Genomic DNA, 72,089 nt, shown 5'->3' with positions numbered 1-72,089 from the left:
TAGTAAATCGTTTGTATGTCATTAAGCGCCCATAGAATTTTGAGCTTGATCAGAAAACTAAGAGACATTATTTCCCCTTCGGTAAGAAGCGATGTTTCGATGGTTGGTCCTGATGCTGGCAGCAATTCTCCGATTGACACATTGAGTGGAGTTTGCTTATTTATAGCACAGCGAATTCAACCGGTCAGAAAATCAGGTCCCGTGCTGACTGGGTTTAATTACAGTCACTGAACAAACAGATGAAGTCAACAACTCTCACTCCAAGATCTCTAACAAGAACAACGGAATTTCCAATTCAGATAAAGCCCCGGAGACCAGGTTAAATGCTGCACCTTCATACACGCATACAAGTACCACAATAAGTTGTATTGGCCACAATTAGTGTGGAAGTGGGATTGGGTCGCTGATAGGATATGGGCGGCAGAGTTTCGCATGATCAGAATTTCACGGATGGTAGAGGATGGAAGCCGATCAGAAAAATATTGGAATATTCGATTATGGAGGTGAAAATGAAAAAAATACCGATCCGGCAGCATTCTGGGTATGTTACAGGACGAGTAATCTCGAGATCCTGGAATAATAATCCGGAGACATAAGTTCAAATATCGCCACGGCAGCTGGGGAATTTAAATTCTGTTAATTAAATAAAATCTGGAATTAAAAAATAGAATCATAGAAAATTTACGGCACAGAGGGAGACCATTCGGCCCATCGTGTCCGCGCTGGCTGAGAAACGAGGAACCTAGCCGAATCCCATTTTCCCACATTTGGTCCGTAGCCCTGCAGTTCACGGCTCTTCAGGTGCACATCTATATATATTTAAATGAGTTGAGCGTTTCTGCCTCTGCCACCCTCTCAGGCAGTAAGTTCCAGGCCCCCACCACCATCTGCGGGGAAATTGTTTTCCTAATTTCCGCTCTAATCCTTCTAACAATCAATTGAAAACTATGCCCCCTGGTTATTGACCCCACCACTAAGGGAAATAGGTCCTTCCCATCCAATTTATCTCGGCCCCTCATAATTTTGTACACCTCAAACAAATCAACCCTCAAGCTCTTCTGTTCCAATGAACGTAACGCCAGCCTATCCAATCGGCCATCACAGCTAAAATTCTCCATTCCTGGAAACATCCACTTAAATCTCCTCTGCACCCTCTCTGGTGCAATTACATCCTTCCTGTAATGTGGTGACCAGAACTGCTGAGGTCTTACAATTGTTTTATCCAGTTCCAACACAACATCCCTTCTTTGATGTTGTATTCCTCTGCCTGTAAAGGAAAGCAATCTACATGCCTTCTTAACCACTTCATCTTCCTGCCCTGCTACCTTCAGGGATCTGTGGACATCCACTCCAAGACACTTCCTCGACACCTCTCAGTATCCTCCCATTTATTGTGTATTCCCTTGCCTTGTTTGGTCTCGCCAAATGCATTACCTCACACTTCTCTGGATTGAACTCCATTTATCACTTTTCTGCACATCTGACCAGTCCATTGATATCTTCCTGCAGTCTACAGCTTTCCTCCTCACTATCATCCACACGACCTATCTCTGTGTCTTCCGCAAATTTCCTAATCATGCCCCTAAGACCAAATCGTTCATGTATACCACAAATAACAAAGGACCCAGTATGGAGCCCTGTGGCACCCCACTGGAAAGAGAGTTCCAGTCGCAAAATCACCTTTCGAAAAATACCCTTTGCTTCCTGCCACTGAGCCAATTTTGGATCCAATTTGCCACATTCCCTTGGATCCAATGGGCCTTTACTTTTTTGACCAATCTGCCACGTGGGACCTTTTGAAAAGGCATTGCTAAAATCTATGTAGACTGCATCAAATGAACTATCCTTATCGATCCTCCTTGTCAACTTCTCGAAAAATGCAATCAACTTAGTCAGACCAGACCTCCACTTAACACATACAAGTTGATTACTCCATGCCTTTCTAAGTGACAGTTTATCCTCTCCTTCAGACTTGATTCCAATATTTTTCCCACCATCGAGGTTAGGCTGACTGGCCTGTAATTACATGGTCTATGCTTCACTCCCTTTTTGAACAACGGTACAACGTTAGCAGTCCTCCAATCCTCCGGCACTACGCTTTTATCCAGTGAAGTTTGGAGAATAATTGTTAAAGCCTCCGCTCTTTCCTCCCAGGCTTCATTTCACAGCCTGCGATACATTTGATCTGGCTCTGGTGATTTATCCACTTTCAAAGATGCTAATCCCCTTAATTCTTTCTCTCTCAGTATGTTTATCCCATAGCTAGTATTTGGGGATGACGCAAATGTTTATCGCAGAATGTCTATCAGTAATGGTGACCATGAAACTACCGGTTTGGTGTAAAAACCTATCTGGTTCATTAATGTCCTTTCGGGGAGGAAACGTACTGTCCTTACCTGGTCTGGGGCTTTATTTGACTCCAGACCCACAGCATTGTGGTTGATCCTTAACTGTCCTCTGAAATGGACCAGCAAGCCGCTCAGTTGTACAATTCCGGTAAAAATGTCATAATAAGAATAAAACCGGACGGACCACCCAACGTCGGATCACTCGTCACCTGACACGACAAACGCAAAGGCAAACCAAGCCCAGTGGACACTGCAAAGACCTCCTCACTAATATCTGGAGGCTTGTGCCAAAATTGGGAGTGCTGTACCGCAGACTAGCCAAGCAACAGCTTGACATAGCCATACTCACACAATCATACCTATCAGCCAACGTCTCATATATCTCCATCACCATCCCAGGGTTTATCCCGTCCCACCAGTCGGTCAGACCCACCCAGAGTGGGAGACACAATGGCAGACAGTCAGGAGGCAGCGGCCGTGGGGCGACGTCAACTTTGACTCCGACCCCATGATGTTACATGGCATCAGGTCAAACATTGGCAAGGATACCTCCTGCTGATTACCAACTCCCGCCCTCCCACAGCTGATGAATCAGTACTCCTCTATGTAGAACACCACTTAAAGGAAGCACGGACGGTAGCAAGGGCACAGCATATACTCTGGGTGGGGGATTTCAATGTCCATCACCAAAAGTGAATCGGTAGCACTACTGCTGACGGAGCTGGCCGAGTCCTGAAGGAGACAGTTGCCAGACTGGGCCTGTGGCAGGTGGTGAGCGAACCAACACGAGGGAAAAACATTCTTGACCACATCCTCATCAATCTACTTGTCGCAGATGCATCTGTCCATGACAGTATTGGTAGGAGTGGCCACCGCATAGTCCTCGTGGAGACGAACTGCCGTCTTCACACTGAGGACACCGACCATCGAGCATAACCACCGTGCTGCATGGGATAGATTCAGAACAGATCTAGCAGCTCAAAACTCCGCACGCATGAGGCGCTGTGGGCCATCAGCAGCAGCAGAATTGTATTCCACCACAATCTGTAACCTCATGGCCTGGCATATCCCTCACTCCACCATTACCAGCAAGTATGGGGATCCGCCCTATTTCAATGAGGACTGTAGTAGATCATGCCAGAAACAGCATCAGGCGTACCTAAACATGAGGTGCCAACCTGGTGAAACTACAACACGGGACTACCTGAATGCTAAACAGTGGAAACAGCATGCTATAAATAGACCTTAACGACTCCACAACAAACGGATCAGATCAAAGCTCTGCAGTCCTGTCACATACAATCGTGAATGATGGTGGTCAATTTAACAACGAACGGCAGGAGGAGGCTGCGTGAAATTCCCCATCCTGAATGTTGGCAGAGTCCAGCACGTGAGTGCAAAACACAAAGCTGAAGGGTTTGCAACCATCTTCAGCCAGAAGTGCCGATTGGATGATCCATCTCGGCCCCCTCCCGATATCCCCACCATCACAGAAGCCAGTCTTCAGCCAATTCGATTCACTCCACGTGATATCAAGAAACGGCTAAGTGCACTGGATACAGCAAAGTCCATGGGCCCCGACAACATCCCGGCTACAAGGCTGAAGATTTCTGCTCCAGAACTTGCCACGCCTCGAGCCAAGCTGTTCCAATACAACTACAACACTGGCATCTACCCGACAATGTGGAAAATTACCCAGATATGTCCTGTCCACAAAAAGCAGGACAAATCCAATCCGAACAATTACCGCTCCATCAGTCTACTCTCAATCATCGGCAAAGTGATGGAAGATGTCGTCGACAGTGCTATCAAGCGGCAGTTACTCACCAATAACCTGCTCACCGATGCACAGTTCGGATTCCAGAAGGACCACTCGGCGCCAGACCTGATTGCAGCCTTGTTCCAAATATGCACAAAAGAGCTGAATTCCAGAGGCGAGGTGAGAGTGACTGCACTTGACATTATGGCTGCATTTGACCGAGTGCGACATCAAGGAACCCTGGTAAAATTGAAGTCATTAGGAATCGGTGGAAAACTCTCCCATGGCTGGAGTCATACCTAACACAAAGGAAGATGGTAGTGGTTGTTGGAAGCCAATCATCTCAGTCTCACAACATCGCTGCATTGGTTCGTCAGGACAGTGTCCGAGGCATAGACATCTTCAGCTGCTTCCCTCCATCATAAGGTCAGCAAAAGGGATGTTCGTTGATGATCTCACAGTGTTCAGTACCATTCGCAACCCCTCAGGTAATGAAGCAGTCTGGTGAATCAAGAAAACACAGATAAATCCAGATGCATATGCTGCTGATCTGAGTAAACCTCACTAAATCCATTTATATGGGCTGGTGATCCAACTAAATCCCACTAAACCCAGATATATGGGATGGTAATCCCAGTAAATCCCACGAAACCCTGATATATAGGCGGATGATCAGAGTACAGCCTAATCAACCTAGATATATCGACTGGTGAGCCTAGTAAGCCGTAATACATTCAAATATACAGGCAAGTGATTCCAATACACCCTAATTAAAGCAGTTATATTGATATTGATCCAAGTAAACCCTAATAAATTCAGATAAATAGGTTGGTGAAACCACTAAACCATATTCATTCCATATATATGTCTAAAAGATGGTGATCGCAGTAAACGCTGATGAACCCAAATATACAAGCTGGTGATCGCAGTAAACCCCTTCAAAACGAGATATACCGGCTGGTGACCACAACACACTCGATAATCCTAGCTCTACAGGCTGGTGACCACAGTAAAACCGCGATCTATCGGCAGGTGATCCCAGTAAACTCTGACCAAGACAGATATATAGGCTGGTGATCACAGAACCTGGTAATAAACTAAAATATATACGCTGGTGATCAAATTTAACCCCAATCAAGCTACATATGTAGGCTGGTGATCAGAGTAAAACTCTGGTGAAACCAGATATACAGGCTAGTGATCCCACTAAACCATGATGAACCAAAATGTATATGCTGGTGATCGAAGTAAACCCCCATAAACCGAGATATACCGGTTGGTGACCACAGCAAACCCGATAATTCGAAATATATAGGCTGGTGATGAAAGCTAACCCCAATCAAGCTATGTATATATAGGCTGGTGATCGCAATAAACCCTGATGAACCCAGATGTGAAAGCTGGTGATCGCAGTAAACCCTGATGAACCCAGATATACAGGCTGGAGATCGCAGAAAACGCCCATAAAACGAGATATACGGGTTGGTGACCACAGCAAAGCCGATAATCCCAAATATATAGGCTGGTGATCTCTGTAAACAACGATGAACCCAAATATTCATGCTAGTGGTTAACTGATATCCCCGATGAAACCGAGATATATAGGCTGGTGATGCCAGTTAACCCAAATAAATCCAGATGTATTAGTTAGTTATCTCAGTAAAGCCCACAAAAGCTAATTACATAGGCTGGTGATCTCAGTTAATGCCGATAAACACAGATCGATAGGCTGGTGAACCCAGTATACCTTAATAATTAAGGAATTAGGTGGGATAAGACTAAAGGGTTATACCAAAAATGTGCAGAGTGCATGTGTGTTAACGCACGAAGCAGGGTAAATAATGTCCATGACCTGCAGACGCAAATAGCCATACAGGAATATGATGTAGTGACAATAACGGAGAACTGGCTCAAGAAACATTAGGATTGGCTACTAAATATCCCTGGACAAAAGATGTTCAGGATAGATAGCAAAGGGAAAAATGGATGGGGAAGAGGGGTTGCGATGGCACTATTGATTAAGGAGAATAGTGTAGTGCTGGAGAGAGAGGATGTCCTTGAGGGGTCGAGGACAGAATCTATTTGGTTACAGTTAAGAAAATATGGAGGTGCCATTAAGCGACTTGGTCTATTGTGTAGGCCACCATCCATTGGGGAAGGATATAGAGCAGCAAATTTTCAAGGAAATTTCGAAGAGGTGTAAGGACTATAGAGTAGTGATAATGGGGTCTTGAGCTATCCAAAAATATACTGGGATAATGATAGTGTAATGGGCAAAGAGGGGGAGGAATTTCTGAAGTGTATTCAGGAGAACGTTCTTGATTAGTATGTTTCCAACACAACGAGGATGGAGGCATTGCTGGATCTAGTTCTGGGTAATGAGGTGGGATAAGTGGAGCAAGTGTTCGCGGGGGAACATTTAATTAACAGTGGTCGTGGTATCATAAGGTTTAGCGTAGTTATGGAAAAGGACAAGGAGCAATCTACAGTAAAAATATTTAATTAGAGAAGGAACAATTTCAGTGGGTTGAGATCGGATCTGGCCCGGTTAAAATATAATCAAAGATTGGTCGGGAAAACAGTAATCGAAAAATGGGCAGCCTTTAAAAAGGAGTTGGTTCGGGTACAGTCGAGGTACATTCCCACGAGGGGAAAAGGAAGGGAAACTGAAGCTGGAGCTCCCTGGATTGCAGACGCGTTAGAGAGGAAGATAAAGCAGAAACAGGGGGCGTATGGCAGACGTCAGGTAAATAATACAATTGAGCACCAGGCTGAGTATAGGAAGTATAGAGGAGAAATGAAAAAGGAAATAAGAGGGGCAATGATGGAGTACGAGAATAGGCTGGTGGCTAACATAGAAGGGAATACAAATGTCTTCTATTGTCATATAAATAGTAAACGGATAGTAAGAGGGGCCGATTAGGGACCAAAATGGAGATCCACGCATGTTGGCAGATGATATGGCTGAGGTACTTAATGAGTACTTTGCATCTGTCTTTACCAAGGAAGAAGATGCCGCCAACCTCACAGTAAAATTGGAGGTAGTTGAGACACTGGATGGGGTGAAAATTAATAAAGAGGAGTTATAGTAAGGCTAGCTGTACTTAAAATACATAAGGTCAACAGGTCCAGATGGGATGGAACGGTGTTTTTTGAACAAGGGCGTAACTCCGGCAACAACAGACCTGTCAGTTTAACCTCGAGGGTGGGGAAGCTTTTAGAAACGAATATTCGGGACAAAATTAATGATCAGTTGGACAAGTGTGGATTAATAAAGGAAAGCCAGAATAGGTTTATTAAAGGCAAATCGTGTTTAACTAACTTGATCGAATTTTTTGATGAGGTAACAGATAGGGTTGATGAAGGCATTGCAGTTGATGTTTTGTATATAGACTGTCAAATGGCGCTTGATAACGTGCCATGTAATAGGCTCGTCAGCAAAATTGAACCCCATGGAATAAAAGGGGCATTGGCAGCATGGACCCGAAATTGGCTGTGTGACAGGAAACAGAGAGTAGTGGTGAACGGTTGTTTTTCGGATTGGAGGGAGATACACAGTGGTGTTCCCCAGGGGTCGGTACTAGGACTGCTGCCTTTTTTGATATATATTAATGACTCGGACTTTGGTGTACACGGCATAACTTCAAAATTTTCAAATGAAACAAAACTTTGGAATGTAGTAAACACTAAGGAGAATAGTAATACACTTCAGGAGGACACAGACAACTGGACGGACGGTGCAATGGACGGACACATGACAGATGAAATTTAATGCAGACAAGTGCGAAGTGATATATTTTGGCAGAAAGAACGAGGAGAGGCAATAAAAACTAAATGGTATAATTCTAAAGGGGATGCAGGAACAGAGATACCAGCGGTGCATGCGCAAAAATCTTTGAAGGTTGCAGGACAGCGTGAGAAAGCGTTAAAAACCATACAGGATCCTGGGCTTTATAAATTGAGGCATAGAGTACAAAAACAAGGAAGTTATGTTGAACGTTTATAAAACACTGGTTCGGCTAAACTGGAGTATTGTGTCCAATTCTGGGCACCGCACTTTAGGAAGCATGTGAAGACCTTAGGGAGGATGCAGAAAAGATTTATTAGAATGGTTCCAGGGATAAAGCACTTCAGTTCCGGGGATAAACTGGAGGAGTTGTGGTTGTTCTCCTCAGAGCAGAGAAGGTTGAGAGAAGATTTGATAGAAGTGTTCAAAATCATGACGGGTTTAGATAAAGTAAATAAAGAGGAACTGTTCCCATCAGTGGAAGTTTCGAGAACCAGAGGACACAGATTCGAGGTGATTGGCCAAAGAACCAAAGGCAATGTGAGGAAAACTTTTTTTATGCAGCGAGTAGTTATGATCTGGAATAATCTGCCTGAAAGGGTGATGGAAGCAGATTCAATCATTGCTTTCAAAATGGAATTGGATAAATATTTGAAGGGAATAAATTTGTCGGGCGACGGGGAAAGAGCGGGGAAATGGTATTAACAGGATTGCACTTACAAAGAGCTGGCACAGGCATGATGGGCTGAATGGCCTCCATCTGTTCCGTACCGATTCTATGATTCTATAAACCCAAATGTACAGGTTGGTGATTCCAGATTAATACAACGATTTTGGCTGCTAATCCCAGTGAACCGTAATAAACTCAGATATATCGTCTGGTTATCCCAGTAAAGCGTATTAAACCAACATATATAACCTCGTGACTAATCTAATTGGTAATAAACCAACATATATAGTCTGGTGATCACACTGAACTCCAATAAACCTCGATGCATAGGCAGGTGATCAGCGTAAAGTCTGATCAAGCCAAATGTCGTTGATACTGAAGCGGACAGCTGTCGATTCCAAGGGGATATCAATGGGTTGGTGGAGTGGGCGGAAAAGTGTCAAATGCCGTTCAACCCGGAGAAGTGTGAGGTAATGCACTTAGGGAGGGCAAACAGTAAAATGGACTGCGCAGTAAACGGGAATATATTGAGAGGGGTAGAGGACGTGAGAGACATTCGAGTGTATGTGCACAGGTCCCCGAAGGTAGCAGTATAAGTAGATACGGTTGTGAAGAAGGCATACGGAATGCTATCCGCTATTAGCGGATGTATAGAATACAAAAGCAGGCATATAATGATGGAACTCTGTAAAACGCTGGTAAGGCTACAGCTGGAGTATTTTGCTCAGTTCTGGTCACCACATTACAGGAAGGAAGTAATTGCTGTGGAGAGAGTGCAGAGAAGACTTACAAGAATGTTGCCAGGGCTTGAAAATTGCAGCGACGAGGCGAGATTTGATAGGCTGGGGTTGTTTCCCTGGGAGCAGAGGAGGCTGAGGGGAGACTTGATTGAGGTGTAGAAAATTATGAGGGGCCCAGATAGGTTAGACAGGAGTACCTGTTTCCCCTAGCAGACAGTTCAAGAACTTGAGGACATAGATTTAAGCTGATTGGTGGAAGGATTAGACGGGACATGAGGAAAAACGTTTTTGTCCAGAGGGTGGTGGGTGTATAGAATTCGCTGCCTGAATTGGTGGTCGAGGCAGGGACCCTCAACTCTATTAAAACGTACCTGGACCTGCACCTAAAGTTCCGTAAGCTGCAGGTCTACAGACCGGGTACAGGAAGGTTCGAATGGGGGCCTGGTTGTTCTTCGAGCCGGCGCAGACAAATGGGCCGAATGGCCCCTTCTGTGCTGTATCATTTTTATGGTTCTATGGTTCTATGTATTAGCTGATGATCAGAGTAAACCCGAATAAACCAACATATATAGGCCGGCGTTCATAGTAAATAGTAATGAACCAAGATATATACGCTGATGATCAAAGTTAACTCCAATAAACTTATATATAAAGGCTGTTGATCACAGTAAAACCCAATAAACCCAGATATACTGGCTGGTGATCGCAGTAAACACTGCTGAAACCAGATATATATGTTGGTGTTCCAAATATAGCCTAAGAAACCAGGATAAATAGTCAGTCCATATAAATCCAGATGTATATGCTGATGTCTCCAGTATTCCCTGAAAAACACAGCGATATTGGCTGATGATCACTGTAAACCATAATAAACCCAGATATACAGGCTAGGTTACCAATAAACCCTGTTGAGCACGGATATATAGTCTGGTGATCCCAGCAACCCCAGATAAACCCAGATATATAGGCTAGTGATCGCAAAGAACCCTGTTAAATACAGACATATGGGCTGGTGATCTCAGTGACCCTTGATAAACCCCGAAATATAGGCTGGTGATCGCAATAAACCCTGTTAAGCTCTGTTAAACCCAGATATACTGGCTGGTGATCCCAGTAAACCTTGATCAACCAAGACTTATAGGCTGGAGATATCAATAAACCCCGATATATCCAGATACATAGCGTGGTGATGCCAGTGAACCCACTGAAGAGCCCAAATATATAGGCTGGTGCTCCCATAAAACCCTGATAATCCGAGATATAAAGGCTCGTAATGCCAGTAAATACATCGATAAACACAAGTGTATGGACAGATCATCACAGAAAACGCACTGATGGAGCCAGAGATATCGACTGGTGATCCTAGTAAACCCTGATAATCAGAGATATATAGATTGGTGAACCCAGTAATCCCTCCTAAACCCAGATAGATAAGCTGGTGATCCCAGTATACACCGTGAAAAAAAGTATACATTTATTGGTGGTCCCAGAAAACGCTGATAATCCGCGAGATGAAGGCTGGTGATACCAGTAAATTCACAGATAAACCCAGTTATATAGACTGCTGATCCGAGTAAACACTAATAATCCGAGATCTGTCGGCTGGAAACTCATGTTAACAGACTGATAAACCCAAAATTATTGGCTGGTGATGCCAGTAATCCCTGATAAACCCTGATATTTCGGCTGATGATCCCAGTATACCCTGATAAACTCAAATTGAAAGGCTGCTGATCCTATTAAAATCTGAGAATCCCAGATATAGAGGCTAGTGATCCGAGTAAACGCCCGGGGAAAAACAAACATATTGTTTGGCTATCCCATTATCCCTGAAAAACCCACATATATAGAATGATGATCCCAGTGAACCCTGATAAACCGATAGACTAATATTGCCAGTAAACCCGGATAAACGTACATATATGATGATGATCCCACTTAGCCTCGAAAAAGCAGTATAAATAGGCTGATGATCCCATTAAACACCGATACATGCAGATATATACGCTGATGACACCAGTAAACCCTACACACCCAGATAAATAGGTTGGTGATCACAGTAATCCCCTTTTAAACCCAGATATATAGATTAGTTATCCTAGTTATCCCTGATATATGGGCTGGTGAGGACTCTATTCCCTCGTCCCAGTTTCTCCATCTCCTTCGCATCTGTTCTGACGATGCCACCTTCCACACCAGTGCTTACGATATGTTTACCTCTTTCCACAATCCAAGATTCCCCTGCACTGTAGTTGACAGGGCCCTCGATCGTGTGCATCCCATTTCGCACACTTCTACCCTCACACCTTCCCCTCCCTCCCAGAACCATGTTAGAGTTCCCTTGCCCTCACCTTCCACTCCACTAGCCTTCACATTCAACGTATCATCCTCTGATATTTCCGCCACCTCCAGCACGATCCCACCACCAAACACATCGTCCCCTCCCTTCTCCATTCAGCATTCCAAAGGGGCCGGTTCCTCCGTGACACCCTGGTCCTCTCGTTCATCACTCCCAATACCAGCTGTCCTCCACACAGCACCTTCACGTGCGAGCGCAGGAGATGCAACACTTGCCCTTTCAACTCTTCCCTTCCCACCGTCCAGGGCCCCAAACACTCCTTCCTGGTGAAACAGAGATTTACTTGTACCTCTTTCAATTTAGTTATACTGTGTTCGCTGCTCATGATGCTGTCTCGTCTACATTGGGGAGACCAAACGCAGATTGGATGATCGCTTTGCTGAACACCTCCACTCAGTCCGTCACGCACACCTGCCGGTGGCTTGCCATTTTAATTCCCCGTCCAACTCTCACTCTGACCTCTCTGTCCTCGGCGTCTTACACTGTTCCAATGAAGCTCAATGGAAGCTCGAGGAACATCACCTCATCTTTCGATTAGGCACTTTACAACCTTCTGGACTCAACATTGATTTCAATAACTTAAGAACATAACCGCTGCTCCCATTTTATCGGACAACAGATGTTGGTGATGGTTATGTTGTTGCCATTTCAGCTGCTCCAGACCCATCTTTTGTTTCCTCACTTCTCCCATTACCACCCTGCTTTCCTTGCACCATCATACCTTTGGTCATTTAATTACACCTGCCCTCCACCATATCAGAGAATCTTTTGTTCTTTCCTCCCTTATCCGCCCAGACCCCCTCCCCCCGCCCTTCCCTGGCTCTGTGCTTGCTTAGAAACTGTTCACTCCAGAAATTCTTGCAGTTCCAACGAAAGGTCATCGGCCTGAAACGGTAACTCTGTTTCTTTCTCCACAGATGCAGCGGGACTTGCTGAGAATGCCCAGCATTTTCTGTTTTTATTTCAGATTTCCAGCATCCGCAGTATAATGCTTTTGAAATTCCGATCCAGTAAACCGCGAAATATAGGCTCGTGATACGCTTGCACCAAGATAGGCCCGATATATAGACTAGTGATGCCAGTAAAACATCATATACCCAAATATATAGGTTGGTGATCTCAGTAATCCCCCATAAACCGAGATATATATGCCGGTGTTCCCAGTGATCACCGATAAACCCAAATATATAGGTTGATAACCACATTAATTCCCGATAAATTCAAACATATAGGCTTGTAGTCCCAGTAAACCCCTATAAACACAGATATATGAGCGTGATCACAGTAAACCCCGATAAAGGAAAATATGCAGGCTGATGATCCCAGTATATGCTGAGAAATTTAGATAAATAGATTGGTGATCACAGGTAAACCCCGTTTTAAGCCCAGATTATATAGACTGGTGACCTCAGTCAACCCCGATGTGCATAGATAAATAGGCTGGTATTCCGAGCAAATCCCGATAAAACCCGATATATAGGCTGCTGTTCCCAGCACACTCCGATAAATAAGCTGCAAATCCGACTAAACCCCGATCTTTAGATTTGTGATCCCAATAAATTGCGATATTAGGTTGGTGAGCCCAGTAAACACTGTTAAACCAGGATATAGAGGCTGGTGATCGCAATAAACCGAGACAAACCTGATATATAGGACAACGATGTCAAATATATAGGTTGGCCATCGCAGTAATTCCCGATAAACACTGATATATAGGCTGGTGTTCCCAGTAAACCCGAATATATAGGCTGTTGATCCCAGTAACCCATGGTAAAGACTGACATATCAGCCGGTGTTCCCAGTAAACCCGAATACATAGGCTGGTGATCTCACTGAACCATGATAAACCTAGATGAATAGGCTGAGGGTGAAAATTGAACACGAGAATATCTGAGCAAGACGTATTAAAACAGATTTTAAGAGATTCTACAAGTCTGTAAAAGGGAGAGTTTATCGAAAGTAAACGTGGGTCTCTTAGAGACAGAGACAGGAGAAATTATAATGGGTAATAATGAAACTGCAGAGACGTTAACAAATATGTTGTATGTTTACAGCAGAAGGGACCAAAAACATGCCGGAAATAGTAGGGAACCAAGGGTCCAATGAGGGTGAATAACTTAAAGTAATTAAGAGTGGTAAAAAAAAAATACTGGAGAAATTCAATGGACTAGGAGCCGACGAATCCCTTGGACCTGATGGCGTACACCCTAGGGTTAGAAAAGAGGTGGCTGCAGAGATAATGGGTGCATTGGTTTTCCACTGCTTTTCATGATTTATATTAATGACTTGGACTTCGGTGTACAGGGCGCAATTTCAAAATTTGCAGATAGCACAACATTTGGAAGGGTAGTAAACATTGAGGAGGATAGCGATAGATATAGGAAGATAGGAGCATAGGAACAGGAGTAGGCCATTCTTCCCTTGGGGCCTGCTCCGCCATTTGACAAGATCATGGCTGATCGATGATCTAACTCCATATACCTGCCTTTGGCCCATATCACTTGATACCTTTGGTTGACAAAAACGCTATCTATCTCAGATTTAAATTTATCAATTGAGATAGTATCAATTGCCGTTTGGGGACGAGATTTCCAAACTTCTACCACCCTTTGTGTGCAGAAATGTTTTCTAATCTCACTCCTGAAAGGTCTGGCTCTCGAAAGTTTCTCTCTATCCACCCTATCTGTTCGCCTCGACATCTTATAAACTTCGATCAGATCACCCCTTAACCTTAGAAACTATAGAGAATACAACCCCAAATTATGTAATCTCTCCTCGTAACTTAAACCTTGAAGTCCGGGTATCATTCGAGGAAACCAACGCTGCACTCCCTCCAAGGCCAATATGTCCTTCCGAAGTTGCGGTGCCCAGAACTGCTCACAGTATTCCAGGTGTGGTCTAACCAGGGTTTTGTATAGCTGCAGCATAACTTCTGCCACCTTGTACTCTACTCCTCTCGATATAAAGACCAGCATTCTATGAGCCGTATTGATTATTTTCTGCACCTGTTCGTGGCGACTTCAATGATCTAAGAACCAGAACCCCCAAGTCCCTTTGTACCATACTTTTTACCATTAGAAAGTACCCTGTGCTATACTTTTTTGATCCAAAGTAGATGCCCTCACATTTGCCGGCATTGAATTTCATTTGCCACAGATTTGCCCGTTCAATATGCCTTTGTAATTTTATGTTTTCATCTACAATGCTTACAATGCCACCAATCTTTGTGTCATCGGCAAACTTAGATATGAGACTTTCTCTGCCTTAATCTAAGTCATTAATAAATATTTTGAATACTTGAGGCCCCATGGCAGATCCCTGCGGGACTCCACTAGTCACATCCTGTCAATATGAGTAGCTACCCATTATCCCTACTCCCTGTCGCCTTTCGCTCAGCCAACTTCCTAAACAAGTCCGTACTTTTCCCTCGATTCGATGGGCTTCTATCCTCGCTAACAGTCTCTGATGTGGGACTTTATCAATTGCCTTCTGGAAGTCCATATAAATAAAATCCATTGACATTCGCCTGTCCACTACTTTAGTCATCTCTTCAAAAAATTCAATCAGATTTGTCATGCATGGCCTAACTTTCACAAATGCATGCTGGCTCTCTCTGATTAACTGAAAATTTAAGAACATAAGAACATAAGAAATAGGAGCAGGAGTAGGCCAATCGGCCCCTCGAGCCTGCTCCGCCATTCAATAAGATCATGGCTGAACTGATCCTAACCTCAAATCTAAATTCATGTCCAATTTCCTGCCCGCTCCCCGTAACCCCTAATTCCCTTTACTTCTAGGAAACTGTCTATTTCTGTTTTAAATTTATTTAATGATGTAGCTTCCACAGCTTCCTGGGGCAGCAAATTCCACAGACCTACTACCCTCTGAGTGAAGAAGTTTCTCCTCATCTCAGTTTTGAAAGAGCAGCCCCTTATTCTAAGATTATGCCCCCTAGTTCTAGTTTCACCCATCCTTGGGAACATCCTTACCGCATTCACCCGATCAAGCCCCTTCACAATCTTATATGTTTGAATAAGATCGCCTCTCATTCATCTGAACTCCAATGAGTAGAGTGCCAATCTCCTCAACCTCTCCTCATATGTCCACCCCCTCATCCCCGGGATTAACCGAGTGAACCTTCTTTGTACTGCCTCGAGAGCAAGTATGTCTTTTCTTAAGTATGGAGACCAAAACTGTATGCAGTATTCCCGGTGCGGACTCACCAATACCTTATATAACTGCAGCAATACCTCCCTGCTTTTATATTCTATTTTCCAGATAGTCAGTCACCCTATCCTTAATTGTAGACGCCTGCATTTTCCCCACAACAGATGTTCGGCTAACTGGTCCATAATTCCCTGGTTTCCCTCTCTCTCCTTTCTTCCAAAGCAGAGTGACATGTGCAATTTTCCAATCTAGAGGGTCAGATCCTGAATCTCGAGATCTTTGAAATATTATAGTTAGGGCGTCTTCAATGTGCTCACCTACTTCCTTTAAAACCCTGGGATGGAAACCATCTAGTCCTGGGCATTTGTCACTCTTTAGTGCTATTATTTTCTTCATTATTGGCGTTTTACTGATGTTAATTTTATTGAGTCCCTGCCCCCGATTCAATATCGGTTTTCTTGGTATTTCGGGCATGCTATCCTCTTTTTCTACTGTAAACACTGAAACAAAGTATCTGTTCAACATGTCCGCTATTTCACCGTTGTCAATGAGAATATCCCCACTTTCAGTTTTTAAGGGGCCAGCACTGCACCTGGCCAACCTCTTTTTGCTAATATAACTCTAAAAGTTCTTCGTATTGATTTTGATGTCCCTTGAAAGTTATTTTCATACTCTCCTTTTGCAGCTCTGACTATCTGTTTTGTGACATTTGTCACGTGTGCAATCAATCTGTTTATATCAAGAGGATATAAACAGGTTGATGGCATAGGCGGACACGTGGCAAATGAAATTTAATGCAGAAAATTGAAAAGTGATACATTTTGGTCGGAAGAACGAGGAGAGGCAATATAAACGAGAGGGCACAATTTTAAAAGTGGACAGAAACAGAGAGCTCCGGGGGTATATGTGTACAAATTGTTGAAGATCGCAGGGCAGGTTGAGAAAGCGTTTCAAAAGCATACTGGATCCTTTGCTTCATAAATAAAGGCATAGAATACAGAAGTATGGAAGTCATGATGATCCTTTACAAAACACTGGTTCGGCCACAGCTGGAGTATTGTGTCCAGTTGTGGGCACTGAACTTTCGTAATGATGTGAAGTTCTTAGAGAGGGTGTAGGAGATATTTACGAGAATGATTCCAGGGATGAGGGACTTTAGTTACGTGGACAGATTGGAGAAGCTGAGGCAGTTCACCTTGGAACAGAGACGGTTGTGAGGAGTATTCAAAATCATGAAGGTTCTAGACGGAGTAGATAGAGAGAAACTTTTCCCATTGTTGGAAGAGTCAAGAAACAGAGGACATAGATTTAAGGTGATTGGCAAAAGAATCAAAGGTGACATGAGGAAATGTTTTTTTACACAGCATGTTAGGATCTGTAATGCACTGCCTGAGGGGGTGGTCGACGCAGATTCAATCACGACCTTCAAAGGGGAACTGGATAAGGACTTGAAAGGAAAAAAAATGCGGTGCTCCGGAGAAAGGGTGGGGGATTGCTCTTGCTCTTGTAAGGTTGAAGCAAAGGCGATTAAACAGAGTTGTGGTACAGATCAGCCATAATCTCAATGAATGGCGGAAGAGTCTCCACGGGCTGAATGGCCTACTCATGTCCCTTTGTGCATGGGTGTGAGTGTGTGTGCGACTGACTACTGGACAAGGATAGGATTGGAGTTGGCAATGATGTCCTTCGTGATGTAATAGCCCACTGTCACTCAGGGTATGATTTTAACAAGTATCCGGGAGGAGAGCAGGGGGAAAGGTAAACTGGATGCGAAACCTGTAAGTAAAGTTGATGAGTTGGAATCTGCGACCTAATTGAACAGTCAAAATTTTACTTCCTGCTTTCGCGGGTTCAAAGAGGAGTGAGGGAGGGAGAGATCGGAAACCGTGTAGAAGATCTGGTGTGGTGGTGCGGAGAGAAGAATGAGATGGTGGGGCCATGGAGAAGTTTGTGGGGAGGAGGTGATTGGGTGGAAGAGTTGGTGATTGAGTCGGGGGGAGAATTGGTGATTGGCTCAGGACAAGATTTGATGATCTGGTCAGGGGAAGAGTTGGTGATCGGATCGGGAAAGAGTTGGTGATCGGCTAGGGGAGAAGTAGAGAAAATCAGGGTGGAGGGGCAATAGAGAAGATCTGTAAGGAGCCGTGGAGAAGATCGAAGGGGGCGTGGAGAAGGTCGGGGGACGGGCCTTGAGAATGTTACTGGGAGGAGCTGATCGGGTGGAAGAGTTGGTGATCAGGTCAGCGGGAGAGTTGGTGATCATCTCGGGACAAGAGTTGATGATCAGGTCGGTGAAAGAGTTGGTGGTCGCGGACTCGATGGGCCGAATGGCCTCCTTCCCTGTTGTAACCTTTCTATGGTTCTATGATTCTATAATCTAAAAAAATCTCTAGATTCTGGAACGGTCACCCCAGATTGGAAGTTAGCAAATGTAATCACGCTATTCAAGAAAACAGGCAGAGAGAAAATAGGGAACTATAAGCCAGCTCGACTCGTATTGGGGAAAATGCTGGAATCTATTTTTAAGGACATAGTAACAAGGCACTTAGCAAATCAAAGTATGATTAGGCAGCTTCAACACGGTTTCATGGAAGGGAAATTGTGTTCAACAAATCTGTTAGATTTTTTTGAGGGTGTAACTCGCAGGGTAGATAAGAGGGAACGAGTGGATGTAGTGTATTTGGATTTTCAAAATCATTCGATAACGTCCCACACAAGAGGTTGTTTCACAAGATTAGGGATCATGTGATTTCTTGGTAATATATTAGCATGGTGTGTGTATGGTTAGCGGATGAAAATAGAGAGTAGAGATTAGGAACACACGGACCATTTGTGGGTTGGCAGGTTGTAACGACTGGGGTGCAGCAAAGAGCAGTGCCTGGGTATCAGCTGTTTACAATATATGCAGATGACTTAGGTGAAGGGGCCGAGTGTAATGTATCCAAGTTTGCTGACGACAAAAAGCCAGTAGACAAAGTAAGCTGTGAGAAGGCCGCGGAAGCTGCAAATCGATATAGACAGGTTAAGTGAATGGGCGAGAAGGTTGCAGATGATATATAATGTGGGGAAATGTGAAATTATCCGCTTTGGCAGGAAGAATAAACGAGCAATATAATTTTTCAAAGGTAAGAGACAAAGAAATGCAATAAATAGTACAGATCCTGGCAAATGGAAGAAATACAGAGAACAGCAAAGGGTGACGAAACAGATGGTAAGAGCTGCAAAAAGGGAGAACAAAAAGAAACTTGCAAGGGATATTAAAACCAACAAAATTTTAAAATATATATATTGGGAAAATAAGGATGATCAAGAGCAATGTGGGCCCTAAAAAACTGACAATGGTGATATTGTAAATGAAAATAAGGAAATGGTGGACCTAATAAAATAATTACTTTGCATCAGTATTTATAGTAAAGGAAGGGGATAACATGTCAGACAGCCCAAGGAAACCAATTTTGAATCAGGGACAGGGACTTACCATAATTAACGTAAGCAAATTAACAGCAATGAAGAAAATAATAACACGAAAGAGTGACAAACCGAGCGAGCAGATGGTTTCAATCCCAGGGCTTTAAAGGAAGTAAATGCGATCATTGAAGTTGTCCTAACTATAATCTTGCAAGGTTCTCCCAATTTCTATAGATTGTAAAATTGCATATATAACTCCGCTGTTTAAGAAAGTTGAGAGAGCATTCAACTGTTTCTCCCTGGTTTCACTCTCTCAACTTTCATTATATTTATCTGTTGTCGGGAAATTATTAGAATCTATAATTAAATTTAGAGTGACTGAACACCTTGAAAATGTTCAGCTGATCAGAGAAAGCCAGCATGGATTTCTAAAGGGTACATCATTCTTGACGAACCTCATTGAATTTTTCCAAGAACTGACTAAAGTTTTGGACAGAGGAATGTCTATGGATGTTGTTTATATGGACTTCCAGAACGCATTCGATAAAGTCCCTCATAAAAGACAATTAGCTCATGGAATTGAGGGCTATTTATTGACGTGGTTAGGAAATTGGCTTCGTGATAGGAGACAGAGAGTCGGGATAATGGGCAGGTAGTAAAATTGGCAGGATGTGAATAATGGTCTCCCACAGAGGTCTGTGTTGTGGCCTCAACTATTCATTGTGTTTATTAACGACATAGATGACGGGGTAGACAGCCACATGTCCAAGTTGTCGATGACACAAAGATCGGCAGCAATGCAGCAGTGCAGATGGAAGAATACAATTACAGAGATATTAATAGATTAAGTGAATGGGCAATACTGTTGCAAATTGATTTCAATATGGATAATTCTGAGGTCATCCACTTTGGAACTAAAAAGGATAGATCAATGTATTTACTAAATGGTGAAAAGCTCGAAACAGTGGAGGTCCAAAGAGACTTTGGGGTCCAAGTGCATAGTTCATTAAGAAGTCATGGATAGGTACTTAAAATATTCAAAATGGCTAATGGAAAGCTGTCCTTTACATCAAGAGGACGAGAATACAAGGGGGTAAAAGTTATGCCACAACGATACAAAGCCCTGGTTCGGCCACACCTGGAGTATTGTGTTCAGTTCTGGGCACCATTCCTTCGGAAGGATATATTAACATTGGAGGGAGTGTAGCGTAGATTTACTGGAATTATACCTGGGGTTAAATTCTGAGGAGAGAATAAACAAACTAGGGTCGTATTCCCTGGAATTAAGAAGATTAAGGGGAGATTTGATCGAAGTTTTTAAGATATTAAGGGGAGCTGATAGGTTAGATAGAGGGAAATTATTTTCCCTGTCTGGGGAGTCTAGGACTAGGAGACATAGTGTAAAAAATAGAGCCAGAGCTTTCAGGAGTGAAGTTAGGGAACACCTCTATATGCAAAGGGTTGTAGAAGTTTGGAACTCTCTTCTGCAAACGGCAGTGGATGCAACTCAATTGTTAATTTTAAATCTGAGATTGATAGGTTTTTGTTAATCAAAGGTATTAATGGGTATGGGGCTAAGGCGGGTATATGGAGTTAAGTAACAGATCAGCCATGATATCATTGAACAGGCTCGAGGGCCGAAATGGCCGATACCTGTTGCGATATTCCTATGTTCCTATGTTCCTAGTCGGAGGGATTTGGGTCTCCTTGTACACGAATCACAGAAATTTAACATGCAGCTACAGCAAGCAATTCGGAAGCCAAATATTATGTTGACCTTTATTGCAAGGGGTTTGATGTATAAGAGTAAGGAGGTCTTGCTGCAATTATATACGGCTATGGTGAGACCACGCCTGTCGTATTATGTGCAGGTTTGGTCTGCTTAACAAAGGAAGAATATACTTGCCTTAGAGGCGGTACAATGAAGGTTCACTAGATTGGTTCCTGGGACGAGAGGGTTGTTCTATGATGAGAGATTGAGTATAATGGGCCTATATTCTGTGGAGTCGAGAAGAATCTGAGGTGATCTCATTGAAACTTACAGAATTCTTAGAGGGCATGACAGGGTAGATGCTGAGATACTGTTGCCCTGACTGGCGAGTGGTCGGCCATTTAGAACCGAGATAAGCAAAAATGTCTTCATTCAGAGGTTTGTGAATCTTTGGAATTGTATTCCCCAGAGGGCTGAGGATGCTCAGTCGTTGACTATATTCAAGACTGTGATATATAGATTTTTGGGGCACTAAAGGATTAAAGGGACATAAGGATAGGGCGGGAAAGTGAAGGTGAGGTCGAAGATCAGCCATGATCTTAATGAATGGCGGAACAGGCACGGCGACCATATGGCCTTGCTGCTCATCTTTCGAATGTTCCTTTGATGAGATTGTAAACGCCGATAAACCCACATACATAGGCTGGTGATTCCAGTAATCCATCATCAACAGGAAACGATTGTATTATAACCTCTTTCGAATGGATTTGGTTTTTATATGTCTTTATCCAATTGCCTTTTGAAAGTTACTATAGAATCAGCTTCCACCACCATTCCAGGCAGTGCTAACCAGATCATAACAACTGGCTGAATAAAAAATCTCCTCATCTCCCTCTTCGGTTTTTTACCAATTATTTTAAATCAATATTGTCTGGTTACCGACCCTCCTGCCAGTGGAACCAGTTTTCCCTCTCTATGCTATTAAAACCCCTCATAATTTTAAACAACCATCTTAAATTTCTCCTTAAGCTTTTCTGTTCGAAGGAGAACATTCCCAGATTCTCCAATCTGTCCACATAACTGAAGAACCTCATCCCTGGTACCATTCTACTCAATTTCCTCTTTACCCTCTCCAAGGCCTTGACATCGTTCAGTGTGTTGACCAGAGTTGGACACAATACTCCAGCTGATGCCTAACCAGTCATTTACAAAGGTTTAGCATAACTTCCTTGCTTCTGTACCCTATTTTTCTATTTATAAAGCCAATGATCCCGGATGTTTTTTTAAACAGCTTTATCAACTTGTCCTGCTACCTGCAAAGATTTATGTAAGTACACCCCCGGATTTCTCTTTTCTTGCACCCCCTTAAAAAATGTACCAATTAATCTACATTGCCTCTCCTCATTTTTCCTTCCAAAAGGCATCACTTCACACTTGCCATCTGCCATACGACTGCCCATTTCACTAGCCTGTCTATGTACTCCGGAAGTCTGTTACAATCCTTCACATTGTTTGTTACATTTCCAAGCTTTGTGTCTTCTTCAAACTTTTGAAATTGTACCCAGTATACGCAAGGACAGGTCATTAATATATATTTTTAAAAAGCAATGGTCCTAACAACGACTCCTGTCTCGTCAGCAAACTTAGACACACGGCTCTCTTTCCCTCATCTAAGTCATTGATCAATATAGTGAAACGCTAAGGCCCAAGTACAGGTCGAAAGGGGATACCACTAGTCACATCCTGCCAATTGGAAGGCATACAGATTATCCATACTCTTTGTCTCCCACCTCCCAACTAATTCCCCGCACATGTCAACACGTTGTCTTCAATTCCTTGTGCTCTCATTATTGCTAACAGTCTCTCATGTCTCTTATGCACAGTTTTGGCCAAGGAGTTCCAATATAATATGGATCGAATGCTCCTGCTGGACTTTGCAGATAGACTTACACAGAATGCCCAGCTCTGATTGCTCTTTTACGAACGTTGGAACAGGAGCATGCCATTCAGCCCCACAAGCCTGTTCTGACATTCAATGAGATCGTGGCTGATCTGCATCCTAACTCCCTTCACCCTCCTTTGCTCCATATCCCCTAATAACTATGGCTAGCAAAAATCTATCGATCTGCGATTTAAAATTGTTAATTGAGCAAGCATTTACTGCTTTTTGTGGGTGAGAGTTCCACACTTCTACCACCCTTTGCATGTACAAGTGTTTCCTAACATCTCCTGAATGGCCTGGCTCTGATTTTACAATTATATACTCTTGCCCTAAATCCCTCCACCAGCGGGAAAACTTTCTCTCCATCTGCCCTATCAATTCCTTTCAAAATCCGAAAAGCCTCAATCAAATCAACTCTTAACCTTCTATATTCCAACGAAAGCAAGCCTAGTCTTGATTGGGCCGGCTCCCCCTCGGTGACATTCGCTGCAATGAAACTTTCAGAATGGACACGTTTAGTCTGTGAGGTTTTAGTTCTCCTTCAATTATTATAGAATCATAGAATCGTTACAGCAAAAAAGGTGGCCATTCGGCTTCTCGAGCCTGTGCCGACTCTTTGTAATAACAATCCAGTTAGTCCCATTTCCCTCCTCTTTCCCCATAGCCCTGGATTTTTTTCCTTCAAATATTTATCCAATTCCTTTTTAAAATTCATGATTGAATTTGCTTCCAGCATCCTTTCAGGCAAAGCATTCCAGATCAAAATTACTCGCTGCGAAAAACAAGTTTTGTTTTTCTCACTTAACCTTTGTATGTATATGTTTATTCCCTTTAGAAAGCTATTGGTGTATCGGTTTTCACCTTCCTTTTAGGCAGTGCATTCCAGATCATAACAACTAGCCCCTTAAAGACAATCTTCTCATCTCATCACTGATTCTATGCCAAGTACTTTCAATCTGTGTCTCTGTTTACCAATCCTTCTGCCACTGGAAACAGTTTCTCCCTATTTACTGAAAACCCTTCTTGATTTTGAGCACCTCGATTAAGTCTTATCTTAATCTTCTTTGCTCCAAGGAGAACAACCCCAGCTTCTCCAGTCTCTCCAAATAACGCAAGTTCATCATCCTTGCTAGCAATCGAGTAAACCTCTGCTGTACCCTTTCTCGTGCCATGACATCCTTCCTAAAGTAAATGGAGTTAAGATACAGATTAGTCATGATCTAAAGTAATGGCAGAACAGGATCAAATGGTTGAATGGCCTCCTCCTATTCCGAAGTTCCAAAATGAAACCCACTCTGCCTCTCTTGCCTCACGAACTGTGAGAAAGCATTCCATTGTGTGCTCTTTGTGCAAGGACATTTCTGCTAAACCCCTCCAAACTCTATAACTGACATGTTTTAAACCGGTGCCTCCCCAAACAGAGGAAATACTCTTTCCTTATCCAATTCAACAGAAGAATTCATGATTTAAATCATCTCTTTTAAAGGACCACTTCGCCTTCTCTGCTCCAGTGGAAAATCTCAGTCTCTCAAGTCGCTGACCATTATAGTTTTCCATTTTTTACATATATCTGGGGGAAGGGGTGGCCAGTGCCCGGGGAGGAGGGGGAGGTGGGATCAGTGTACAGGGCGTGGTTAGTGTACGTGGGGGTGTGGTGGGATTGGATAGAGTCTGGGGATTAATGCCCCGGGGGATCAGTGCCCCTGGAGTCAGTGCCCTGGCCGTGTCAGAGTAGCGGGCTGCAGCGTCAGACCTGGGTTGGGGGGTGGTTGGGTGGTAAGTGCCCAGGGGTGGGATGGGGAGGTCAGTACCCAGGGGGCTCGTTCCTCAGCCCGACAATGTTAATACATCACTGACCCCTCGAGGCTACTGGCAAACCTCTCCCACCTGCAAAACTTCAAGCAGTGGACAATTCCGCCCTTCCACTTTGGCTCGGCCCTTTCTCGTCCTTACCTTCAGCTTCACCTCTTTCTCCTCTGCAATGTATAGATGCTCAGCCAATCACACAGCTGCTGTCAAACCTATCGCTTCCCTCGTCTCTGCTTCTGTTCCACACTGCTCAGCGCAGCTCGTATTACAGTCTTGGCAGATTATCAGTGCATAAACATTGTAAGGCACTGATGCATCAAGTTTGCCGTGAAAAGAATATGTTAACTTTGCACGAGGTCAAGAACACGATCCAAGCAATGCCTGGATTTCAAGGAACAATGCTTTGAATTTCGACATGTTTTCCTGCTGAATGCAGGTTGCAAAGAAAAATTCAGCAAATAACATTCGTTGATGCAGTGAAAAGCATCATTGCATAAAAAACAACTTTCTCTTCTGCTGATTGGGGAAAAGAAAAGACTGGCTGAGCTAATGAACTGAAACATATATCAGGAGCTCGATCCGCATTGATTGAGGCAGCGAAGTGCCAACAGCAGGGATTGGATACCAGGTGTCTTTTAGATGTTTGCCCCAAAGTTCGAAATCAATGGGACAAAAGAATTGAGCTTTCATCGAGAAGTGAATTCGGATCGCAGGATTCAGAGTCCAGAGTGCTCACCATTACAACATGGAAACCAGACATTGATTCATTCAGCACCCACCATTCAATGTCACTTGGCTCTTTTCTCAGCAAGGCAATGTCCATGCCACAAAACGAAAAAAAATGCGTATGCTGGAAATCTGAAATAGAAACAGAAAATGCGGATAACCTCAGCAAGTGAGGCAGCATCTGTGGAGAAAGAAACAGAGTGAAGTTTCCAGGTCGAAGGCCTTTGGTCAGAACTGGAAAATGTCAAAGAGTTAAAGTTTTTAAGCAAGTGCAGAGTTAGGGAAAGCGGGTGAGGGAGAGCAGGGGAGGGAAGAGCAAAAGGGAAGGTCTGTGATAGGGTAGAGGGCAAGAGTGATTAAATGACTAAAGCGATGATGGTGCAAGGCAGGGAGGGTTTTACTTGGACAAGTTAAGAAGCAAAAGGTCGCTATGGAGTAGCTGTAAATGGCAACAGTAGAAACATAATGAGCAGCTGCAGTCCAATAATTAAAAAATATATAGTTATTGAAAAATATGGGAGCAGTGGTTATGGTCTGAAATTAGTGAAATCAGTGTTGAGTCCGGAAGTTTCTAAAGTGCCTAAACGAAAGATGAGGTGCTGTTCCTCGAGCTTCCGTTGAGCTTCATTGGAACAGTGTAAGAGGCCGAGGACAGAGAGATCAGTGTGGAAGTTGGACGGGTGATTAAAATGGCAAGCGACCGTTAGATCGGGGTCACACTTGCTGACAGAGCGGAGGTCGACAGCAAAGCGATCACCCAATCTGCGTTTTTTCTCCCCAGTGTCGAGGAGACCGCAGTGTGAGCAGCGAATACAATATAGTAAATTGAAAGTAGTGCAAGTAAATTGCTGTTCACTTGGAAGCAGTTGTTGGGGTCTTGGACGGTGGGAAGGGAGGAGGTGAAAGGGCAGGTGTTGCATCTCCTGAACTCGCATGGGAAGATGCACTGGGGAGGACAGCGGGTGTTGGGGTTGATGGAAGAGTGGACGAGAATGTCACGGAGTGAGCGCTTCCTTCGGAATGCTGAAAAGGGAGGGGAGGGGAAGATGTGTTTTGTCGTGGGATCGCGCTGAAGGTGGCGGAAATGGCGGAGGATGATACGTTGAATGTGGAGGCTGGTGGGGTGTAAGGTGAGGGCAAGGGGCTCTGGGAGTGAGGAGAAGGGTTGAGAGAAGAATTGAGGGAAATGGGATGGAGACGATCTAGAGCCCTGTCAACTACAGTGGTGGGGAGTCTTCGGTTGAGGAAAAAGGAAGACATATCAGAAGCATTGGTGTATTAGGTGGCATAATCAGAAGAGGTGCGACTGAGATGGAGAAACTGGGTGAAGAGAATAGAATCCTTGCTGGAAGCTTGGTGGGAGGAACTGTAACCAATGTAGCTCTTGGAATCGGTGGGCTTATAATAGATATTGGTTGACAGCCTATCCCCGGAAATGGAGATGGAGAATCCGAGGAAGGGAAGGGAACATTCGGAGATGGACCATGTGAAGTCGAGGGAAGGGCGGAAGGTGGAAGCAAAGTTGATGAAAATATCCAGTTCGGGGCGAGAGCAGGAAACGGCACTGATATAGTCATCAATGCACCGGAAAAAAAGTGTTGAGGGTGGGGACCTGAGTAGGACTGGATCAAGGAATGTTCCACGTCTACCACACATCGGCAAGCAGGGCGAGGACCCACAAGGGTTCCAATAGCGTCACCGTTTATTTGGAGAAACTGAGTGGAGTCAAATGAGAAGTTGTTCAAAGTAAGAACAGGTTCAGTCAGGCGGAGAAGGATGGTGATTTGTGGAAGATGTGGAAGGCCCGCAGGCCAACATGGTGAGGGATGGAGGTTTTAGAGGGACTGGACGTCCATGGTGAAAACGAGATGGTTCGGGACTGGGAATTAAAAGCTGTTGATATGGCGGACGGCGTCGGAGGAAACGCGAATGTAAGTTGGAACAGATTGAACAAGGGGAGAAAAATTAGAGTCGAGCTGGGAAGAAATAAGTTCCAAGTGGGAAGAACAGTCTGAATTGATGCGTCTCATGTTCGTCGATCGTGGGAAGGCGGTTGAAGAGGGCTATGCCAGGTTGGGGGAATATGAGGTCAGATGACGTGTGTGGACGATCTCAGAAGAGATGAGGACATTGACGGTCCAGCAAACAATGGCTTGATGTTGGGCGGTGGGGTCATGGTCCAGGGGAGGTAGGAGGAGGTGTAGGAGAGTTGTCGTTCAGCCTCCTCAAGTTGGAGGTCTGTTCGCCACGCAAAAACAGTGCTGCCCTTTTCAGCAGGTTTAATGACAATGTCTGGGTTGGACCTGAGAGAACGGAGTGCTCTAAGTTCGGTGGAAGTACGTGAGTATAAGTGGGAGAAGTAAATAAATTGAAACGGCCGAAGTCACGCCGACAGTTCGGAAGGAAAAGTTCAAGAGAGGGCAAGAGGCCACAGGAAGGGGTCCGGGTGGAACTAGAATTCTGAAGACGGGAGAAAGGGTCTGCTGTGCGGGGGGAATATTTCTGTCCAAAGAAGTGGGCGAGGTGGCAAAGGCGACGGAAGAAGAGCTCAGCAACGTGTCGAGCTCGAAATTCATTGAGGTGGGGGCGAAAGGGGATGACTTTATTGGGATCACCAACCAACATATTGGGGTTTATCGACATTTGCTGGAATAATCAGCCTACACATTGGGGTTTAACTGCATTTGCTGGGATAACAAGCCGATATATATATCTGCGTTTAAAAGAGCGGTTTCCTGCGATCACCAGCCTATTTATATGGGTTCATTGGCATTAATTGGGATCATAAGCATATATCAACGTTTATCGGGGTTCACTGGCACTACCAGCCGATGTATCTCGGTTTATCGGGGTTTACTGAGATCACCAGCCTCTATATCTGAGTTTATGAGGGGTTTCTGGGTTCACCAATCCATATATTTGGGTTGATCACTGTGCTGACTGGAATCACCAGCCTATATATCTCGGTTGATCGGGCTTATTGCGATCAGCAGCTTATGTATCTGGGTCTATTAGGGTTTACTTGGGTCACCAGTTCATATATCTGGGCTTCTCGTGTTTACTGGGATCACCAGCCTATGTATCTGGCTTCATCAGTGGGTTTTCTATGATGATCACTCTACATATTTGGGTTTATCACTGGATTCACTGGGATTACCAGACTTTCTACCTCGGATTATCAGGGTTTGCGGGGATTACCATCCAAAATATAAATATGTAGATTGATTGTGGTTAACTTTGATCACCAGCGTTAGATCGTAGTTTATTACCGATTACTGTGATCAATATAGAGTGATAGAATCATAGGAAGATTACAGCACGAAAGGAGGTCATTTGACCAATCGAATCTGCACCAGATCTATGCAAGAGCAATCCAGCGAGCCCCAGTCCAAAGTCCTGTCCTCGTAGCCCTGCATTTTTTCCGTTTCAAGTACTTATCCAGTTCCTTTAGAAGGCCATGATTGCATCTGCCTCCACCACCTCCTTGGACAGTGCATTACAGATCCTAACCAATCGCTGTGGCAAAACGTTTTTCCTCATGTCATGTTGGGTTCATTTGCCAATCACATTAAATCTATGTCCTCTGGTTCTTCATCCTTCCGCCAATGGGAACAGTTTCTCTCTATCTGCTCTGTCTGGATTCTTTATGATTTTGAATACGCCAATCAAATCTACTCGCCACTATCTCTGTTCCATGGAGAACAACCGCAGCTTCTCCAGCCTATCCATGTAACTCAAACCCCTGAAATCATTCTTGTAAATCTCATCTGCATCGTCCCAAGGCCTTCACATCTTTCCTAGAGTCGGGTGCCCAGAACTGGAAACAATAATCCAATTGTGGCCGAACCAGTCTTTTATAAAGTTTCACCATGACTTCCTTACTTTTGTACTCTATGCACCCATTTAAAAAGCCCAGGATCCCGTCTGCTTTTTTAACCGTTTTCTCGTTGTGCAATAGAGTTAATATTTCATTTCCTCGTTCTTCCTACCAATGTGTATTACTTCGCATTTTCTGCGTTAAATTTTATCTGCCACGTGCCCGCCATGCCACCAGCCTGTCTATATCCTCTTGAAGTCTAATCGCTATCCTCATCACCGTTTACCACCCTTACAAGATTTGTGTCATTTGCAAATTTTGAAATTGTGGCCTTTACACCCAAGTCCAAGTCATTTATATATATGAAGAAAATCAGTGGTCTCAGAACCGACCCTTGGGGAACACGAAGGGACACCTAACTCCAGTCCGACAAAACAACCGTTCACCACTGCTCTTTGTTTCCTGTCACGTGGTTTATCACAGTTTGCTGACACAAGAGCCGACATATCTGGATATATTAGTGTCGGGGCTTATCAGGTTTTCCTGCAATCCCCAGCCTATATATAGGAGTCAATCGGAGTTCACTGGGATCAACAACATATATATTTGGTTTATCAGGGTTTGCTTGGATCACCAGCCAAAATATCTGAGTTGATCAGGGTTTTCTAAGATCACCAGCCTGCACATCTGTATTTATCGCGGTTTACTGCGATTACCAGTTGATATATCTGGGTTTACCGGGGTATGTTTATAAAGCCAGCCGATATATCTCGGTTTTTCGGGGTTGCCCTTTAACACCAACTTGTATGTTTATGATTTTAGTGGATATTCAAGTCTCCAGGAAGACAAGTTCTGAAGTATCTCCTGTGTAAACAGTGTGTTTGTTCAGTGACTGTGATTAAACCCAGTCAGCGCGGGACCTCATTTTCCGAACGGTTGAATTCGCTCTGCTATAATTAAGGAAAATCCACTCAATGTTTCAATCGGAGAACTGATCCCAGCACGAGGACCAACCATCGAATCATCGCTTCTTACTGGAGGGGAAATAATGTCTCTGAGTTTTATGATCAAGCTCCAGATTCTATGGGCGCTTAATGACATACAAAAGATTTACTACCCCATCCTGGCTGCGTTCGGTGTCCCGGGTAAGATACAATCTGCACCTGGTACTTCAGGAAGCCGAGTTTATCTGTACGCGGCTTCTTTGTCCGCCTGTTCATCTCTTTATTTTATTACTGTCCCTACATTACAACAGTGACTACACTGCAAACTTCATTGGTTGTGAAGCACTTTGGAAGGTTCTCAGGTTGTGAAAGACGCTTTCAAAGTGCAATTATGTTTTTTTTTTCCATTGCTCTTTTGTGTGTATGATGATGGCCCATGGTCCAGTGATGTGAATTCCCATTCATTGGTGTCAGTTCAATGAAAAGTGTGTCCTTAGTTGCCATTATTAGTCCCATTCCAGGCGATCTTATTAAGATCCCGGTCTTCTTTCAGACGACAACACACGTCATGTTACTGGATCTTTCTGTTAATTAAAAGTGTGCATTCTGCTGTAAATACTGAGTCCGACTGACAAGTGAGAAACGTTTTATTATCTAACACGCTCTGCAATTTCGGCTCAATTTCGTTATTTAGTTGTACAGATGAGTCCTACCAGATAAATGACAAATGCATTGATGATCCAATCTGGTTCAACTCTCTCGCTTTCCACCGCTTCATGATCTGCATTGGTGTCACTATTTCTGAATGGTTAAATTAGAATGGTTCAGTGAGCTACTATTTAATTTATTCAGATCATTTAATGGTTTCATTTCTAATAATTGATCTGCATTGATAATCTAATCCCGTGCCTGGTTTGTACAGTGCTTTGTTTCTCTGATCGAGACCCTCAATCAATGTAAGGGTCGCATTCTGATCGTGAAACTCATTCAATATTTGATCGTGCATTTTCGCTGTATGAATTGGAAGTTTATTGAATTCCCACTACTTCAGGGAAAGAGCAAGATTAACACTATTTGACTAGAATTCAGATCGATTTGTAATCACAGGTTGGTATGAAGGATTAGTGGGGAACTGAGCAGAATTATTTTCACCCAGAGTGTGATGGGAGTCCGGAACTCGCTGCCTGAAAGGGTAGAAGAGGCAGAACCCTCAACTCATTTAAACAGTATCGATGTGCACTTGAAGTGAGGTAACCTACATGGCGACGGGCCAATTGCTGGAAAGTGCGATCAAGCTGGTTTGCTCGCTTCGACTGGCATGAACACAATGTGCCCAATCGCCTCCTTCAGTGCCGTAACTTTCTATGATTCTCTGAATCTATTGTGTATTATACTACCAGGCATATTATTCCACGATTGTTACAAATGTTACCTGTAATGTAAATAGAAAACTTGCCTGCAAAATTAACGACATTATATTGTCATTTTCTACCTTTGTATTTTTGGTGCGGAGCATCACACATGACCCTGAAAATCCAATTGCCGATCTTGGAGCTTATCGTGACTGTAACTCCGTTCATCCAATGATTGACCATTGGGAATCAGGGAGCAGAGTATCAGATTGGGCCTCACTTCTAATATAGAAAACGAACAGGGATTGAAATATTTAGTATTTTAGACCAGAAGCAGAAAAGTGGAATAATTATTTCAAGACTAGATAATGTGGACCACGGCAGGCTGTTTCCGTTTCACCTTGTGAGAACAATAGGACAGTAAAGGTCAAGGCCTGCAATTGAAGGGTGAGTTGGGGGGTAAAGTCAAAACTAAGCTGCAAAAAGAATATTTCTGTGTTTGAGCAGCCAACCTATGGAACAGGCTCCTTAGGGAGACGGTGGAAACAGTGAGTATTGATTCATTAGCGAGCTTTCGTTCAGAAAATAACATTTTGGGTGCAGCAGTTGAGTAATATGAGACATGACACATGGTTAGTGACACATGCTTGGGAAGGAAAAGGTGATTTTGGATCTATCTTTCTCAAACGTTTCTAAACTCGGGTCTTTCCTCACCTCATTAATTGATTGATAGAGACTGATTGCTATGATTTGTCGCCAACTCCATTATTGTTGTATCATGTGACTACCATGAAGGTAGAAGGTGCACTCGATGGACGTTGGTGTTTTTTGATCAAGCAATTCCTATGTTGCGATACTCCTATCTCGTATGTACATTAAAACATTGGATGGGCGGGTTCGATTTGTGCCATTGTCCAGATGCTTTTAATGCCTTGAACAAGTGACAATCGTCAACGTATGAGCACAGATTGGGTGTTGTTCGCTCACTATTCCATTCAAAGGGCATTAGCGATTTCACCATTCCTCTTCCTCCCAGGGACCATTTATCCCTTCCCCACCTCGGGACATGAAATCCAGGTATCACCCCAGTAGCTAACGCACACACACTACAATTCAAACATGCAAGAATCTCAACTATCCTCCCCCCCCCCCCCCCCCGCCCCTGCTCAGGTGTCGGTGAGGCTCTCACTTTCCGTTTGGTTGCTTCGATATTCATTCCAAACTAAGTTTCCGTTTTTAACGATGTTTCATTCTATCCCGTTGCTTCACTTATTTGCCGATTCATTACTCTGATTACAAAGCCCGTCACAGCTAAAATAATCAGATTCCATCACTGGAGGCAAAGCCAACCTGCAAATTTCTTGGTGCATTTCAGGTTATTGTGAAGAACATTGATGTCCTTGTTCTCTCACCTGATCCTTCCTTTATTTCACTGGAAACGCAACAAATTAGTGTTTTTCCTGAGTCTGGTGAATCATTTCCCAATTTCCGTCTTGCTTCCAGTTAACGTGGTGACGATTGTGATCCTGTCTCGTGGAAAATGCGGTCTCTCCAAATGTGTCACTCGCTACCTGGTGGCCATGGCAGCGGCAGATCTACTGGTCGTTATCTTCGATCTGATATTAAGGCAGGTTCCTATTGTTTATTGGGACGAATTTATATTTCTGTGGTACGTTGGACTGTGTAATATCCACGCCGTCCTGCTTTATGCAGTCATGGATTGTTGTGTTTGGTTCACGGTCACTTTAACCTTTGATCGATTTGTGGCCATTTGTTGCCAGAAGCTGAAAACTAAATATTGCACCGAGAAGACGGCGGCTGTGGTTCTCGGAACAGTGACCGTGCTGAGCGGCTTGAAGAACATTTTCTGGTATTTTCTGTATAAAAATGAGTATTGGCTTTCGAACAGTCCCTGGTTTTGCCGCGTGACACCCGAAGTATCTCGTTCGCTGGCCTGGGCGGCCATTGAATTAATGCATTATATTTTCACTCCATTTGTTCCATTTCTTTTGATTGTACTGTTCAATATATTGACGGTCAGACACATTTTCGTGGCCAGCAGAGCCCGCAGGAGAATCCGGGGTCCGAGCAGTGGGAAGAGTTCCAGTGACCCAGAGATGGAGAACCGAAGGAAATCGATCGTTGTACTATTTGTTATATCTGGAAATTTCATCCTGTTATGGGTGGTGTTCATGGTGTGTTCTATATTGAAACGGTTGGATTATTTGGGATATCCTGTTCCCCTGCCCACATTTGTACGAGAAATCGGCTTCATGCTCCAGCTCCTGAGTTGCTGCACGAACACTTTTATTTATGCAGTGACCCAAAGGAAATTCAGAGAAGAGTTGAGGAATGGAGTGAAATATCCCCTCGCAATGATGGTCAAATTAATTAGATGAGAAGATCTCACACTTTCTCACAGTTTCAGGTATTTTTGTTCGATGTTCTGTCGAATTTAATGTGGGGCTTCTTTTCGCCTTAATGTTTTGTGAAACATTTCACACCCTGGTTCTGTCTTAAAAGTAAGTTAATGTAGCCATTCTTCACCAGATAGGACCCAGACATGATCTATCTGCAGATGCGGTTTGACCGTACACTTGCCCAAGAGCGGTTAGCTGCTTTATACAGTCCTGTGCTCAGCTCGCATTCCGGTTTTTTTGGGAATGACCCCTTGTGATTATTTCCATAAATAATCCATTTGTGAACAATGTCCGGTCAAACAGAAGATGTTTAGCACCTCAGTGTTGATAAATCTCTGTTATCTCTGCCGACCTTTGAAGGAAGACTTTTTGAATTCCAAGATCGAAACCAGAAAACAGTCAAGGCAGCAGGTAGATTGTGGAGGTTATTAATTTGTGCACCGTCACTGGGACAAGTAGATAAACAGCATCAAAGTTTCTACATTAATTCCAATCAAACCTTGCTCCTTAGTCTAAGTGTGTTTTATTATTTGTCACAGTTTCCGCGCAGATGTTGAGTGTTCTGTATCTTTTACCTGTGGTTGAATAAAGCAGGTTGTGAATTGAACGAAACGACACTTAGCCCAGTGATAACTCGGTCCACCGTTACAGAGATTGTAAGAGGACAAAGAGATCTGCAGCAGATCAATATTGCTCCAATCCCGGGACCCGGTGACGCACATTCCCGCATCCCGGAACTGCACAATGAATTGTCCCGGTACAGCATACTCCTCGGTCCAGGTACAGCGCACCCCAGGGTCCTTGTACAGCACACTTCCGGGTCCCGGTACAGCACAGTCCCTGGTCTAGATCCAGCACATTCCCAGGTCCCGTTGAAGCAAATTCCCGGATCCAGGTGCGGCATGCTCCATGGTCGCAATACGGCACCTCCCCGGTCCTGGTACGGCAAACTCCCAGGTCCCAGCATAAGATACTCCCGAGTCCCAGTATAGTATGCTCCCAGGTTCTTGCACAGCACCAAGTCCTCGCTCCCGGAAAAGCACTCTCTCCGGACCCGGTACAGCAAATTCGGGGGTCTCGGAACAGCACACTCCAGGATCCAGGTACAGCACATTCCAGAGTCCTGGTACTGCACGGTCCCGGATCCAGGAACAGCACACTCCCAGGTCCGGATGCAGCACAATCCCCGGTCGCCTTATGGCAAAGTCAGCATGGCTTTATGAAGGGGAAGTCATGTCTGACAAATTTGCTTGAGTTCTTCGAGGATATAACGTATAGGGTGGATAAAGGGGAACCAGTGGACATAGTGTATTTAGACTTCCAGAAGGCATTCGACAAGGTGCCACATAAAAGATTATTACTTAAGATAAAAAATCACGGGATTGGGGGTAATATTCTGGCATGGGTGGAGGATTGGTTATCGAACAGGAAGCAGAGAGTTGGGATAAATGGTTCATTTTCGGACTGGCAACCATTAACCAGTGGTGTTCCACAGGGGTCGGTGCTGGGTCCCCAACTCTTTACAATCTATATTAACCATTTGGAGGAGGGGACCGAGTGCAACATATCAAAATTTGCAGATGATACAAAGATGGGAGGGAAAGTAGAGAGTGAGGAGGACATAAAAAACCTGCAAGGGGATATAGACAGGCTGGGTGAGTGGGCGGAGATTTGGCAGATGCAATATAATATTGGAAAATGTGAGGTTATGCACTTTGGCAGGAAAAATCAGAGAGCAAGTTATTTTCTTAATGGCGAGAGACTGGAAAGTACTGCAGTACAAAGGGATCTGGGGGTCCTAGTGCAAGAAAATCAAAAAGTTGGTATGCAGGTGCAGCAGGTGATCAAGAAAGCCAACGGAATGTTGGCTTTTATTGCTAGGGGGATAGAATATAAAAACAAGGAGGTATTGCTGCAGTTATATAAGGTATTGGTGAGACCGCACCTGGAATACTGCATACAGTTTTGGTCTCCATACTTAAGAAAAGACATACTTGCTCTCGAGGCAGTACAAAGAAGGTTCACTCGGTTAATCCCGGGGATGAGGGGGCGGACATATGAGGAGAGGTTGAGTAGATTGGGACTCTACTCATTGGAGTTCAGAAGAATGAGAGGCGATCTTATTGAAATATATAAGATTGTGAAGGGTCTTGATAGGGTGGATGCAGTAAGGATGTTCCCAAAGATGGGTGAAACTAGAACTAGGGGGCATAATCTTAGAATAAGGGGCTGCTCTTTCAAAACTGAGATGAGGAGAAACTTCTTCACTCAGAGGGTGGTAGGTCTGTGGAATTTGCTGCCCCAGGAAGCTTTGGAAGCTACATCATTAGATAAATTTAAAACAGAAATAGACAGTTTCCTAGAAGTAAAGGGAATTAGGGGTTATGGGGAGCGGGCAGGAAATTGGACATGAAGCTGAGTTCGGATCGGTCAATGCCCTGTGGGTGGCGGAGAGGGCCCAGGGGCTATGTGGCCGGGTCCTGCTCCGACTTCTTGTGTTCTTTAGATTTGTGGTTGGGATCAGATCAGCCATGATCTTATTGAATGGCGGAGCAGGCTCGAGGGGCCGATTGGCCGACTCCTGCTCCAATTTCTTATGTTCTTATGTTCTTAAACTCCCCGATCCCGATATCGCGGACTTCCAGGTCCCGGTATATTACATTCCCGGGTCTCGGTATAACACAGTTCTCTGTTTCTGTACAGGACGCTCCCTGTCCCGAAACACCACACTCCTTGTCTTCGCTATGTTTCTTTGTCAATTTTCTTCCATTTGTGTCCTCTAGTTACCAACTCTCCTACCGGTGGAAACAGTTTCTCCTTATTTACTTCTTCAAAACCCCTCATCATTTAGAACACATCTATTCAACCTTCCCTTAACCATCGCTGCTCTCAGGAGAACAATCCCAGTTTGTCTCGTCTCTCCACATTCCTGAAGTCCCTCATATCTAGTCCCATTCTCGTTGACGATACAATTGGCGTGCTCCGAAATGCATCCACTTATTAGTGTTGCCCTGTGGACCCTTAGGTTCCTCCGGCCTAACATGTTACAAAAGCAGAAGAGAGTTTTATAATAGCGTTTCAGTTTTACTTGTTTAAAGGAGGGAGTGGGGAAATTGGCGACAATTGATTGGGTGAAAGGGCGGGCCACATGTCTTTAAATCTAAACAAAAACAAATGCACAATTCCTATTTTCTTGAAGCAGATATACATCGCTTTGAACTGTCAAGTCTGTAAATTGGGAATGGAAAGATGCTTCCTAGTCTCATGGTGTAAACGGGTGAAATTACTCAGCTTCCAGTTAAAGATCCGCTGGAAGGTCAAGCGGCCTTTTCCAATCCCCGTGTGGGAAAAGTTTGCCGTTTTACCCACTTGATAAAGTGCTTTTTTTGGTTCTCACCAATGAGAAAAAGGTTGTCAGAAATGAGCTGATGTGGACCTCATGGGTTACCTGCCCATGATTCCTACATCATGTACAACAGAAACAAGGATTCTCCTGAACACGTTTCTTGGAATTTTGAAAAGGGTCCCTGACGTGTATTTGGATTCTGAAAATTAAAAGGCCACAAATGAAGCGGTTTGATACAATTCCAATGGGTAGGAGGATGCTCGTGTTGAGCATAAAGCTGGCATGGACCAGTTGGGCCGAATGGGTTATCCCTGTGCTGTGAATTCTGTGCAATGTATGCAAACGTGGCACTGACATATCTCTGTCCCGAGAGTACAAAGCTCAACGAGGCAGAGTTCTGACAGTCCTCTGTTCAAATCCTTTAAAACAACAACAACTTGCTTTTATATATCGCGCCATTAACGTAGTAAAAAGCCCCATGGCGCTTCACAGCAGTGGTTATCAAACATAATTTGACACCGGGCCACATGAGGAGATATTAGTACAGCGACCAAAAGCTTGGTGAAAGTGATAGATTCTCAGCAGCATCATCAAGGAGGAGAGAGAGGTGGAGAGGTTTAGGGAGGGAATTCCAAAAGTTATGGTCTCGGCAGCTGAAGTCATGGCCGCCGATGGTGGAGCGAAGGAAATTGGGAATGTTCAATGGCCAGAATTGGAGGAACGCATCTCGAAGGGTTGTAGGGTAGGAGGAGGTTACAGAGATAGGGACGGGCAAGGCCATGCAAGGATTTGAAAACAACGACGAGAATTTTAATACATTGGCTTTGCCGGAACAGGAGCCAATGTAGGTCAGCGAGCACAGGGGTGATGGGTGAAGGAGATTTGGTGCAAGTTAAGACAAGAGCAGCAAGAATTTTGGATGAGCTCTATTTTAGAGAGTGTGCAAGGTGGGAAACCGGACAGGAGAGTACTTTAGTAACCGAGTCCCGAGGTAACAAAGGCATGGATGAGGATTTCAGCAGCAGATCAGCTGAGGCAGGACTGGTGGCCAGGAGTATTATGGAGCTGGAAGTAGGCAGTCTTCATGATGGAGCGGATGTGGGGTCGGAAGCTCAGCCCAGAGTCAAATAGGACGCCAAGGTTGCGAACAGTCTAGTTCAGCCTCAGGCAGTGGTCAGGAGAGAGATAAAACAGCAGACAATTTCTGCCCGTCCAGCCAAGACGCTGCATTGTCAACTCAGGCGGGCATCTCAGAAAATGGCTTTGTTCTCTGATCAGCACTTTTATCAGAAACATTTGGATAGTTAGAAAAACCACTTGTATTTGAAATTTGTCAATTGGTTGGTTAATACTGAGTTCGGTTGGGCTGATCTGATTTCTTTCTTCTCACAAGTCTGATACCTTTTAGCACCCACACTCTCACTTCAATCACCATCCGAGTGACATTCAGCGCTACAAATCTTTCCGTGCTGTCTCTTATTGAAATTCGGGAACAATGTTAAACACTTCTCCCTGTCAAATACAGGTGTCGCCAGTTCAACCTTGTTCAACTTGAAGCCAGGGTGGTTTTACCGTCACTGAAGTTCAATGCACTTTCCCGAAAGTCTGCTCTTGGAGAGAGCAACAAAATAGGGAGGAGCAGTAAGAATTTCTCTATTGGTGCAAAAGCAAAATAGCTGCTAAATGTGTGGCTACAGCGACTCTGTTTTGCCTGCTTATACTGAGTTTAATAGACACGCCTTATAAACAGTCACACAGCACAACTAAATGTACTTCTACGTTATATATTATAAGCATTATATACTGTATTGCCTACATTACAACCGTGATTAGACTTCAAAAATATTTCATTGGCAGTAAAGCGCTTTGGGATATCCTGAGGTCGTTTAAGGCGCTATATGAAGGCAAGCTCTCTTTTTTTTACTTCACACACGTCTACTTATTTCGCAAACATCTCCCAAAATTCAAGCAAAATTTGGCGGTCCTTCACTTCCTCCAAAATTTCCAATTCCGGCATCAATTGGTCAGGCATGGCAGATCTTAGGGAAACTTATTGATGGTAGCCCAGCAGCTAAAGGAGGAAATTCGGATTCTTCAGAGTGGTTGCTGGGAATGTTGATTCGGAAAATCAAACGGAGCCAAACCTGTGACCTGTGACCAGCAATTTTCAAACCCCAAATTTAACCTCAGTCCCGGCATTTTACCACATTTTCAGCACAGAGTTCTTCTCAGTCATTTATCGAGTTACATCGAGTTACATCGAAACTACAACACAGCCCAACTGGTCTATTTATGCTGCACATGTCCCTCCTCCCTCCTTAGTTCATCTAACCCTATCAGGATACGCTTCAATTCCATTCGCCCTCATGTTGTGATCGAGTTTCCCCTTAAATGCATCCATGCGATTCACCTCAACTCTTCCTTGTGGTAGTGCGTTCCACATTATTACCATTCTTTGGGTAAAGAAGTTTCTCCGGAATTCCCTGTTCGATTAATTAGTGACTATATTATTTAGGACCTCTAGATTTTGACAGTACAATAATTGGAAACATGTTCTCTCGGTCTACCCTATCAAACAATATCATTATTTTAAAGACCTCTATCACGTGAACCCTCAGCCTTCTCTTTTCTAGAGAAAGGTGAACCAACCTGTTCAGCCTTTCGTGATGAGGATGTCCGCTCATTTCTGGCATCATCCTTGTGAATCTTGTTTGCGCCCTCTCCAATGCCTGGATATCCTTTCTAAAGTATGGAGACCAGAACAGTGCACAGTACTCCAAGTGTGGTCTACCCAAGGTATGTAGAAGTTTAACATAACATCTTTGCTTTTCAATGATATCCCTCGAGAAGTGAACCCCAGTGCTTGATTTACCTTTTTTATGGTCTTAATAATCTGTGTTGCTACTTTTAGTGAATTGTATATCGGTACCCATAAATTCCTCTGCTCCGTTGTCCCATTTGGACTCTTATTATCCCAGAAGTATGTGGCCTCCTTATTCTTCCAATCAATATGCACCACTTCACACTTACATATATTGAAGTTTATTTGCAAATTACATGGTCATTCTGCAAGTTTATTAATGTCTTCTTGCATTTTGACGCATTCTTCCTTTGTATTAACTATACCGCACAATTTCACGCCGCTCGCAAATTTTGAAATTGTATTTCGAATTCCCGAATCCAAATAATTAATGTAAATTGTGAACAACAATGAACCCTGTGGAACATCACTGCCCAACTTTTGCCAGTCTGAGCAGGTAGCCGTAACCTCAACTCCCTGTTTTCTGTTTTGTAGCCAGCTTGCTATCCATTCTGCTGCCTGTTCCCTGACTGCACATGCTCAGATTTTAGCCATGAGACTAAAATAAGGTAACTTATCTGCTGATGAACCACTTTGGAATATCAGCAGATATATTTCAAGAGCACGTTTCTGCACAGGAAGCAGTTCCACAGGTTTGTTTGTGTGAGTACGCACGTGTGTACGTGTGTGCTTTTGCGTGCATGTAAGTGTGAGCATGTGTGTGTGTAAATTTGATTGAGTGTGGATGCGTGTGTCCATGTGGCGAATGTGCATGTGTGCGTGAATGTGTGTATGTGTGCTTTTGTGTGCAGGTGTGGAGCGAAGCGACAGGCGGGAGCGGACCTAGGAGAGAGCGCGGGACTTGGAGACGACTCAAGGCCCAGGCTGGAGGGCCGATGCGCACTCGGAGCGGAGCTGCAGCGGGAGCGGACCTTGGAGAGAGCGCGGTACTTGGAGACGACTCGAGGCCCAGACTCGAGGGCCGATTCGCACTCGGAGCGGCAGAGAGACAATCGGTGAAAAAACAAGGAATGACGTCACAGGACCGCAGGTAGGTGATTGGCTGGTGAGTATTAGTTTTTTTCTCTGATTTAGGGAATTGGGTAAAATTGAATTAAAAACTAGAAGCATAAAACTACTGGTATCTAATTAAAATTAAAGCTTAAACTACTTAACTAGAGTAATATATCCAGAAATAACTGTATGAGGCATAATTTGTTTTTTTGCTTGGTTTAAGTTAATCTAATATATTTTGTGGTTACTACGGTCCCTTTGTGTAGCGGGGACGACTGTAAAGCAGGGGCCCTTTAGTATATCACTTAAATCCAGTGTGATTGGTGGGATCCATTTAATTTTAATTTAATTTAATTCAATTAAAGGGTCAGTCATGGCCGGACAGCTCGGCCCCGTGTCATCCTCCTCCTGCTCTATGTGGGAAATCAGGGACACTTTCTGTGTCCCTGACGACCATGTGTGCGGGAAGTGTATCCAGCTGCAGCTACTGACAGACCGCATTGCGGCACTGGAGCTGCGGATGAATGCATACTGGTGCATTCGCGATGCTGAGAACCACGTGGATAGCACGTTTAGCGAGCTGGTCACACCGCAGGGAAAGGGTGTACAGGCAGGAATTGAATGGTTGTCCACCAGGCAGAGTAAGAGGTGCAGGCAGGTAGTGCAGGGGTCCCCTGTGGCCATCCCCCTCTCAAACAGATATACCACTTTGGATACTGTTGGGGGGATGACTTATCAGGGGGAGGCAGCAGCAGCCAACTTCCTGGCACCATGGGTGGCTCTGCTGCACAGGAAAAAGATTGCAAGAGCTATAGTGATAGGGGACTCAATTGTAAGGGGAATAGATAGGCGTTTCTGCAGCCACAACCGAGACTCCAGGATGGTGTGTTGCCTTCCTGGTGCAAGGGTCAAGGACGTCTCGGATCGGCTACAGAACATTTTGGAGGGGGAGGGCGAACAGCCAGCTGTCGTGGTGCACATAGGCACCAACGATACAGGTAAAAAAGGGGATGAGGTCCTAAAAGCAGAATATAGGGAGTTAGGAGGTAAATTAAAAAATAGGACCTCAAAGGTAGAAATCTCAGGATTGCTACCAGTGCCACGTGCGAGTCAGAGTAGAAAAGGATGATATTTCAAATGAATGCGTGGCTAGAGGAGTGGTGCAAAGAGGAGGGATTCAAATTCCTGGGCCATTGGAACCGGTTCTGGGGGAGGTGGGACCAATACAAACCGGAAGTTCTGCACGTGGGTAGGGCCGGGACCGCTGTCCTCGGGGGAGTGTTTGCTGGTGCTGTTGGGGAGGGTTTAAACTAATGTGGCAGGGCATTTGGGAACCTGAGCAGGGAGACAGAGGAAGGCGTGTCAGGAAGGGACAAAAGTTATGGAGTAAAAGGTAAAGTGTTAAAAAAGGAAAAAGCAGGAACTAAGTGTCACAAAACATATTTGAAAGTTCTTTATCTGAATGCACGTAGCATTCGAAACAAAATGGACGAGTTAACTGCACAAATAACTATGTATGGGTATGATCTTGTGGCCATTACAGAAACATGGCTGCAGGGTGACAACGACTGGGAATTAAATATGCCAGGGTATTTAAAAATCGGGAAGGACAGGCAGGAAGGAAGGGGAGGTGGGGTGGCTATGTTAATAAAGGAAGCAATCACTGTAATACAGAGAAATGATATTGGGACAAAGGATGAGGATAATGAAACAGGTTGGGTAGAGATAAGGAATAATAAGGGGGAAAGAACACTAGTGGGCGTAGTATATAGGCCTCCTAATAGTTGCAAAAATAACTAGAGGATTGATTAAGAAAGGGAATATAGATTATGAAAATAAATTAGCAAAAAGTATAAAAACAGATAGCAAGAGTTTCGACAGTTATATAAAAAGAAAAAAAGTGGCTAAGGTAAACGTAGGTCCCTTAGAGGATGAGACCGGGAAATTAATGGTGGGAAACTTGGCGATGGCAAAAATGCTGAACAAATATTTTGTATCAGCCTTTCCGGTAGAGGACACTAAGAATACCCCAACACTGGACAATCAGGTGGCTCTAGTAGGGGGAGGAGCTAAATACGATTAAAATCACTAAGGAATTGGTACTCAGTAAAATAATGGGACTCAAGGCGGATAAATCCCCTGGACTTGATGGCTTACATCCTTGGGTCTTGAAGGAAGTGGCAGTAGGGATTGTGGATGCTTTGGCAATAATTTTCCAAAATTTTCTGGACTCGGAAAAGGTCCCGGCAGATTGGAAAACTGCTCATGTAACACCCTCATTTAAAAAGGGTAGTAGGCAGATGGCTGAAAGTTATAGACGAGTTAGCCGAACATCTGTGGTGGGTAAAATTTTGGAGTCCATTATTAAAGAGACAGTAACGGAACATTTAGATAAACATAATTTAATAGGAAAAAGTCAGCATGGCTTTATGAAGGGGAAGTCATGTCTGACAAATTTGCTTGAGTTCTTTGAGGACATAACGTACAGGTTGGATAAAGGGAACCATTGGACGTAGTGTATTTGGACTTCCAGAAGGCATTCAACAAGTTGCCACATGAAATATTATTGCTCAAGATAAAGAATCACTGGTTTGGGGGTAATATTCTGGCATGGGTGGAGGATTGGTTATCTAACAGGAAGCAGAGAGTTGGGAGAAATGGTTCATTCCCGGACTGGCAAACAGTAGCCAGTGCTGGGTCCCCAATTCTTTACAATCGATATTAACGATTTGGAGGAGGGGACCAGGTGTTACATATCAAAGTTTACGGATGATACAAAGATCGGAGGGAAAGTAGAGAGTGAGGAGGACATAAAAAACCTACAAGGGGATATGGACAGGCTGGGTTAGTGGCGGAGATTTGGCAGATGCAATACAATATTGGAAAATGTGAGGTCATGCACTTTGGCAGGAAAAATCAGAGAGCAAGTTATTATCTTAATGGCGAGAAACTGGAAAGTACTGCATTACAAAGGGATCTGGTGGTCCGAGTGCAAGAAAATCAAAAAGTTAGTATGCAGGTGCAGCAGGCAATCAAGAAGGCCAACGGAATGTTGGCTTTTGTTGCTCGGGGGAAAGAATATAAAAACAGGGAGGTATTGCTGCAGTTATATAAGGTATTGGTGAGACCGCACCTGGAATACTGCATACAGTTTTGGTCTCCATACTTAAGAAGAGACATACTTGCTCTCGAGGCAGTACAAAGAAGGTTCACTCGGCTAATCCCGGGGATGAGGGGCTGGACATATGAGGAGAGGTTGAGTAGATTGGGAATCTACTCATTGGAGTTCAGAAGAATGAGAGGCGATCTTATTGAAACATATAAAATTGTGAAGGGGCTTGATCGGGTCGATGCGGTAAGGATGTTCCCAAGGATGGGTGAAACTAGAACTAGGGGGCATAATCTTAGAATAAGGGGCTGCTCTTTCAAAACTGAGATGAGGAGAAACTTCTTCACTCAGAGGTTAGTAGGTCTGTGTAATTTGCTACCCCAGGAAGCTGTGGAAGCTACATAATTAAATAAATTTAAAACAGAAATAGACAGGTTCCTAGAAATAAAGGGAATTAGGGTTTACGGGGAGCGGGCAGGAAATTGGTCATGAAGCTGAGTTCGGATCGGTCAAGGCCCTGTGGGTGGCGGAGCGGGTCCAGGGGCTGAGTGGCCGGGTCCTGCTCCTACTTCTTGTGTTCTTTAGATTTGAGGTTAGGATCAGATCAGCCATGATCTTATTGAATGGCGTAGCAGGCTCTAAGCGCCGATTGGCCGACTCCTGCTCCAATTTCTTATGTTCTTATCATTGGAACTGAATAATCATCCCCACAGAACTTGGAAAAGAGGTGGTCCGATGGACACATACGTCCAGCGCGGCGGAATTTGTTTCAGCGACTGCTTCAAACAATGTGGTGTTCGGATATAACAGCAAATGTGACAGCAGTCGTGAACCAATGCATAATATGTGCACAGGGTGACCCAGGACTTGAAAAGAAGATAACAATGGGTCAGATAAAGTTTACATCGGGACCATGTAATACATTGCAGATTGATTATATCGGACCATTAAAAATGACCTCAACAGGCAAAGGGTATGCCGAAGTGATGGTACATTATTTTCCAAATTCTAATTAATAATGTTACAGCCACTCAAACATGTAATGTCCTTACTGAGCACGTCTTCACCCGATGGTGTCTGTCCAACACATTTGAATCTGAACAAGACACTGATTTCACCGGCAGGTGATGAGACCTGCAGGATTTAGGTTATAGATACCAGATTTCACATCCAATATAATCCCCAAGCTTCTGGTATGTGGAGTGAATGGACCACACGACTAAAAAACGATTGAGAAAGGCTCCATTCGAATCAGGCACACGATGCAATAACCTGTTGTCAATGATTCTCATGGCTGTAAGAGATGCCCCGTGCAAAATTACCGGGTACATTCAACATGAGAGAGGGATTGACCGCAAATGCTCCTGCCCGAAGTGTGGATGGCGGGCCATATGTCCCAGCCTCAATTAGACGAGTGGAAATGGACAACAGAATGCACAAACTGAAGAAACAATTGGACCAATAGCAGCTGCCCGGAACCGAGGGTACTGTATGCCCGAGCAGGTCCCTCCAGACATCTGGAACCCAAAACCGCGAGATTTAACATATGAGATCAGTTGATGATCTGCATCAACCCGTCTCAAGGCAATTGGCAACTCCAATTTGAACGCCTCTGTTATGCAATAGACAAAGTCGGCCCGATTTTACATAAAGTGTACTGTCAAGACCAAAAGCGAAAAGCAGGAGATCCATCAATAAAAATCATACAAGGAAAAAAATGGGACAACAACAATTAAGATTCCACGAAGATTGGAACTTCCATCACTCCATTCAGAGTCCAGAGTGCTCACGATTACACCATGGAACACAGTCGTTAAATCACACAGCACCCAGTATTCAAAGGCACTGGCTCTTTTCTCAGCACAGCCAATTTGGCTCAGCTCTTTCTCATCCATACCTTCAGCTTCCCCACTTTCCCCTCTGCTAATTATAGATACTCAGCCAATCACACAGCTACTGTCAATCTATCGCTTCCCTCATCGCTGCTTCTGCTTCGCACCGCTCAGAGCAGCTCGTCTTCTCAGAAAATGAGTGCATCAACAGTCCAAGGCACTGATGCATAAATGTATCAGCGTATATCATCTTATCAGTGTAGATCATAATATCTTCTACTGTTTTCTGAATCGAGGATTGATTGGCACCCGCTTTACTTTACTTGTTGTTTGCAGTCGAGGGCGTGTCACATGCAGACATAATCTCCAGAGATCAACCTCTGTGTTGGTGCCTTGTGTCGAACTCGAATCTCCCGGTCGGTTATGTTCATTGGCTCAGGGTGCAGCCACAATTCATCTACAGTTTCCAGTATTGTTGTGCGCATGCTTTCTATGTGACCTGTTAGTTCTCATCCCTGGTATGATTTTTATTGATGGATATGGACCCATCGAACTCCTTTTCGGTTTTCTCCTTCACAGTGCACATTATGTACATTGGGCCTGACTTGGACTATTACGAGATAGGTGCCTTCAAATGTGAGTGCCCAATTTTCTTGAGATGTGTAGATGCAGATGATCACCTGGTCTCCTATGTTAAATCCCGTGGTTTCGGGTTCCTGATGTCTGGAGGGACCTGCTCGGGCATACTGTACCTAGGTTCAGGGCAGCTGCTATTGGCCCAGTCGATTCTGCAGTTTGTCCATTTCCACCTAATCTAATTGAGGCTGGGACATATGGCCCGCCATCCATACTTCCTGCAGGCGCATTTTGCGGCCAGTCATTCTCTCATATTGAGTGTACCCGGTATTTTTCCCGGGGGCACATCCAATAGCCATAAGAATCATTGGTAAAAGAGTATTCCATCGTGTGTCTGACTCGGATGGAGCATTTATCAACCGGTTTTTAATCGTGCAGTTCATTCGCTCCACATACCCTGAAGCCTGGGGATTATATGGGATGTGAAAACTGTTTTCAATGCCCAAAGTCCTGCAGGTCTAATCATCTGCCCGGTGAATGAGTGCCTTCGTTCGATTCCGGAGGCTTCCTCCTTCCTCGACTATTCACCTGAGGAAGGAGGAAGCCTCCGAAAGCTTGTGGAATTTAAAATAAATTTGTTGGCCAATAACTTGGTGTTGTAAAATTGTTTACAATTGTCAACCCCAGTCCATCACGGGCATCTCCACATTTTGGTTAGATTCAATTGTGTTGGACAGACCCCATTGGGTGAAGACGTGCTCAATGAGACATTTGCCGTTTGAGTCACTGTAGCCTTATTAACTAGAAAGGCTTCGACGCATTTGGGAAATAATGTACCACCACGAAAGTATACTCTTTGCCTCATGAGGTCCTTTTTACAGGTCCGATATAATCAATCTGCAGTGTATCCCATGGCCTAGGTGTAATCTTTATATGCGCCATTGTTGCTTTTGTTTTAATTACTGGTTCTTATTGTGCACATATTATGCATGAGTTCACGACTGCTGTCATATCTGCCGTTATATCCGGCGAGCTCATTGTTTCAAGTAGTCGTTGGACCAAGCTATCCCTCCGATGATATCCGGTGGACTTATGTGTCCATCAAACCATCACTTTCCGAGTTCTGTGGCAATTATGATTAGTTGCGATAAAATACCAATTTATCTGTATCGAGAGTGATGTAGCCCCCATTGTAGGGCATCCCTGAGGCTACGGGTCTGTGCCCTGTACGGCAGCCTGTAGCTGCTGGATCCAGGAGTTTGGCAGAACTTAATGGTATATACGTCAATGCAAGGAGTTTAGTGAATAAGACTGATGAGCTGAATGCACGGATAGACAGGTGGAAATAAGTATCAGAGCTATTACTGAAACATGGCTTAAAGAAAGGCAGGAATGGCAGATCAACATTCTTGGTTGCAGGATTTTCAGACGAGATAGAGAGAAGATAACAATGGAGGTTGAGTCACAATATTGGTTAAAGAAGCAAATCTAGAGCCCCCTGAATATCAAGGAGCATACAGGGTAGGATAAGGCAAATAATGGGTAGCTTATGTCAGACACCGAGAGCTCACTACTGCAGAAAGCCCAGAGGAGTGTATAAAGTGAAGGGATGAAATTAATAAGGACATTAGGAAAACAAAGAGGGGGCCTGAAAAAATATTGGCAAGTAAAATCAAGGAATGCCCAAAGATGTTTTATGAATACACAAAGAGCAAGAGGGTAACTAAGGAAAGAATAGGGCCTATTAGAAAGCAAGAAGGTAATCTGTGTGTGGAGGCAGAAGTCGTGGGTATGGTTCATAATGAATACTTTGCGTCTCTCTTCAAAAAGCGGGAGACAATGCAGCCATTATAGTTAAGCAGAAGGAATGTGAAATATTGGATGGGATAAACATGGCGAGAGAGGAAATATTATGGTGCTCAGCATAGTTGAAAGTAGATAAATCGCCAGGTCCGGATGAAATGCAACCCAGGCTGTTAAGAGAAGCAAGGGAGGAAATGGCGGAGTCACTGACCATCATTGTCCATGCTCCTCTGGCTGCAGGCTCGGTGCCGGAGGACTGGAGGACTGCTCATATTGTATTGTTGTTTAAGAAGGGGGGAAAGGATAGACTGGGTAATTGCAGGCCAGTCAGCCTAACCTCGGTGGTGAACAAATTGTTGGAAACATGTTGAGGTACAGAATTAATCGTCATTTTGAAAGGCACGGTTTAATCAAGGACAGAGAGCATGAATTTGTTAAGGGAAGGTCGTGCCTGGCCAAGTTTGAATTTTTCGATGATGTAACAGGCGGGTCGATGAGGGTAGCGCGTTTGATGTAGTCGACATGGATTTTAGCAAAGCTTTTGACAAGGTCTCACATGGCAGACTGGTCAGAAACGTAATAGCCCCTGGGATCCAAGGGAAAGTGACAAGTTGGTTCCAAAATGTCCTCAGTTGCAGGAATCAAAGTGTGTTATTGTGACTGGAACGATCCTTCCAGTGGAATTCCGCAGGTTTCAATGCTAGGTATATTGCTGTTTGTGGTATATATAGACTTAAATCGTAAGGGGCATGATTAAGACGTTTGCAGATGATACAAAAAATAGCCGTGCAGTTGACAGTGAGGAGGAAAGCTGTAAACTGCAGGAAGGTATCAATGCACTGTTCAGGTGGGCAGAAAATTGGTGAAAATAATTCAATCCAAAGAAGTGTGAGGTTATGCATTTGGGGAGGACAAACAAGGTAATGGAAAACACAATAAATGGGTGGATACTGAGATGTGTCGAGGAAAAGAGGGGCCTTGGAGTCCATGTCCACTGATCCCGAAAGGTAGCACAACAGGTAGATAAGATGGTCAATTAGGCATATCGGATACATTCCTTTATTAGCCGGGATAGGATATAAGTGCAGGGAGGTTATGTTATGGAGGTTATGCTGAGGGGAGATTCAGGTATATAAAATTATGAGGGTTCTCCCTAAAGTGGACAGGAAGGACCTATTTCTCTTCGCAAAGAGGTCAATAACCTGGGGGCACAGATTTAAAGTGATCGGTCGAAGGATGAGAGGAAGTTGATGCAAATATATTCACCCAGAGGTTTTCAGGTTTTGGAACTCACGGCCTGAAAAGGTGGTAGAGGCAGAAACACTCATCACATTTTAAAAATATTTGGATGTGCACTGGAAGTGCCTTAACCTACAAGGCTACGGGTCAAGAGCTGGAAAGTACGATACGGCTGGATAGCTCTTTTCCGGCCAGCACAGACACGATTGGCCGAAATTTCTATGATTCTAAGATTCGATTCAATACCTAACGGGGGAGACCGTGAAACACCCCATATACATTTAATTGAGAGACTCCAAAGACACTCCACAAACAACAAACTGCGGAGACTGGGGAAACACCCCACAAACACCTATCTGTGGAGAGTCGGGAGATACCCAACAAACATCAAACTGGGGAGACCCGGGAAACACCCAACGAACATTGAAATAGGGAAACCCTGGAAACGCCCCACGAATATCTAAATAGGGAAACCCGGGAAACGGCCCACGAGAATCTAACTGGAGGTTCCAAGAAATGCCCCACAAACATCTAACTGGGGAGTCCCGGGATACATTCTGCAGACACCGAGTAGGAACACCCTGGAAACACCCCTCCAAACTCAAACCGGGGAGTCCTGGGAAACGCCCCACAAAATCTAACTGGAGAGGTCCGATCATTTCTCCCTTTCACCGTTAGGTTCGACTATCCGTAGGTTCTGGGGATGTGGTTCGGGGGCGGGGGGGGGGCTCAGGCCTGCACCAAGAACTGGGAAGAGCGGGTCATCAAGGCCAAATAGAAGCCTGTTTTGTGGGGAGGCGTTTCCTCTCCAGAACCGGTAGGAACTTGGTGATAAGGTTTGAGGGACTCGCGGTGTTGCTCCACTTGGCCAAGGTCTGGCCCATTACCCGCCAATGTGCAGTCTCAGTCACCCGAGCTATCTTCTACTTTGTCTGGTGGTCCAAGGTAGGACGCGTCCACAGGGACACCATGTACAAGCCCCCAGACAAAGGGGGGAAGTGCGAACCCAATGCCGCTCAGATCCTGATGGCCATCTTTGTGTGTGGCTGCATCAGAATATGTAGAGCAAACAGCAAGTGTCACTACGTGCTGAGTATCTACCTGTCCAACAAACTGAGAAGGCTGGGTCTGTCCACTTTGGCCGAGCAGAAGCAGGATATCCCATCCAGTTGGATATTCCCCCTCCACCTGGTTTAGAAGTTCCTGTGGAGCACCCCCTTCGACCACAAGGCTGTCAGACAATGGTCGGGTCGGAATGTTCTGAGAGTCCTGCGGGGAAAGGAGAGGATGGACCCGATTGGGCAGTTCCCCGACCAGGCGGTCGATGCCATGTGTCAGATCGTCTCGTCACCGGCAGATCGTCTCGTCACCAGAAGGTATAGAGATTAAAATGAAACAGATAAAGGAAGCTTATGACAAATGTAAGCTTCATAATACAGTAGAGAACGAGACTGAATGCAGATAGTACAGAGGAGGTCTAAAAAAGGGAAGAACACGGATAAAGAGGTATGTTGAGAAAATATTTGCTGCTGATATAAAAGGGAACCCAAAAGTCTTTTATAAACATAGAATGTTGTGTGTGGACCAGGAATTGAGCCCTTCTGGGACCCCAGAGTGAACTGTATGGGGACCTGGGAGTGTGCTGAATGGGGACCTGGGAGTGTGCTGAATGGGGATACGGGATTGTGCTGTATGGAGACCAGGGAGTGTGCTCGAGTCGCAGTCCAGCACACTCCCGGCTCACGCGACTGCGCAATCCCGGGTCGCTGCGACCTCCTTAACCTTCCAATCGAAATGCAACACCTCACACTTATCTATATTTAAATTCATTTGCCAATGACATGCCCATTCTGCAAGTTTATTAATGTCCTCTTGTATTTTGACACATTCTTCCTTTGTATTAACTATACCTGCCAATTGGGTGCGGTCCGCAGGTTTTGAAATTGTACTTCTGATTGCCGAATCCAAATAGTTAATGTAAATTGTGAACAACAATGGACTCACCAGCGATCCCTGTGGAACACCACTGCCCACATTTTGCCAGTCTGAGAAGCAACCCTTAACGTCTACTCTCTGATTCCTGTTTTGTAGCCAGCTTACTATCCATTCTGCTACCTGTCCCCGGACTGCACACGCTCAGACCTTGGCCATGAATCTACAGTTCTTCTGATGTACCACATTGGAATATCAGCAGATTTATCTCAAGTCCACGTTTCCTCACAGGAAGCAGTTCCACAAGTTTGTGTGTGTGCATACGCGTGTGTGTACGTGTGTGCTTGTGCGTTCATATATCTGTGAGCATGTGCGTATGCCGATTTGATTGTGTGGATGCGTGTGCATGTGTGCCGCGTATGTATGTGTGCGTCAATGTGTGTATGTGTGTTTTTGTGTGCAGGTGTGAGCGCATGCATATGAACGCGATTGTGTGTATGTGTGTCTATGTACCTGCTTGTAAGTGCACATCTGTGTGTATGTGTGCATGTCTGTGCGTATGTCTGCGTACGTGTGCGTGTATGTGTGTGTATGTGCTGAGAAAGGAGCCAGAGTTCTTTGAATGGTGCGTGCACAACGCAATCTCTGCGTTCTTTACTTGGTGTAATGGTGAGCACTGTGGACTTTGAATCCAGTGAATGCGCGTTTAAATCTCGGAGAAACCTGTTTGGAGTCGATCCCTATGTTTCCCATATCAAAGAAGACACTTTTTAAAATGTGTACACAGGTCGATTCTCGAGTTCAACATTCAAAACTCCTCCCGCCACTTGAGCAGTAACTGCAATCCAGGTCACTGGAAATTATTCCAGCGCATTGCGTAATGACGGAATGTTTTCTTGTGGTGGTTGTTAATTCTCAAGATGAAAAGATCCATCTCGCCTCATAACCTGGGCTTGTTCTGCTCTCTTTCTTTCTTCCCTCATTAAGCGGTACAGAGAGCTTCCTGCTCGACTGGGCTTCATGTGACTGGCGCAGCAGAACCTGGTTTTCGTTCAGTTGAAGCGCTGTATACGACAGATTTCCTTTTCTGTCCAATCTTTCCCGATGAAGAATATTGGAACATTTCAAAAAGCTGCTCTTCAAATGCCAGCTGGTGCTCACACTGTGTCATTCCTCTCAGGCTGGATGCTTCATTCCAGGCCGATTGGTGTCCATTAGAGTCCGGTAAAGAATGGACGCTTTTATTCGTTCACCCGATGGGAGCGATCTCATGCAGCGAAAATAAACATCTCAAAGCTTTAATCTGCCTTCAAATACAACTGGCAAGAATAGAACTTAAAATACCGACCAGAACTCGCTGGCCCAGAGTGCAAAGGCGGAAATGAAAATGTTCAATGTTTGTTCTTCTCCTCTTGTGACAAGATCCGAAGCTTTCTTACGTCAGATGACAAAAACATTAATGGACTCATGATTCCAGACCGAATGCTTTATCTGCTGCCTCCCGGTACACGGAACATTGTCAGAAGATTCGGCCCGTTGGTTTCCCAGTGTAAGGGAGATAAGTGTCTGATCTGCTCTGCTAATTAAGCGAGCAAAATCTCAGGTAAATTGGTCAGCTCTGGGTGATTCATTGAGGAAGTTTTAGAACATTTCTTAAAGCCTCCGGCTCACTCAAAAACAAACCCAGGCACACGGATTGACCCAGAATTAACCAGAGATGGTCACGGGGATAAACAGAGCCGAGATTCAGGCAGTGTTTAGAAACACGTGGGAATGGATAAGAGAAAGAGAAGGACAAAGCGATTTGATGACAAAAACTTGACTTAAACCCTAAAAGACAGCATTAAGTGGCTGCTAGCGTTTGTCGTGACCGGATGTGGTGGCGAGGATGTCCCTCAGGGCTCCGTGCCTTCGTTGCTTAAAAAAGCCTGTCGAATGAGTAGGAGTTCCTGGCATCAAATCCCAGGGGGATCTCATTCTTTTCACCTTGGTTCCATTTCCCTATTTGTGACTTTCAAGCGAGGGCTTTGAGATTCTTCGGAATTCAGCAAATACAGCGGTGCCAAACTGCACCTTTAATGTGCGGAAAGACATCTCACAGAAAGAATGAAGTAAGATGCTGGAAATCTGAAATAATAAGAGGAACTGCTGGAAAAACTCAGCAGGTCACAGTGAGTCTGTGTGGAGACGAACGTGGGATAACGTTCCGGCGAAAGGTCATCGATTGAAAAATTATTCTCCCTTCCTCTTTTCACAGATGCTGCCTGACCCGTTGAGTATTTCCAGCATTTCCTGTTTTTATCTCAGGCAATGAGTCGATGACGTGTGTCGAGTATCCTCCGCTGGAGAAGTGTTTTTACAAACTTGGTTACTTACACAGGATCACAGTTCAAGGAGCAGACCATGCAGCCCCTCTGGCCTGTTCCGTCATTCAATCATATTATGGCTGATCTGTACCTGAACTCCATTTACACGTTTTCAAGCCATTTCCCTTGATATTCTCACCTCACAAATCTCCATTTATCGCATTCTTGAAAATTTCAATTTTGCCAGCATCCACTGATTTCCACTACCCTTTGTGTGTCCAACGTGCTTCCTGATATCACTCCTGAACGGCCTCGCTCTAATTGCAAGAATTTGCTCACTTGTTCTATATCGCTGCACCAGAGCTAATGGTTTCTATGGAACCACCCTATAGAATCTCTTTACCAGTTTAAATGCCGATTAAATGGCCCTCCCACCGTATAAACTCAAGGGAATACAAGTCAGGTTTATGCAACCTGTCCACATAATTTCCCCTTTTATGCCCACGTATTCAGTTGAATCTGGGCGACACTCCCTCCAACCCTTCCTGAATTGCAGTGCCCAAAACTGAACGAAGTTGTCCAGATGGAATATGAACAAGGATCTGTTCATCTGCAGCATCATTTCCTCACTTTTGTTTTCCAGCCGACTTAAGATAAAGGCTTTCACTTCATTATTCTTTTTGATTGCTTTTTGTACCTGTATAGGAGCACTTAATGATTTGTGTTCCTTGACACACGAATATCTTTACTCCTTCACACTTCCTAGTCTCTCGCCACAAAGAAAATACTTCGATTTTTCTTTCTTGGATCCAAAGTGGATGACCTCACACCTCCTCAAATTAAGCTCCATCTGCCATACTTTTGCCCACTCTCTTTGTCTGGCAATGTCCGTTCGTAACTTTCTGCTCCCATCTACACACGTTACTGTGCCTCCTAATTTAGTGTTACGTGCAAATTTCGATATAGAACTCTCTATTCCTTCGTTCACCGCTATTTGCCACATTCTGCCAATCAGAATGCATTCATAGAATCATAGCATCATAGAATGATACAGCACAGAAGGAGGCCATTCGGTTTTCATGCCTGTACTGGCTCTTTGAAAAAGTGTGCAATTCGTCTCATTCCCCTGTCCTTTCCACAAATTTTCACTCGTCAAATATTTATCCAATTCCCTTCTGAAAGTTATTGGTGAATCTGCTTCCACCACCCTTTCATGCACTGCATTGCAGATCATAACAACTCGCTGTTTTAAAAACAAGTTCTCCTCACCTCGCCTCTGGTTCTTTTGCCAATACTATCATTCTGCGTCCTTTGGTAACAGGCCCTTCTGCCTCTGGAAACAGTTTCTCCTTATTTGCTTTATCAAAACACTTCATGAGTAAGAACACCTCCATTATATCTTCACTTTACCTTCTCTGCTCTAAGAGAACGGCCCCTCCTTCTTTCGTCTATATACACCGACTCTCTGTCTCCTACCTTTTAATCAATTACGAACATATTTCACAAGCTTACCTCCAATTCCATGCACTTTTAATTTCGCTAACCATCTCTTGAGAGGAACCTTATCAAATACCTTCTGGTATTCCATATAGACGATATAATTGGACATTTTTTTATTCATTCATGCGATGTGGGCATCGCTGGCAAGGCCAGCATTTATTGTCCATCCCTAAATGTCCTGCTAATAAATGGGAAATGGAGAGGAGACAATGAGACAATAGGCGGGAGTCCACATTTAAAGCCAGAAGTACCGTAGCAGGGTAAATTTGATGTAGGTATGGTGGAGTCAGCTTGGAACATCGACGAACTGATGTCCAGTTTCGGAGGCAAGTGGGGAGAGCGAGTGAGTCCAGAAGTTATTTGAAGGGAAGAGTAACAGAGGGCGCATTGCTGGAGGTATTTCTTTGTGAATGAAGAGCTAGGAGGTGTGCAGAACGAATCACGGGCAGAAAAACAGTGGGGAAATTGAAGGTCATTAGAAGATCAAGAAACGGCGGAGAAATTTAATATGTCCCAGGGACTGAATTTATAACCAGGAACCATGAACTGAAGCAAAATGAAGATAAAAAATAATAGTAGGACCATTAGGATAGTCATAAGTTCAGCAGATATCAGCAGTGGTGGAAGATGGGCATCAATCATAGCAGCTAACGGTAACAATGCAATGAAGTGCAGTCAAGTGCAAGTCCAGTGGAGTGGCGTAGTCTTAAAGTCCAGGAAAGTCCAGGAATTTGGAAGCCAAAATTGAGCAAAGAACCAGTGCTCACTGATGAAAACAAAGAGCAGACATGGTCGGGGAGTGGGCCCAGGTAAATTTATAGTTGCAGCTTAAACTTGTAGTTCGGGCTAAAATGCACCCACCAAAAGAGCCAGTGGATGTTAAACAGGGTAAGAGAGGAGATTTGGGGAGAAGGGCATCGGATGGCAAAGGATGGCCAAGGATCGTGTTGAACAGCAAAGGAGCTCTCTATGGAGCTAACAGCCAAGGAGCCATCTTAAAAATGCCATCTTTTAATTTAAATATGGCAATCATCGAGGGGAAAAGTTATAAATTGTCCAGAGTAAACTGGACTGTGCTGTTAAAGGATAACCCTGCAGACCAAGGTAGTAAGTATTCAAAGGATTATTTGTCGAATCCAAAACCAAAACACACCGATGAAATACAAAAACTCTATTTGTGCAGGTAAGAAACCATGACCAACGGATTAATTAAGAGGCAGCATCGAGCTAAAAGAAAAGTCTGACACAAATACAGGAAAAGTGGACTGGGGGAGCGATAAAAAGCATCAAAATGAGACAAGCAAATTAATAATAGGTGCATGAAGCTTTTAGAAACGAGAATGTGGGAAAAAATTAATAGTTGTTTGGACAAGTGTGGATTAATAAAGGAAAACCAGCATGGATTTGTTAAACTTGATTGCGTATGTTGATAAGGCAAACTGGAGGGTTGATGAGGGCAATGCTGTTGATCTGTTATGGACTTTTAAAACGCGTTTGATAAAGTGCCACATAATAGGCTTGTAAGCAAAATTGAAGCCCGTGGAATAAATGGGGCAGTGGCAGCATGGATCGAAATTAGCTAAGTGATAGGAAACAGACATTGTGGTGAACAGTTTTCTTTCGGACTGGAGGAAGGTAGACAGTGGCGTCTGAATGGATGGTAGAAGCAGAAACCATCAGCTCATTTAAAAGTACCTGGATGTGCACCTGAAGTGCAGCGACTGAAAAGGCTATCAACCAAGTGCTGGAAAGTGGGACGAATCTGCGTGGCTCATTTTCGGCTGGCGCCGTAAATATTCTATGATTCGAAATTCCCCAGGTGTCGTTACTCGGGCCATTGCTTTATATATATATATATATATATATATATATAACTAACTGAAGGCTAGAAACAGAATCCATATGGATTGAAACAAGAGGTGAGAAGGGATCGATCATGCTAATAGGGGTATACGACAGACCACCTTATCGCGGAAAGGAGGTGAAGGAAGAAATATGCAAGCACATTTGTGAAACGAGTAAAGGACATAGAATAATAATGATGAGAGATTTTAACAATCCCCAGATGAACTGGCAAGAAGAGGTCGGTGAAGTGATACACGGAATGGAGTTTTTACAATGTGTGCTGGATTCCTTTCTTACCCATTATATAAACAGCCCAACAAGAGAGGATGCACTGCTGGGTCTAGTAATGGGAAATGAACAAGAACAGAAAATAGAAGTAAGTATCCGGGTGCATCTAGGCAATAGCAATCACAACATAATAAGGTTTAAGTAAAGATTGTGAAGCACACAAGTAAGTCAAAGACCAAAATGATGAATTGGAAGAACGCACATTTTCAGGGGATGAGAATGGAAATGGAGAAAATAACCTGTAAAAAATACTGATAAACAAAACAAAACGAACAGAAGTGGGAAATGTTTATAAATGGTGATATGTGGAATCCAGGAGAAATATATCCTGCTGAAAAACAAGAAAAACCAGCCAGTAATGATACACCATGGAAGAATAAAGGAATAAGTGCCCAACTGAAACTAAAAAAGGAATACACGAAATACATAGACAACAAATGAGAGGATGACAAAACGGATTACGAAACAGTTGGGGAAAGGGTAATAATAACAAGCAGGAAGGCAAAGAGAATCTACAAAATTGAATTATTAAGCAATATAAAAAGAAATAATTAAGTATTCTACGGACACACAACTGGCAAAAGAAAAATCGGGATAGACATTGGGGCACTAACGTATACACACGATAAACTCACAGGTAATGACAGCGATATGGCAGAAACATTAAATAATTACTTTGCCTCAGTATTTACCAGAGAGACTGACATGGTAAGGATGATATTAGAAGAAGAAATAAAAATGTCAAAAGACATTTAAGATAGAAAGGGGGGAGATAATTGATAAACTAACCAAACCTTGAGAGGATACAATCCCTGTTCCAGGTGGATTTCATCCGTGAATCGTAAAAGAAACAAGGCAAGCAATAGCAGAGGAGCGATTACATATATATTGAACAAATCATTAGAACAGTGTATATTGTCAGAGGACTGGCAGACAGCTCATGTGATTCCTAAATTTTAAGATGGAAATAAAAGCAGTCCATGGAACTATAGAACAATTAGCTTAACTTTGATGGTAGTAAAGATAATAGAATCTTTTATTCAAAGATGTAATAGAAAAACATCAGAAACTTAAAAAATAAAAAAAGAATAGTCAGCAAGGATTGCAAAAAGGAAGGTCACGTTTGACCAACGTTAATGAATTCTTTGAAGAAGTGACAGAAAGGGTAGACAAGGATAACGTCGACGATGAAATGTATTTGGATTTTCAAAATGCCTTCGATAAGGTACTGCATAGTAGAATCATGACTCATGTCAGAGCATGTGGAGTCAGGGCACAAGTAGCAGAAAGGGTAGCAAGCTGGCGACAGAAAGCAGAGAGAAGGGTTAAAGGTAGTTACTCAGGTTGGCAAAAGGTGGGAAGTGGTGTTCCGAAGGGATGGGTGCTGGGACCACTGATGTGCACCATTTAAATAAACGAATTGTACTCGGGAATCGGAAGCTCAGTTTTAAAATTTTCAGATGACATCATTTTTTTTTTGCGGTGTGCGGGGCTGTTATCGTTAATATAAAGGAGGACTGCAACAAAATGCGGGAAGACATTAATAAAGTTGCAGAATGGGCAAGTAATTTGCAAATAAATTTCAATATAGATAAGTGTGAGATATTACATTTAGTTAGAAAGAATAAGGGGCGACATACTGCTTGGATAATAAGAGTCTAACTGGTCAGAGGCTGGGTATTCTGCGGCGAGTGACTCACCTCCTGACTCCCCAAAGCCTTAACACCATCTCAAAGGCACAAGTTAGGAGTGTGATGGAACACTCTCCACTGGCTTGGATTAGTGCTGCTCCAACAACACTCAAGAAGCACGACATCATCCAGGACAAAGCAGCCCGCTTGATTGGCACCCCATCCACCACCCTATACATTCACTCCCTTCACCACCGGCGCACTGTGGCTGCAGTGTGCACCATCCACAGGATGCACTGCAGCAACGAGCCAAGGCTTCTTCGAGCGTACCTCCCAAACCCGCGACCTCTACCACCGAGAAGGACAAGAGCAGCAGGCACTTGGGAACAACACCACCTGCACGTTCCCCTCCAAGTCACACGCCATCCCGACTTGGAAATATATTCCCGTTCCTTCATCCTCGCTGGGTCAAAATCCTGGAACTCCCTCCTTAACAGCACTGTGGGGGAACTTTCACCACACAGACTCCAGCGGTTCAAGAAAACGGCTCACCACCACCTTCTCAAGAGCAATTAGGGATGGGCAATAAATGCCGGCCTCGCCATGGAACGCCCCCATCCCATGAAGGAATAAAAAAAGGATAGAGGAGCAGAGTGATCTGGGCGGACAGATGATTAAAGTAGCGAAGTTGGATCGTAAGGCGAAAAAAGAGCAAACCAAGAATTGGGGTTTATTTCAAAGGGATGGAATTGAAAAGCTGGGAAGTTATATTAAATTTGTGTAGAACCTTGTTTAGACCATACTTGGAGTATTGGGAACAGTTCTGGTCTCCATATTATAAAAATAGGACATAGAGGAATTCGAGAAGAGGCAAAAAATATTTAGTGGGATGAACGGACTATTGCAAAGAAGCATACCGACAACTGGACAACAAGGAATACTACAGACGGTTACCCGCAGATCCAAAGAAGGAACACACCTACCAGCTCAACAAACTGATCAAGACCTTCGAGACAGACCTTCAAAGCATCCTACGCGCTCTCATCCCACGTTCTCCCCGCGTGGGAGACTTCGACTGCCTCCCAAAGATACACAAAGCCAACACACCCGGACGTCCTATCGTATCAGGCAACGGAACCCAGTGTGAGAACCTCTCTGGATACGTCGAGGGCATCCTGAAACCCATCGTACAGGGAACCCCCAGCTTCTGTCACGACACTACAGACTTCCAACAAAAACTCAGCACCCACGGACCAGTTGAATCAGGAACACTTCTCACCACGATGGACGTCTCGGCACTCTACACCAGTATGCCCCACGATGACGGCATCGCTGCAACAGCATCGGTACTCAACACCAACAACAGCCAATCCCCAGACGCCATCCTACTACTCATCCGCTTCATCCTGGATCACAATGTCTTCACCTTCGACAACCAGTTCTTTACCCAAACACAAGGAACAGCCACGGGGACCCAATTCGCACCCCAATACGCCAAAGTTTTCATGCACAAGTTTGAGCAGGACTTCTTCACTGCACAGGACCTCCAACCAACGCTGTACACCAGATACATCGACGACATTTTCTTTCTATGGACCCACGGCGAAGAATCACTGAAGAGACGACACGATAACATCAACAAGTTCCATCCCACCATCAAGCTCACCATGGACCACTCCTCAGAATCGGTTTCTTTCTTGGACACACGAATCTCCATCAAAGACGGGAAGCTCAGCACCTCACTCTACCGCAAGCCCATGGACAACCTCACGATGCTCCACTTTTCCAGCTCCCACCCTAACCACGTCAATGATGCCATCTCCTCTGGACAGGCCCTGCGAATACACAGGGTCTGCTCAGACGAGGAGGAACGCGATGGACACCTACAGACGCTGAAAGACGCCCTTGTAAGAACGGGATATGACGCTCGACTCGTCGATCGACAGTTCAGACGGGCCACAGCGAAAAATCGCAGAGACTTCCTCAGAAGACTAACACGGGACGCAACCAACAGATTACCCTTCGTCGTCCAGTACATCCCCGGAGTGGAGAAACTACGCCATGTTCTCCGCAGCCTTCAACATGTCATCGATGACGACGAACACCTCGCTAAGGCCATCGCCACACCTCCACTACTCGCCTTCAAACAGCCACCCAACCTCAAACATACCATCGTTCGCAGCAAATTACCCAGTTTTCACGAAAACACCGTCACTTTGGAGCATCCGCGATGCTGAGAAAGTCGTGGATAGCACGTTCAGTGAGTTGGTCACACCGCAGATAAAAGTTACTGAGGGAGATAGTGAATGGGTGACCAACAGACAGAGGAAGAGTAGGAAGGCAGTGCAGGGATCCCCTGCGGTCATCTCCCTCCAAAATAGGTATACCGTTTTGGATACTGTTGGGGGAGATGGCTCACCAGGGGAAGGTGGCAGTGGTCAGGTTCATGGCACCGTGGCTGGCTCTGCTGCACAGGAGGGCAGGAAAAAGAGTGGCAGAGCTATAGTGATAGGGACTCGATTGTAAGGGGAATAGACAGGCGTTTCTACGGACGCAACCGAGACTCAAGGATGGTATGTTGCCTCCCTGGTGCAAGGGTCAAGGATGTCTCGGAGCGGCTGCAGGACATTCTGGAGGGGGAGGGTGAACAGCCAGTTGTCGTGGTGCATATAGGCACCAACGATATCGGTAAAAAACAGGATGAGGTCCTACAAGCTGAATTTAGGGAGTTAGGAGTTAAACTAAAGAGTAGGACCTCAAGGGTAGTAATCTCAGGATTGCTACCAGTGCCACGGGCTAGTCAGAGTAGGAATGACAGCATAGCTAGGATGAATACGTGGCTTGAGAGATGGTGCAAGAGGGAGGGATTCAAATTCATGGGACATTGGAACCGGTTCTGGGGGAGGTGGGACCAGTACAAATTGGACGGTCTGCATCTGGGCAGGACTGGAACCAATGTCCAAGGGGGAGTGTTTGCTCGTGCTGTTGGGGAGCGTTTAAACTAATACGGCAGGGGGGTGGGAACCGATGCAGGAAGTCAGTGGGAAATAAAGTGGTGACAGAAACAAAAGGCAGTAAGGGAGAGTGTACAGAAAATGACCGGACAGATGGACTGAGAAAGCAGGGCAACGACCAAGGGAAGTCTAGATTAAACTGCATTTATTTCAATGCAAGAAGTCTGATGGGCAAGGCAGATGAACTCAGGGCATGGATGGGTACATGGGACTGGGATGTTAAAGCGATTACTGAAACATGGCGAAGGGAGGGGCAGGACTGGCAGCTCAATGTTCCAGGGTACAGATGCAATATGAAAGAGAGAGCAGGAGGTAAGAGAGGAGGGGGAGTTGCCTTCTTGATTAGGGAGAACATCACGGCAGTAGTTAGAGGGGATATATCCGAGGGTTCGCCGACTGAGTCTATATGGGTAGAACTGAAGAATAAGAAGGGAGAGATCACTTTGATAGGATTGTACTACATACCCCCAAATAGTCAACGGGAAATTGAGGAGCAAATATGTAAGGAGATTACAGACAGCTGCAAGAAAAATAGGGTGGTAATAGTAGGGGACTTTAACTTTCCCAACATTGACTGGGACAGCCATAGCATTAGGGGCTTGGATAGAGAGAAATTTGTTGAGTGTATTCAGGAGTAATTTCTCATTCAGTATGTGGATGGCCCGACTAGAGAGGGGGCAAAACTTGACCTCCTCTTGGGAAATAAGGAAGGGCAGGTGACAGAAGTGTTCGTGAGGGATCACTTTGGGACCAGTGATCATAATTCCATTAGTTTTAAGATAGCTATGGAGAAGCATAGGTCTGGCCCAAAAGTTAAAATTCTAAATTGGGGAAAGGCCAATTTTGATGGTATTGGACAGGAACTTTCAGAAGTTGTTTGGGAGAGTCTGTTGGCAGGCAAAGGGACGTCTGGTAAGTGGGAGGCTTTCAAAAGTGTGTTAACCAGGGTTCAGGGTAAGCACATTCCTGATAAAGTGAAGGGCAAGGCTGGTAGAAGTAGGGAACCTTGGATGACTCGGGAGATTGAGGCCCTCGTCAAAAAGAAGAAGGAGGCATATGACATGCATAGGCAGCAGGGATCAAGTGGATCCCTTGAAGAGTATAGAGATTGCCGGAGTAGAATTAAGAGAGAAATCAGGAGGGCAAAAAGGTGACATGAGATTGCTTTGGCAGATAAGGCAAAGGAGAATCCAAAGAGCTTCTACAAATACATAAAGGGCAAAAGAGTAACTAGGGAGAGGGTAGGGCCTCTTAAGGATCAACAAGGTCATCTATGTGCGGAACCACAAGAGATGGGTGAGATCCTGAATGAATATTTCACATCGGTATTTACGGTTGAGAAAGGCATGGATGCTAGGGAATGTGGGGAAATAAATAGTGATGTCTTGAGGAGTGTACATATTACAGAAAGGGAGGTGCTGGAAGTCTTAACGCGCATCAAGGTAGATAAATCTCCGGGACCTGATGAAATGTATCCCAGGACGTTATGGGAGGTTAGGGAGGAAATTACGGGTCCCCTAGCAGAGATATTTGAATCATCCACCGCTACAGGGGAGGTGCCTGAAGATTGGAGGGTAGCAAATGTTGTGCCTTTATTTAAGAAGGGCGGCAGGGAAAAGCCTGGGAACTACAGACCGGTGAGCCTGACATCTGTAGTGGGTAAGTTGTTAGAGGGTATTCTGAGGGACAGGATCTACAGGCATTTGGAGAGGCAGGGACTAATTAGGAACAGTCAGCATGGTTTTGTGAGAGGAAAATCATGTCTCACGAATTTGATTGAGTTTTTTGAAGGGGTACCCAAGAAGGTAGATGAGGGCTGTGCTGTAGACGTGGTCTGCATGGACTTCAGCAAAGCCTTTGACAAGGTACCGCATGGTAGGTTGTTACATAAGGTTAAATCTCATGGGATCCAAGGTGAGGTAGCCAATTGGATACAAAATTGGCTTGACGACAGAAGACAGAGGGTGGTTGTAGAGGGTTGTTTTTCAAACTGGATGCCTGCGTCCAGCGGTGTGCCTCAGGGATCGGTGCTGGGTCCGCTGTTATTTGTTATTTATATTAATGATTTGGATGAGAATTTAGGAGGCATGGTTAGTAAGTTTGCAGATGACACCAAGATTGGGGGCATTGTGCACAGTGAAGAAGGTTATCTAGGATTGCAACGGGATCTTGATCAATTGGGCCAGTGGGCCGATGAATGGCAGATGGAGTTTAATTTAGATAAATGTGAGGTGATGCATTTTGGTAGATCGAATCGGGCAAGGACCTTCTCCGTTAATGGTAGGGCGTTGGGGAGAGTTATAGAACAAAGAGATCTAGGAGTACAGGTTCATAGCTCCTTGAAAGTGGAGTCACAGGTGGATAGGGTTTGTGAAGAAGGCATTCGGTATGCTTGGTTTCATTGGTCAGAACATTGAATCCAGGAGTTGGGATGTCTTGTTGAAGTTGTACAGGGCATTGGTGAGGCCACACTTGGAATACTGTGTACAGTTCTGGTCACCCTATTATAGAAACGATATTATTAAACTGGAAAGAGTGCAGAAAAGATTTACTAGGATGCTACCGGGACTTGATGGTTTGACTTATAGGGAGAGGTTAGACAGACTGGGACTTTTTTCCCTGGAGAGTAGGAGGTTAAGGGGTGATCTTATAGAAGTCTATAAAATAATGAGGGGCATAGATAAGGTAGATAGTCAAAATCTTTTCCCAAAGGTTGGGGAGTCTATAAGGAGGGGGGCATAGATTTAAGGTGAGAGGGGAGAGATAGAAAAGGGTCCAGAGGGGCAATTTTTTCACTCAAAGGGTGGTGAGTGTCTGGAACGAGCTGTCAGAGGCAGTTGTAGAGGCAGGTACAATTTTGTCTTTTAAAAAGCATTTGGATAGTTACATTGGTAAGATGGGTGTAGAGGGATATCGGCCAAGTGCAGGCAATTGGGACTAGCTTAGTGGTATAAACTGGGCGACATGGACATGTTGGGCCGAAGGGCCTGTTTCCATGTTGTAACTTCTATGATTCTATGATTCTATGATTCTACACCACACAACCCTACCACGGCAACCTCTGCAAGACATGCCAGATCATCGACACAGACACCACCATCACACGAGAGAACACCACCCACCAGGTACATGGTTCATACTCCTGTGACACGGCCAACCTTGTCTAACTCATACGTTGCAGGAAAGGATGCCCCAGAGCATGGTACATTGGCGAGACCATGCAGACACTGCGACAACGGATGAACGGACACCGCGCAACATTCGCCAGACAGGAGGCTTCACTCCCAGTCGGGGAACACTTCAGCAGTCAAGGACATTCAGCCACCGATCTTCGGGTAAGCGTTCTCCAAGGCGGCCTTTGAGACACACGACAACGCAAAATCGTCGAACAGAAATTGATAGCCAATTTCCGCACCCATGAGGACGGCCTCAACCGGGATCTTCGGTTCATGTCACGCTATAGGTAACTCCACCAGTGAAAGAAAGTTATCTGTTTTTCACACAACGGTTCATTCTCTGTCTTTCTCTTCCTTTCGGATGTTTCTCTCTCACTCTCTCTCTGTCTTTTGTTCTGGCCGTTTGTGTATTCGGTGGTCCTGTAGGTAACATCACTCTGTCTGAACACTTTGATTGCCTTGACAACGGGCAGTTGGAAAGATTATCTGTAATCACCAGGTATTGTTCTCTGACTATAAATGCGGTAACCTTCCATGGAATCCCATACTCGCTCACCTGACGAATGAGAAAGCCTCCGAAATCTTGTGATTTTCAAATAAAACAGTTGGACGAAAACCTGGTGTTGTAAGATTCCTTACATTTGTCAACCCCAGTCCATCAACTACATCTCCAAATCACAGATTTAAAATTAACAATGGCGCGAGCATTAACTTTCATTTGCAGAAGAAAGAGCCTACCTTAACCAAACGTTTTCGTGCAGAATTGTTGCCAACTTCACTCCTGAAAGCGCTGGCTCCAATGTATCGACGACGTCCCCGAGTTCGATAAAAGAGCCAAGTATCTTTGGATGGCGGGTGCGTCATTCCTTCTTGAATGGGTTCCATGATGTAATGGTGCGCACTCTGGACTTTGAATCGAGCGTTCTGAATTCGAATCTCGGTGGAACTTGATTTGTTTTTGTCCCATTCGTTTGCAACTGCAGGGCGAAAAAACAAAATGCAGCTGGAATGCACTCCCTGCTGGTGGGAAGTTGCTGCCTCAATCAATGAGGTTCCAGTTGCTTCTATCGGTTTCAGTTCATAAGCTCAACCGGACTTCAGCTTTCCCAAGTCAGCAGAAGAGACAGTTGTTTTTTCTTTGATGCTAAGTTTCACTGCAGCAAAGAAGGGTGTTTGCTGAGCTATTCTTTGTAATCTGCATTCAGCAGTCAAGCATGTAGAAATTCAAAGCACTGTTTCTTGAAAGGCAGGCATTGCTTGGATCATGTCCTCGGGCATTTCTTTGCAAGAAGTTGCAGTTTTGCTGATGGGGGAGGTTTGTCGGTAGCCTCGCGGTGTCAGTGATATGGCATTATGGCAGTGCTAAGAAAAGAGCCAAGTGTCTTTGACTGGTGGGTGCCGGCAGAAGTAATCAGTTGGATTCCATCGTGCAATGGTGAGCCTTCTGGACTTGGACTTCAGCGATCCAACTTTAAACCTTGAATTTTGTCCGATTCGTTTGCAAGTTTAGGGCAGAATAAGTCAAACGCACTTGAAATCCAATCCCTGTTGGTGGGGATTTCGCAGCTTCAATCAGTGAGGATCGAGCTCTTTTCTTTTTACCCCGAACTTCATGCATCAGTGCCTTGCAATGGTTATGCACTGATTATCCAACAAGACGAGCTGCGCTGAGCAGTTTGAAACAGAAGCAGCAACGAGCGAAGCGATGGATTTGACAGCAGCTGTGTGATTGGCAAAGCATCCATACTTATCAAAGGGAAAGGGGGAAGCTGAACGTCCGGATGAGAAAGGGTGGAGCCAAAGTGGTAGGTTGGGATTGACCAGGGCTTGCAGTTTTGTTCATGGCAGAGGTTTGCCAGTTGTCTCGTGCAGTCAACGATGCAGCTCCATGGCGATGCTGATAAACGAGCCCAGTATCTTTGAAGGTCGGTGGCCGCCTGTTTTAATAAATGGGTTTCATGGTGTAATGGTGAGCATTGTGTACTTTGAATCCAGCGATCCGAATTCAAATTTTGGTGGAACCTCAACTTTTGTCAAATTCGTTTGTAACTTTTGGGGAAACAAACAAATGGCACTTGGAATCCCATCCCTGTTAGTGGGCAGTTCGCAGCCTCAATCAATGAGGCTCGAGCTCCTTGTATAAATTTGGCCTTTTGTTAAAGGCAAATCGTATTGAACTAACTTGATAGAGTTTTTGATGAGGTAACGGAGTGGGTTGATGAGGGCAATGCGATTGATGTGGTGATTTTTACCTTTCAAAAGGCGTTTGATAAATTGCCTCATAAATGCTTGTCATCAAGATTGATACCCATAGAATAAAAGGAACAGTGGCAACATGGATACAAAATTGCCTCAGTAACAGGAACCAGGGAGGATTGATGAACGGTTGTTTTTAGGATTGGAAGGAGGTGTGCAGTAATGTTTCCCACAGGTCGGTACTCGCACCACTGCCGCTTTTGATATTTATTAATGACTTGGACTTGGGTGTACAGGGCACAATTTCCAAATTTGCAGATGAGACAAACCTTGGAAGTATCGTGAACCGTGAGGAGGATAGTGATAGACTGCAAGTGGATATAGGTATTTCACCGAGAAAAATGCAAGGTGATACACCTTGGTCGGAAGAAGGAGGAGAAGCAACATAAATTAGAGTGCTCAAATCGAAGAGGGGTACAGGAACAGAGAGATCTGGTGGTATATGTGCACAAATCGTTGAATGCAGCGAGACAGGCTGAGAAAGCGGTTCAGAAAAGCATACGGGATCCTGGGCTTTATAAATAGAGGCATAGAGTACTAAAGCACGGAATTCATGATGAACCTTTATAAAACATGAGTTCGACCACAACTGGAGTATTGTGTCCAATTCTGGTCACCGCACTTTTGGAAAGATGTGAAGGCCTATGAGAGGGTGCAGAAAAGATGAACGAGAATGATTCCAGGGATGAGGGACTTTAGTTACCTGGAGAGACTGGAGAAGCTGGGGTTGTTCTTCTTGGAACAGAGAAGATTGAGAGGAGATTTGAGAGAGGTATTTAAAATCATGAGGGGTGTTGACAGAATAGATGGAGACAAACTTTTCCCATTGGCGGAAGGGTCAAGAACCAGAGGACATAGATTTAGGTGACTGGCAAAAGAACCAAAGCTGACTTGAGGAAAAAGCTTTTTTAGTCAGTGAGTGGTTCGGATCTGGAATGCACTGCCAGGGGTTGTGGTTGAGGCAGATTCAATCGTGGCTTTCAAAAGGGAACTGCATAAATACTTGAAAGGAAAACATGTGCTGCGCCACGGGGACAGGGCGAGGAAGTGGGATTGGCTGGATTGCTTTTGCACAGAGCTGGCAGGACTCGATGTATCGATCGGCCTCCTTCCGTGCTGTAACCTTTCTCTGACTCTGTCAGCTCAGCCTATCTTTTGGTTTCCCAAATCTTCAGAAGAGAAAGTTGCTTCATGTGCAATGCTGCGCGTCACTGCACCAAAGAATGGTGTTTGCTGAATTTTTCTTTCCAATATGCATTCAGCAGGCAAACATGTCGAAATTCAAAGCTCTGGCTCTTGAAATGCAGGCATTGCTTGGATCGTGTCCTCGGGCAAGGTTTACATTTTGTTTTACGCCAATCTTCATGCTTCAGTGCCTTGAAATATTTATTCACAGATTATCCGGCAAGACTGTAATAGGAGCAGAATCTGCGCTGAGCAGATTGAAACAGAAACAGTCACGAGGGAAGCGGTGGGTTTGACGAGCAGCTGTGTGATTCGCAGAGCATCGGAACGAAGCAGAAGGGAAAGGGTGGAAGCTGAAGGTATCGATGAGAACGGGCCGAGTCAAAGTGGCAGTTTGGAATTGTCCACTTCTTGCAGTTTTGCTGATGGGAGAGGTTCAGCAACAGTCAGTGATGCAGCGACATGGCCGTGCTGAGAAAAGAGTGAAGTGTCTTTGGATGGAGGGTGCGGCATACCTTCATTAATGGGTTCCATGGAGTAAAGTTAAACACATTAAATTCTGAATCTTGCGATCCGAGTTCGAATTTTGGTGGAGATTGCAATGTTTTTGGTTCATTTGTTTGCAACTGCAGGGCGAAAAAACAAAATGCAGCTGGAATCCACTCCCTGCTGGTGGGAAGTTGCTGCCACAATCAATGAGGTTCCAGTTGTTTCAATCGGTTTCAGTCCACAAGTTACTTGTCGAAACTTGTGATCCAGGTGATTGAATCAAGTAGAGGATAATTGTAAAGAGGGCCTGTGGCGAAAAAGGAGCGATTACAGGCCATGAGGGAAGGTCTTTCAAATTCTCGTGCTGCACGAGGCTGTGTGCGGATTCGGCAGATTTTAAAACGTGTGTCGGAAAGTAAAGTGCGATCTTTTGTGTGCGAAGAGCACAAGAAAGTTGTGCTTGAAGCTGCGCCCTTGAGGAAAGTTTCAGTTTGTCACGAAAACGGCAATCGTGAAAACTCAAAAATAAATCCAGAAACTGCTTCCAACACTCAACTGGTAAGGTAGCATCTGCAGACAGATACTCGATTTACCGGGGCGTCATTGTGCACTTGCTTGACACTTCACGTTATTCACATCGAACACTCGCAACACCTCCGTGCACCAATCACGACCTTGCTGATTTGAGCAGAGTTCAGCGAGCAATGCAAATTTCATCCACCGTGGCTTCCGAGCGAGGCCCAAGAATTCTGGTTGAATTTCAGGAAGTTACCAACACATCAAACGGTAAATGCAATAATGGTGCGGATGAGATACAAAACCACGCGTGCAGAGCACAATGGATTAGGAATCCATCACCGCCAACACGTCGCATGATTATTGCTCAGAAAGCCCATTTATTTGATAGGTTCAATGGAAAATCCTCGACTCAAAGGTCAAAATGCAAGAAAACCATATTTCAATCACCAGATATCAGATTTTGAAGGCAAAGTTTTAGCAGGTGGTAGCGTGGCCGAGCGGTCTAAGGCGCTGGATTAAGGCTCCACTCTCTTCGGTGGCGTGAGTTCGAATCCCACTTGCCAGCATTTAAAGCGCTTCCTATTTTTTTCACAGCACCGGGCGCGACATTGCTGTTGTTCGGGCATGACTGCCCCACCTGATGCGCTTCGCCTTGATCGTATCCTTGTCCATGCTCTGCGTTGAGGTCGCAGTTTGTTCGGTTTGAATACGAGCTACAGTATAGTTTCGATTACCTCTTTTGTTCTCTCCCACATACACTAATCAAATGCAGCAAGAAATCAATCTTTTGCACAAAAAATAAATATTTTTTGTTGCTGGCAAAAATCTAACCATTCCTTCAAATCCAGCACTCTCACATGCCTGTACTTGATGCTCCACAGTTCAAACTGGCCTGTTTTCCCCACTTTTTCTTCCTTCCACAGCCAATATGCCGCCTTTCCTTTCTTCCTTCCAATTCATGGAAACTTTCCTGCGGCATTGCAGACTCCAGCATTCACTTTCATGATCTCACGCCTTTAAGATTGTTCTGCTGCGACCACTGTTTCTATTGGGCAGATGTCCGATTCGCACCAATGTTCATTTGCGCCTTGAAACCAGTCGATACATTTCGATCTGCGTGACCGCTTGACAGACAAACACGATGAAAGCAGGGCTGGCCTCTGGAAAGACAGCCGGCCGGTTGTTGACGAATTTTACTCTTCGAATCTTGTGATCCAGGTGATGGTAACTGAAGAACTGGATTTTGTTTTGACGCTTTTTGGATTTTTTCTTTCAGCAGTTGAGTTGCGTGACCGACGGGCAGCGCTGCAGAGCTGCGAGTGGCGGTTGAGAGGTGCACATTTGGCAAGTTGGGGCGGCCCAGGAAGATCGGAATTGTTTCGCCTTGATCTTAATAGTTCTGTTTAAACATGGGATTGAATCGAGTAGAGGATAAATGTAAAGAGCGCCTGTGGCGAAAAAGGAGCGATTGCAGGCCAAGAGCGAAAGCTGTTTCAAATTTTCGTGGCGCAGGAAGCTGTGTGCGGATAAGCCAGATTTTAAAGCGAGTGTGTCGGAAAGTAAAGAGCGATGTTGTGTGTGAGTAGAGCTCAAGAAAGTTGTGCTTGAAGCTGCGCCCTTGAGTAAAGTTTCAAGTTGTCAGGAAAAGGGCTATCGTGAAATCTCAAAAATAAATCCAGAAACTGCTGGCAACACTCAGCAGGTCAGGTATTATCTGTGGACAGATACTCGCTTTTCCGGGGCGTCATTGTGCACTTTCATGATACTTCACGTTATTCACATCTTGCACTCGCAACACCTCCGTGCACCAATCAGGACCTTGCTGATTTGAGCAGAGATCAGCGAGCAATGCAAAATTCATCCACCGTGGCTTCGGATTGGAGCGAGGCCCAAGACTTCTGGTTGAATTTCAGGAAGGAACCGACACATCAAACGGTCAATGCAATAATGGCGCGGGTGAGATACAAAACCATGCGTGCAGAGCACAATGGATTACGAATCCATCACCTCAAACACTCGGCCACCTCGACGCATGAATATTGCTCAGAAAGCCCATTTATTTGATTCGTTCAATGGAAAATCCTCGACTCAAAGGTCAAAATGCAAGAAAATCACATTTCAATCACCAGATATCAGATTCTGAAGGCAGAGCTTTGATAGGTTGGTAGCGTGGCCGAGCGGTCCAAGGCACTGGATTAAGGCTCCAGTCTCTTCGGGGGCGTGGTTTCGAATCCCCCCGCTGCTATTTTTTCCTCATCAACAAACATCCT

General features: G+C 44.6%; 1 protein-coding gene across 1 annotated transcript; it reads left to right on the top strand.

Annotated features, from left to right (window-relative positions):
- The first annotated feature begins 30,291 nt into the window (after positions 1 to 30,291).
- On the top strand, positions 30,292 to 33,938 carry LOC137302214 (probable G-protein coupled receptor 139). The gene is made up of 2 exons (XM_067971871.1): positions 30,292 to 30,388; positions 33,043 to 33,938. The coding sequence occupies exons 1-2, from the start codon at positions 30,292 to 30,294 to the stop codon at positions 33,936 to 33,938; spliced, it is 993 nt and encodes a 330-aa protein (XP_067827972.1).
- The last annotated feature ends 38,151 nt before the right edge of the window (positions 33,939 to 72,089 follow it).

Source organism: Heptranchias perlo, chromosome 35 (genome assembly GCF_035084215.1).
Source record: "Heptranchias perlo isolate sHepPer1 chromosome 35, sHepPer1.hap1, whole genome shotgun sequence".
Lineage (NCBI taxonomy): Eukaryota > Metazoa > Chordata > Chondrichthyes > Hexanchiformes > Hexanchidae > Heptranchias > Heptranchias perlo.
The sequence above is the reverse complement of the archived record's forward strand: the minus strand, read 5'-3'. Positions and strand labels throughout refer to the sequence as shown.

Coding starts and splice junctions, on each gene's coding strand:
- LOC137302214 (XM_067971871.1), top strand. CDS start 30,292: ATGTCTCTGAGTTTTATGATCAAGCTCCAGATTCTATGGGCGCTTAAT. Junction 30,389..33,042: donor GGCTGCGTTCGGTGTCCCGG/GTAAGATACAAT, acceptor TCTTGCTTCCAG/TTAACGTGGTGACGATTGTG.